The 72,089-nt window shown below is 34.3% G+C and overlaps 2 protein-coding genes and 1 long non-coding RNA gene across 4 annotated transcripts; 1 reads left to right on the forward strand and 2 right to left on the reverse strand.

Annotated features, from left to right (window-relative positions):
• Positions 1–9,946: 9,946 nt before the first annotated feature.
• On the reverse strand, positions 9,947–21,201 carry LOC148272196 (vitellogenin-like). 2 transcript variants are annotated; one of them, XM_088240378.1, is made up of 13 exons: positions 21,116–21,201; positions 18,492–18,587; positions 17,488–17,690; positions 16,622–16,873; positions 16,112–16,330; positions 15,611–16,032; positions 14,020–15,258; positions 13,720–13,933; positions 12,621–13,620; positions 11,593–12,531; positions 11,318–11,516; positions 10,519–11,203; positions 9,947–10,404 (listed from the first exon to the last, which is right to left on the reverse strand). In XM_088240378.1, the coding sequence occupies exons 1-13, from the start codon at positions 21,147–21,149 to the stop codon at positions 10,255–10,257; spliced, it is 5,652 nt and encodes a 1,883-aa protein (XP_088096504.1). In that variant the 5' UTR covers positions 21,150–21,201; the 3' UTR covers positions 9,947–10,254. The 2 variants fall into 2 exon arrangements, with proteins under 2 accessions (XP_088096504.1, XP_088096505.1); XM_088240379.1 differs by having other exon boundaries at positions 17,865–18,587; positions 21,116–21,200.
• LOC148272197 (uncharacterized) lies at positions 18,395–20,281 on the forward strand. The gene is made up of 2 exons (XR_015824906.1): positions 18,395–19,490; positions 19,888–20,281. It is a non-coding gene; the product is annotated as an uncharacterized LOC148272197 (long non-coding RNA).
• A 6,195-nt stretch (positions 21,202–27,396) lies between the features above and the next one.
• On the reverse strand, positions 27,397–49,467 carry LOC148272198 (uncharacterized). Its single transcript, XM_088240380.1, has 7 exons — positions 49,290–49,467; positions 38,382–39,838; positions 36,542–36,640; positions 33,066–33,184; positions 30,969–31,130; positions 29,448–29,609; positions 27,397–27,984 (listed from the first exon to the last, which is right to left on the reverse strand). The coding sequence occupies exons 2-7, from the start codon at positions 39,496–39,498 to the stop codon at positions 27,529–27,531; spliced, it is 2,115 nt and encodes a 704-aa protein (XP_088096506.1). The 5' UTR covers positions 39,499–39,838; positions 49,290–49,467; the 3' UTR covers positions 27,397–27,528.
• Between the last annotated feature and the right edge of the window lie 22,622 nt (positions 49,468–72,089).

The following is a 72,089-nucleotide window of genomic DNA, read 5'->3' on the forward strand; positions in this document are numbered from 1 at the left end:
CACTTGGTTAAATCAATTGAAACTTCTTAGATTTATTTCAAATAATTAAATAAGTAATTTTTGTATTATGGTTTTGCCAACATTGGCTTTTATGGAGAGCCACGTAGCGCATTGCAATGTTCGCATGTGTATATGTATACAGGGTGTCACTCCTTTTTTGTGCTTTGTATCCCGGAGCCGTGTAAATACGTGATTATAATAACCATGCGTTGTGTCCTGGTTCCGTGTTTTCACGTGGTTTACCAGCAGCGAAAAAGTACTCATAAAAGTCACTAGATGTCAATAAAATGATATTTTTTAGACAGCTGGTAAACCACGTGAAAAACTCTGATAGACACTAGCTCTAATATTTGTTATAAAAGTAGTCAACTTGTTGGATATGCGGATGATATCAGCATTGTCGGAAGATCAATAACAGCCATCAAAGAGGTCTTTGATCCCTTGGAAACAGCTGCACGAGGTGTAGGACTGCAAATCAATGTTGATTAAACAAAAATGATGACACAGAGCCGAAACCCACCGCACAGAACAAGAGGCTGTGTCCAATACAAAGATAACTACTCCTTCAAAGTGGTCGAGCAATTCACCACCCTGGGCTCCAGTATAACTGAGAATAATGAGGATCCAGCATAAATCAGAAAAAGAATCACAGCAGCCAACAAAACATACTGTTCTTTGCTGCCAGTGTTCAAATCACGTAACGTACACAGGAAAACCAAAATAACCATATACAAAACAATTATACGTACTGTATTGGCATATGGGTGTAAGGCGCTAACACTGACAGTAAAGATGGCTGAAATGCTGGACACTTTTGAACGAAAAGTACTCAGAAGAATCTGCGGACCAGTGAAGAAGAATAATAAGTGGCGCATTCGGTATAACGAAGAACTTTACAATATATACCAGGCCCCGAGCATCTCGGCACATATGAAGATGCTTAGATTACGATGGGCCGGACATGTACAGCGAATGCCCGACTCACGTGTCCCTAAAACAATAATGAGCGGACACCCGGGAGGAAAGAGATTAGTGAAGACCCAGGCTGAGATGGGAGGATGAAGTGAGAAAGGATGCAGCGCAGTTTCTCCAGGTGGCAAATTGGAACCGACAGAGTTGGAGGCGAAAGTTGCAGGAGGCCAAAGCTCGATATGGGCTGTAGCGCCATCGGAGAGAGAGGTAAACCACGCGAAAACACGGGACTGGGACACAAAGCATGGTTATATAATCGCGTGTTTACACGGCTCCGGGATACAAAGTGTTAATAAAGAATAAATAAATATATATATATGTCCTAATATTAACTTATATCTAATTACCATTAAAATATATACTAATTATTAACATTTCTGAATGAACCCCCTAAAAAACATACAAAAATTGATACTAAGAGTGATGCTGTGATGTCTCCCCACTTTCCCATCGGAGACGTTGTTCCAATTCATGAAGGTACTGGACATTAGACAATTTTTATTGGTTTTTTTATGTATTTGTGTAAATAAAAAATAAAAACAAACAAATAAATACAGAATTTCAATGAGAAGCTTTTTGCGACATTTAGCCATTACCCAAAACACTTAATTAGTTGAATCGACCAAACCGTATAAGTTTTTTTCTGTTTTTATAACGTTGAACTATGAAATATCATTTACAAAACTGTTTACTTTACTTCATTTGACGTTTAAACACTAGAGTGGTCATATATGAAGCAAAGTGTAGTCGCATGCAATAACAACGAATCTCCTAATGAACCACTCTTTACTCCCGCCAGAAGATTCATTTTTCATCAGATTTCAACGCTTATCAGTTCATAGTTTTCCTCTTCGTTCTAATTCTCAAGGCACTCTCTTAATACCCGTCCACAATTCCTCTTTCTTCTCTAACTCATATAGTGTCCATGCGGCTCGACCGAGGAATTATCTCCCATCCACCATCAAAGATGTTACTACATTATCTCTATTTAAATCACGTCTGAAGAAACATTTTCTTTCTCTTCTTTAATCTCTCCTCCTTTTCTTTTTCCTCATTTTTCCCTTTTCCCATTGAGTAATAGTTTTGATTTAAGGTAATTTATAAACAAATACGTTTATTTATATTTTTATATATCTTTAGCTTTTTAATATTTTTTTCTATTGAATATGTTCTGTAACTTGAATTATAAAAACAAAACTTTTATTTTATTGGTTGGTTGGAAGAAATTGCCATTTGGCAATAAGCCCGCGAATGTACAAAAAGTTAAATAAATAAAATAAAATAAGATTTAGAATAGCGCCCCTAGAGAGAAGACTAATCAATTTACCTTAATGTAACATATGATCAAAATACGCTGCATTTGGTTTACAAAAGTACTGCCCTATGCACCTCTGGACGCGAAAAGGGAAATTAAGATGACTTAAAATAATTCATTTAGCATCTCAACAAATCCGCAAAAAGTTTTTTGAAATTATAAAAAATAAATTATACACAAATCAGGTTATCTAAAGACGTCTGTCAAAACATCATGTATTCATACATAATTGGGTTATTTTTTACAGTAGGTCGGACTCCAAAGTTCAAGGTATATTTAACTTTTAAAAATTAATCAATATTCATTTGCAAAAAATTACTTAGCCCAAAGATTGACAAATAATCCCCGAACGTTAACCAATATTTTAGTATGTCCAAACGTTTGAAGATAATACATCAATCAACATTGCCATTGCCTATTCCAGCGGCGCTATTCTGAACCGCTCTCGCGGCCGTAAAAAACGCCTATAAAGCCTATATCTATATCTATATATATATCTATATCTATATTAGGGCTTTACTTCCTTAATATAAATATTAGTCAAAATACACAATAATACTAACTAACTAATAAATATTTTGAATTCAATAAAGTTTTTTTTTATCCTCACATGTCCATCTTCAAATTTTCTTGGTCTTTTTTATATCTTAATTTAACCTCAATAGACTTTTTTTCTTAGATGTTTTTTCTTTCTATATATTTTTGTCTTTTTTTCTTTATATTTCTTTCTAAGTATTTTACGTGAGCTTTCCTTTTTATGAGATTTATATTACATAAAAAAAACGATAAAATGTTTTTAAAAAACATCGCTTTTCTTTTGGATTTATAGGCTTTTAATAGGATGCTCTTGAATGTTAATAGGGCAGCATCTGTCTAGTCTAGCCAATGCATCTAGCCACTCGTTTCCGAAACTGACAGTTATGTCAGAATTAAATTCGACTTCAAAATTCACTTATTTCTCTCTCATATTTTTAATAGGCTTTTTTAAAAAAAAGTGCCAACCTCAAAACGATTACAAATTGTAATAAATCATAATTAAATGAAAAATTGCTCGGTGGAACAAAATTTTTGATTTTCTTAATGCGTAGATAAACGTATCGAGGGGTTCTAGATCCGTCGGTATAAACTGATGTACTTCAAAACATCAAAACTTAACTACATCAAAATTTGATGGTGGGGGGATCAGTAGTTTATCTTTGTAGTCGGTCTGGAGACTTTTTTCTTCAGCTATGACGTCATACTGAAGCTTTGTCATTTTAGAGCGTAGATATATGTACCCTGACGTACGCTTCCCCTTGTTTCATGTCGATGTACCTTCCCAAAACTTGAAGGTTGAGGGTCGGTAGTATATCTTTGTAATCGCTAGAGAGAATTCATCTTCAACTATACCGTCAAGGTGAAGGTATGACGTCTTTATCTTCCCATCATTATCGAGGCCCAGCATCTACTGCTTTTTAATCAGTTTTATTCGCCTTTACATATTTGTAATTGCCAATTTTTCTAGATTTTGAATTTAAAACTTAATTCACATTCTCATTCACAGTTCACATTTTATAGAAATATACCTAATAGATATGTAGATAATTTTAAAGTTACGGAAATCACTTTATTACCGTTTAAGTATATTTACAAAAGTTTTTTACAGGTAAGCTATAAAAAAATATCATATATTTGCACCTAAATAGGAGGTACATTATATAATGTAAGTAATATATACTACAAATTGATATTTTTCTGTGGTTCTGTGTGATACAACAACTCTCATCCATAAAATCAACTCAAACGATGTAACTTCGTGATATTATATTATACAGATATATTATCCATTACTTTAATATATAATTAATTAAAAAATAAATAAATAATAGCGCTTTGAATTCAGTTGATATTAGGTATTCAATTGAAATGTCAAGTGGCCGCATTGTTCTAGTAATTGATAGTGCTAAAAACGGCCGCGTGGAGCGCTGTATGTCCTTCAATATGACGCATGAAAGTAATTATGGTCTTATGTCAAAAGTACCATCTCAAAGAAAAATAGTCCTTAAGAAAAAATGTTTGAAATACTGTTTTCCAAATCAATAATCTTTAAATAATTTGTGTAATCTGCAAGTTTAATCTTGAAGAAAAAACCCGCACTGGGGTTAAAACATTCAAAATATAGTATACTTATTTGTATGAAAAATTAAGCTGGAATAATCGGCTAGTTTCTTGGCTCACCGCAGGCGCTGGGCGCACTTTATTAAAATTTATATTTATATTAGGATAAAAATACAAACGGTGTAAATGGTTTACAATAAATATAAATTATTTATTTGTTTTTCTGTAAATAAAGTTACAATAAAACATTATTATGGTTAGTCAAGTATAATGGTAAACTGCGCATAATCGCTTCTTTACACGGTTCGCCCTTGGCTATTTCAGTAGTGGTATACCGGAGGACTCTGATGTTTTAAGCATAAATAGAATCTGAATATATGAACAAAATGACATTCATAACTCAATTTCGCAAAAAATGCGACATCCGGCGTTTTAGCTTTAAGATACAGAATTTTTGATTTTTGGAATTGGAATTGGAGAAAAATGATGAAAGTAGGTTGAATGCTGTCGAAATGCGATCCCTCTGGCGAAAGTGTGGTAAAACGATGTATGATAGGTGCACAATGTCGAGATCCGTGAAGTGTGTAAGGCTGAGACAATGCATTATCGACAGAATCAAGAAAGGGGTGCTGCGTTGGTTTGGACATGTAGAGCGAAAGAACGGCTAAAACGATGTCGATGGATGCAGAAATCGAGGAAGACCGAGAAAGACATGGCACGAACAAGTGCATCAAATACTTGAAGATGGACGTGTCAAAAGTATGAATAATGCGTGTATGAGAAGATGTATGAATGTAGAGGAAGCGAGGTCTGTAGGCCAAGATAGAGTGATATGGCGTTCTATCCTCGCTGCCTACTCCTACGGAGAAACTGCGTGATGGTTTGTTTGTTTTAATTATATTATGTTCATTATTTCAATTATTATTTTATGTTATTCTTGTATTTATATTTTTGTTGTCTATTGTTTAAATTGTTATTCGTGTTCTTCTTATGTTTATTTTAAATAAATGTAATTTGTTTTTGGCCGATGTTATCATGTTTTGGTAGAAGGCCGTAATAGAGGGAAAAAAATACATTTTTAATACCCACCATCTATTGACAAAATTTGAAAGCTATGTAAAGAATGTTCACATTTGTTTCAGAATTTGTCCAAAGATGGCAGTAACACATTTCATTTTCGAAAATTTGTGTATTTGAGTAGTATCTAGCATAGTTGCATTATTTTTTTATAGATGTCACGAATAGTGATTTGGCCGAATATCAAATATTAGGCCACGCTCTCGGCCGAAGCGCCGAATATTCGGGGCGGGCGTATTAGTGGCGTATACAAGTTTTGTGTATCATCATCACATTGTGTCACTTATTAATAATAATTATTAGTACCGCGAAACCGTCCAATTTTGCCCTTAATGAATATTTTGCCCACTGAGTCTAATCTATGCTGAATAGAGTGAGCCGATGATGTATGAAGTTTTTTATTTTTTTAGACACCAAAGTGAAAGGGGTCTAAAATGTTGCATTTTGAATCACATTGAAAGTAAAAAATATTTCATACTTCTTTTGGCCCTCAACCGAGGTTTGAAGTTTATCAGTGTCTGAACATTTAGTAATTTATTTATATTGATAAAATTATTTTTTGTTTGTAAAGATATAACTTAATCTTATTACAAATTTGAACACGTTTTAAAACTACCGAAATGCAAAAAGTTTACCCTCAGTGGAACTGATTCCGTTGAGCGCCTGGCTAATATTGACGAAAACAATGGCTCATTAAAACAATGCTACCCATTTATTACAAAACAAAGTGCAACTCACGCCCTTAGATGCTTATTTAATAAGGTTTAATGCACATTGTAAAATTTAATTGTACTGATTTCTTACCTAAATACGAAATGAAAGCCGGTTTAGAGCAAAAAATCGACTTTTTCGAAAACTTCAAGCTCTGGTTGAGGGTCAAAAGTAGTGTCGAATATTTTTTTAAAATTTTTTTGCATTCCATGTAATCTAAAAGGCAACTTTTTAAACCCCTTTCATTTCGAAATTCGGAAAAAAATAGTATCAGCCCACCCAAATACTCAATCTTTAAAAAAATATATTTCCATTTGATTTCGGTAAATTTGGTACATTAAGGAGGAAAGTGAATTTATATCACTAATTTCACTCGGAAGCTTTGTCACTAACTTTACTCAGTGGCTTGTCAAAACCTGTCAAAGTGCGCGTGTAATTTGTTGCGGACCAATTACTAATCGGTATTTTTTTAATATACTGCTCGACGGCAAAGACAAAGGTAAGGTTTTCTTGTTTCAAAGGTTGTGACAAAGGTTTTCAGATCATTTCCTGTTTATATTATTCTGCTGTCAGTAGCTTAAATTAAGAATTATGACGATAGGCAAATTTACCCGCATCAGTTGAGCCTCTGGGTTGTCAATTTTTCCCAAAAGAAAAATGTGTTAAGGCTGTCACTTTCTTATTTTCATAAAAAGTTTAAATTAAATTAAAACTATTATGAAAGTTTAGCACACATTTGGTATTTTCGATTTCAAAAAATAACATTATTGTGGATAATTTAATTTAATTCTTCTTTGCCTTTCTCAATTCATTTAAAAATGTGTAATATTCCTTGTATTGCTTTTCAATAGTTTCTGAAGCATTTCTCATTTTTTGTACCATATACAATTTTTTTCTATCTGGAGTTAACCAGCTTCCATTATTATCCATCCTCAAACGATATTTTTTCACTTTCGTAGCTATGGACTTAGGTTCCGAAATAATTTATATTGATTTTTAAAATTGATGTCGTCTGGTTTAAATCTTTTTTGTTGTTCTTAAACTATATTAGTGAAACAGTTATTATCTCTCACAACAAAGGTATATTCAACAATATTTTGGGTTTGTCCAAATTATTGTAGACAGAAAGAAAGAATTGAAGGAATATAGATGTTCAAATATGCGCAGAATGGTGAAAGTCACACAGTGTGTAAAGTGGCCACTTAAACCAGCCATAGATGCTTAGACTTCTATATAACCTTCTCTTAAATGTTCTTCATGTCTGTTGTAATATGTTAATAGATATATTTGCCATTTCGAAAAATGTCTGTATCTACCTCATATTAAAAATTTACATTTCGGTAATTAAGACTAGGATTATTGGTATGTGTAGGTACTTAAATAAAACATTTCCATAAATAAAGAAGATAATTTTTTTTTAAGTTATCAATCAGATTTTTACAACATTAAGGCCTATAAGTTGCTTGTTGGCGGGTAAAGTTGCCCACTTGTTTTTAGACGAATCTTTTATTGTTTAGCCATTGAAAATATATTCAAACGACTATTTTGCCAACAATATTTTGAGTTTGTCCAAATTTTTGTTGACAAGGACTGGATTCAACTCCCTGGGGAGCTGTTTATATTAACATATTACAACAGAGATGAAGAACATTTAAGAGAAGGTAATATGGAAGTCTAGGCATCTACAGGGCTTATGACCTGTAAATGGCTGGTTTAAGTGGCCACTTTACACACTGTGTAACATTCACCATTCTGCCTATATTTGAACATCCATATTCCTTCAATTCTTTCATCTGTTGATGTTTGTGAAGTTAAAGAGCTGAAACCTTTATTTATGCGGGTGAGATTCATCTAATTGAATTATTTCACCTACATACTAGGAAATGAACCTGAAAAATTTATTTTTTCAATTTCTATACTTCTTCATGGACCAGGTAATTTATCAACAATATTTTGAGTTTGTCCAAATTTTTGTAGACAAGGACTGGATTCAACTCCCTGGGGAGCTGTTTATATTAACATATTACAACAGACATAAAAAAATAATTCAATCTGCAATTTTAAATTCCTGCAAAAAACGCTTATTCCATCGGCCACGCCTCTAATACGTCACGATTCATGTTTATTTGTTCCTGGCTATTGAAATTTGTTTAAAACAATATCACGAATCTTGAAGTCACAACAACCAAGGCCAAACACGTCGCAATATTCTAGATTGAAAACACCCATTTGAATAAATAATTTAAATCAACCATGTCGGGAATCAAATCCGAGACCTCTAGCACGGTAGGCAAACGCGCTGACCATTACACCGCGAGGCCGACCATTACGCCACGAGGGACACGCCAATGGTAAATACCCATGAGGTGTGGAAAAAAACCACTGTTCTCCTCCACAATCCAGGGAGAAAATACGGAAATATGTTTTTACGAAGAAAAGTCAGACCGCGCTTCCTCTAATGATTAAACATTATTAAGTTTACTTACAAAACATTATTTAAACTTTAATAAAGAATTCTTTTTGCGAATGTCAAACTCTACTCGTTTTACCAACAGGGGTGCACATTATGTAGAAATACGATTTTCAAAAACATGTTTAAAGTTGAAAGGAGGGTGCCGGGAACAGGGTGATCGCACTGAAATCTATTTTGGCAAAAAGATGTTTATCGCGGGAGGCTAAACTAGCAGTTAACAATGGAGTTCTAGTGCCAACTCTAATGTATGGGAGCGAAGTATGGAACTGGAAAAATAATTTTGAAAGTACGTTAAATGCTGTCGAGATGCGATCCCTCGGGCGAATGTGTGGTAAAACGATGTATGATAGGTGCACAAATGTCGAGATTCGTGAACTGTGTGTAAGGCTGAGACATACATTATGGACAGAATCAAGAAAGGGGTGCTGCGTTGGTTTGGACATGTAGAGCGAATGGACAGCGAAAGAACGGCTAAAAGGATGTTGATGGATGCAGGAGTCGAGGAAGACCGAGAAAGATATGGCACGAACAAGTGCATCAAATACTTGAAGATGGACATGTCGAGAGTAGGAATAATCGGCGTGCGTGCATGAGAAGATGTATGAATGTAGAGGAAGCGAGGTCTGTATGCAAAGATTGAGTGATGTGGCTTTTAATCATTTCTGCCTACCAATGCGGAGAAACAGCTTGATGGTCTGTTGTTGTTGTATATTAAATGTTATTTTCCAAAATGGTAAAAAAATATAAAGAATTTAAGGAAAGCATCTGATTAGCAGCCATAAAAAACTAATTTTGTTTGTAAACATTCAAATACAAACTTTTTTCAAAAATTAACATTCAAATAATTGCAAAATGCACATCTCAGGTTGTGTGTTCAAGCCAGACTTTAAAAATCATTGAAACTGGCTGATTAATAATTCAATTCTTTTTGTATTATAAAAACACGAATTTATGTATTATTTATCATCTGTCAAAGTAAAAAACATTCCATCTGTTGTGTGGATTTGATTATTCACTCTTTTTACAAATGCGCTATTATCTCAGTTTCACTTTTCTACTACGTTCCATTGTTAAGTGCACCATAAAATAAATATAAACGGAAGAACTTTAAAGTGCGTACAAATTTCTATACAGTCCACAACATCAGTGTACAAAACCTAAAAGGTAATGAATGAGCTGACCAAACAATAAATCAATTTTCGCTTATGTTCCACTGTATTCGTATCATTGAATTAATATATCTTGAGAATTTGCATGAATTTTTTGTTTTGAAAAGTATGTGAATAGAAAAATAAATGTTATAAATAATTGCTTTCTTTATTGAATAAATTTATTGTTTACATAGTTCGTATTTTACAAAATTGATCAAAAGTTCCGAAAGAAATGGGTTGCTAACTAGTCTAAATTCTAAGTACTAAAGATATTATAATATATTTTAATCAATACATGTTCATAGCCGGTCATCGTCCCCAGTAAACTGTCTGAGATCTTCATAACTCATATCTTCCTCAATATCGTTGTTCTCTTTCTAATCATGTTTTCTTTGGGTTCTAGTGAGTGGACAGGGTTTTTGGTTGACTGGGTGTCTTCCTCTGTTAACGGAGACGGTTTAGTTCTTGCATCCGACTGGGACTCTGAAGTGTTCCTGTTCGTTGGGCTGGTGCTGCTTCTCGTTCAGCTGTGGATTGTGGCCATTCTTGATCTGTTGTTTGTACTGTTGGAACTGCTCGTTCTTTTCAGACTCGCAACGGACGTTCACCTGAGGAAATCAAGTAACAAAATCAGATACACGTGCGGCCGATGTAACTGTGTAAATGACATTAATAATGTTATGGATTTCCGATTGATGACGAAGATACAAAATATAACTTACCCTGAGTTGAGTTTCTCCATCAGAGCGGTAGTTGTCTGGGCAAGCTGGGAGAGTGCGGTGGGTGATGCAAATCTTTCCCTTGCTCTCGTAATATTGAACGCGGTACTGAAGGTTGTTGCTTTGGTTTTTTCCGTATGCCTTGGTCTTCCTCAATCCTTTTCCTTCGCCGCTTTCCTCGCTGGAGGAACTGTCTCGACTTTGAGCGAAAGCTTTCTCGCCGTTGTTGTAGTAGTTGGGAACATGGAGAGAAGGACTCTGGTAGCTGCGGGGTAAGCATGGCTTCTTACTGGCGATTTCAGAGTAGTTCTTAGAAGTTCCATAGCACAAGTCGTTCTGGATGGAGTACAAAGCAGCGGTGTAAGCTGGGTCGCTGTGGTAGCACTCCCTCTGGGAGATCACGTCATATTTCTCACCAGACATGGCACCGCAGATACCTCTAGTTGTGTTGCGGTATGTTTGGGTTCCTTCAATCTTGAGGCGTTCTCCGTCGAACAAGATCAAGAGTTTTCCATCTCCGACTTCCAGGGAAATCTCTTCACCAAGGTTCCATGCCTTCAACAATCTATTTTGAGCTGAATGACCCCAGTACTCGGAGACGTCATCTTTTCCTAGTTTCTTGGGCTGGTTCTCAACGGTCAGTACATTCTTGTTCAGTTCAACATCGACATCATCACCATTGTCATCCCTAAAAATATTACAAATAATAAACATTGGATATGAAAATCATCAAATCGATTTTGTTGATCATAGATTAGGCACTTTAGAAAAAAATATTGAATAAATAGGATAACATTTGTACCTGTAATATACACGTACGGTAACTCCACCCTTATTTTCATCGTTTCTCATGAGAACAGTGGTTGACTTGACTCCACTATCCCATCCATTGATGGAACTGGAGCCGTTCGACATGATCGTGTGCATGCACTTGCCAATTTGGTATTCGTAAGTCAAGTTGGAGAAGGTGTTGATCTTATTCTTCTCGACGGAGCAAGTAGCTGTAAAATATAATCATAGATTAATTAAGATCATTAGAATTTATTTCACGAAATAAACCTCCATCGTGATACTTACGATTGTATTTTTCATCGAAGAAACGGTCTTTTATGAAGTCGAGTGGTGATTTATTAGGGTGAATCGAAAAGATAGAAGCAGTAATTGGAGAAAGACTGATGTTTCTGAAGTGCAACTCAGCAGATGGGGTGCTTATATCCAAGTTAAGAGCGGTATGGTCTGGGTGCAAATGAGCCTCCAACTCGATGTGATGTTGCTTTCCGCTGTTATCAACCCAATTTTCTTCAACGTCGTAATAGTTGAATCTGCGACCGAAGTCGTAAATCTGGTATGAGAAGTTCTTGGCAGCAGGGCCGATGTTTTCGTAAGAAGCCTGCAGTTTTATGACGTCCATGATGCTCGCTTGGACAGTGATGTTATTGCAAGAAGGCATCAGGTAGTTTCCGCGAGACATTTCTTTCTGGCACTGCTTAGCTTCTGGGGTGGTCTGCAAGTAGTTTTTGCGTTCCTTGGACTGTTCCATATGAGCTTTCATGTCGATGGAAGCATCATCCTTCTCGTTTTTACCGTACCTAATGTGCATTTGGAAGTCTGCGATGGTGTTGAATCTGAGAGCTTTCTCGTAATTAAACTTGGGGCTTGATGGCATCTTGACGGCAGCGGCAGAGTACAGGTAGAATTGTTTGTTGTTCACATCGTTCTTGGCGTAGTAGAAATATCCTTGAACGGTCTTATCCACAGGACTGCTTGCACCGGCAGCAACGGCAACATAACTGGCCTTCTTTTGTCCATCGAACTGCAGCTTGACTGCAAGAAGTTTAGATTCGGGGCCACGAATACCTTCGGAAACCTTATCGAGCATCTTTCTTTGTCCCTTCTCGTTAGCCATATCTCCAGCAGGTACATCCTTGATAGCGTCTTTTGGTGATTCCCATGGTTTGCCATTTTGCTTTCCATCGACCCACTGTCCGGGCTTGATGTTGTTGTACTTATTGCTTGCTAAAATAAAAGGTATAGTTTTTTTTATTATTTAACACTCTATAGATAAAGTATTGTTTGATACAAAAATAGTTCATCGTTCAACTTACAGTAAGAAGCAGAGAACTTCATTCTGTGTGTAGAAGACTCTGACGCCAAGTAGGTGACTGATCCCCTAGCGCGGTTGAGAGAGTTGGAATAGCGGTGAGGGTTGATGATGGTAAGCATCTGTTCCTGCCTTGATGATAGTGGAGGCAGTTCTGGTTTCTCTTCGGTTTCGTAGTGGAAGCGGAAAGCCATACCAGTAGTATGTTGACCATACACTTTGTCCAAAGAGAACTGAGATTTCGAGTTTCCGGCTTGTTTCCATCCAGCATCAAGAGATGGAATTTGGAATTTCTTCCCGTCAGAGTTTGATGTGTATGGGACTTGTTTGTATTGGTAGACCTTCACATTTTCCTTCTGGTCAAGAAGACCGACTTCCACTGAAACATCTGAGTTTTGGAAGTCCAAATCAGCGCGCATGCGTAGAGGAAGGTACACCTGAGACTTGTGCTGGACTCCAGCAATCATATGGCGTTTACCCATGGGGCAGTAGAAACCTACGCGTCCATCGTAATCAGAGGCGAACACGGCGCGAATTTCGGCACTCACGTTCAAAGCGGCAACGCTGATGCCATGAGTTTGGATTTGAGCTCGGACATGGCTGTTGACATTAATAGCTACTGGGTTCTTGAACTTGTAATAGAATGCAAGCCCAGAGACAAGTGGAAACATGATTTCTACGTTTTCGTTGTTGTAGAATTTAGTGATGTTGGAGTCCATGCCTCTTTTGAGGTCACCTGACCAATCATTGATATTGTTGGTCATGTGCTGGATATAGTCTTCTCCAAAAGCAAAGAATCTTTCCTGGTTCATGATCTTAACGAGCAAATTGGCTTCCAAAGATTCCGCCCGATTGCCTTGAATGTTCAAATTCTTAAGAAGTGATTCGATGCTGTCTTTGTTGTTGGATGATGATCCAGATTTCTTATTTTGCCTCTGCTTCTCATTGTAGGCATTGGTAAACAGTTCGTATAGTTTTCCAACACTGGAAACACTACCAGCAAGCTGTAAAATAAAGCAAGTATGATAAAAACGTTTTTTATAAGTTATTATTATAAAATCTTGGCGAGTAGGTCATGTAAAATAAGCATAGTAATATGTTACCCTTGGTGATTTCATCCAAGATTGCAGTTTAGCATTGTAGATGTAGCTGAAACTCTGGGGAACGATACTGTCGTCACTTCCAATATAACTGAAGGACTGGAAATATGCGTCATTTTCATTTTCTGATTGGTAGTCTTCCATCATTTTGCTTGAATATTGGATTCCGTATTCTTTTTGGCTCAGCATTGGCTGGGCAGCTTGAGCATAGCGGGACCTTAAAATTACAAAAAAAATATGTATATCTCGAATAAAATTTTCAAATATCAAGATATACTCGTAAATGATTACAGTTATGCTTACAATTCCCTGTGTTGTTCTCCATTGAGTTGAGCTGCATAGTTGATGGTAGATTGGACAGCGGAGCGAACTTGGTAGCTGGAGTCAGTATTAGTAGCCTGGGCCATACGTTGGAGCATAGCGGCGGTGGGTTTAGCCTTCATCAGTTGGTAGACAGCTGCCACACGAACCGGGTAGTCGTCTCCTTGATTCTGGTAAATGGCGTACAGAGCGTAGCGGGTCTCATGAGGGAACAACTCCGCTACTTGACGATAGTTCTTGACCATTTGAGTACGGGCATATTTGGAAGCGTGGCGTTTTCCTTCGATGTATGGACCAAAAGCACGGAAGATAGCCGGGTGTCCCAAGTTTCCAATGGCTTGAATGTACACCTGATATTTGTGGCTGTCCTTCTTTTGAATGGCTTCATTCAACTCTCTTTCCAAATAAGGCAGAACTTCTTCAGATACGATTTGGTAACTCTTCTTGGCTAGACGTCCGTAGGTGTGTGTTGGGTAGTAATGGTGGGCAGTTTTATTATCAACATGAGCCACACGGATAAACTTGGTAGCGGAGATGAGTGCGGAGCTGTTCAAATACCGTTGGTGGCTGACTTCGGGGCTGATGGCGAACTTGAAGAAGTCTGAAAGCAACTCCTTGGTCGGGTAACGCAGGTTTTCGGGAAGGGATGCGACTACCTGCGCAGCTGCTTCTCCACTGATGTATTTCTTATTGATCCAAGATTTGATTTGGTAGTAAGCGGGCTGGGTTCCTGCTTGGGCAATAGCATCACGGTATACTCTCCAGGCAACATTATGACTGAGGTCAGAGTTGCAGTGATAAACTTTATTTGTGACTTGATCCAACTCCTTGGCATTCATTACGATGATAAAATTAACGAGCCTGTTCCACTTTGTAACGGTATCAGCATCTAGCATGTTGTTGGGGTCTCGCAGATCCTTTTGGATTTCGATAGTGAGCTGATAGACCTGTTCAATAAGGTCTGTGCGAGAAACGTCTTTAGAAACGCCATTGCTGAAAAATGTGTTAGGAGAATTTTCCATATGTGGCCTCTCTTCCCATGAGTCAGATGAGGAGCTGGAACTTGAGCTAGAGCTGGAACTGCTTGAGCTAGAACTGCTGGAGCTAGAGCTGCTTGAGCTAGAGCTGCTGGAGGAACTCGAGTTGGGAGAGTTCTTACCATTCTTATTATCCTGCTTATTATATGCTTTCCTGATGGAATTACCTTCTGGCAAAGCGGACCTATAACGAAAATAATGAAAAAAATTATAAGAAACAAATTGATTTTTTTTTACATTGTATGTTTTCTCCACATACTCGAATAATACAAGTTTACAATTGAAGAGATACGTGCATGAAGATGAAGTAATTTCGCAAATTTGCAATAATTTACTGTTTTACATAGATGAAGATTTTATGCACTGCCCTTTCATATATAACCGACTACACCATCAAATAGTGGCAGAAAACCAACTTTGAAAGAAAATGAAGGTCTGATATTATAAACTTTTGTACTAGTGTTCAAAACTTTAACCCCAGATATCTTTGTTTTTGTTACATTATACCTTTATCCACTTGTGTCTGAAATTCTTACCTTCTGTTTCTTCCTCCCCTCTCTTGCGATTGGCGTTGTTGTCCATGATGTTGATTTTGGTCTTGTTTTTGTTTCTTGTGACCAGCCTCTTGGCTTTCGCTAGAGCTGGAGCTGCTGGAAGATGAAGAGCTGCTTGAAGAAGAAGAGCTGCTGGAGGAAGATGAGCTGCTTGAAGAGTCATCATTTCCGTGACGCTGTGAAATGCTGTAAATCAGGTTTCCGGCATCACGAAGAGCGGTGGAATGTTTAGCTGACATGTCATCGGAATGTTGGTAAGATCGGAGAGTCATGTTGATGCTGCTTACAACCATGGCTTTGTGCTCGCCATACATGACAGGGCTCACTTCAACCTTGCTTGAGGAGTATGCAGAGTACACGGTGTTGTTTTCCTTGTCAGCGATGATTCTGAACAATGTGCCTCTCTACAAAAAATAATCAATTGAATACATCGTTTAATTCTTAAATTAAACCTTTAATTCGTAAGATATAACTATTACTTACGTTAAGGAAGTTGTCCCTATTCTTTGAAGCGTATTTCCATTGAGCTCCGTTGGAGACGCCCACGTGGTAAGCCACGCGCTTTTCGCAATCTGAGTAGTCTTTTGTCTTTGTGATTTCCAACAACCTACCAGGTTTCTGGTGTTCTGCATCTACCAGAGGTGCCAAGAAAGGTGCGCGGAGCAGGACATCAAGAGGAAGAGGAGACACTGTGTACAGAGTCTGCAAAAAAAATATAAGTGTTTTGGTCAAGATGTTCTCATTGCACAGCGGTCTTCAAATTTTACATAATAGCTATCTCCTCAAAGACCGAGATAACTGTAGGAACAGAAACACACACACAGTGTTTTCAGAAAAACAATGTCTCATTTAAACACGCTAGTAGATAGAAAAGGCAGACTATGTTGGCCGTAAAATTTATTAAAGCAAAAATATCATTGTTGCCATATTTCAAAGATAATCTGATTTAAGCGAAGATTATTTGTATTTTCATAATAAAGTAAAATTATGTACCTTGCACTTTCCTGTGACATCTGATTCCATTTTGGTGTAAGTGCCATCTCCTTTGTGCTCATCCAAGAAAGAATTTCCACCCAGATTGCGCCTGCTGGTATCGTACTGCAGGGTGCTGAGGATACCCTTCAGCATGTTCACCTCCTGGGATCCCATGGATTGAGGAACCTCCAACCGCTTCACGATACTTCCGCTCATGTGGGCGACGAAGTACTTGCCTTCCAACTCAGCATACGTCTGAGGGTTCAGCTCCTGGAAAGGAAAATAAGATTACAATATTTAAAGCTTAAAATCAGATTAGAATATTTATAGCTTAAAAGCCTAAATGGAATCTGTCTCAAAAATATGATGTGTAGCTTGATAGCTATTTGCTGATGGCTTCGACCCAAATGATGTCCAATACGTCAGCAAAAAGAACAAACATTAAACATGTGTAACAACTCAGATGAACATCATTGACCATTCAGCTCTTACATTCACATGTCTATAATGTTTCCAACTGTTGATATTTGAGGAGTAAAAGGACTTACGCTTTTATTGATGTAGGCCCGTAAATCAATATTTTTGTAAAATACGTGTGGTATGATAATTATTAACCCATTTGATACCATCACTATCGAATTGATCTTCAATTTTTCACACCAAAGTGTTGTTTTACACCTTCGTTTTCTGCCTATTTTTTGCTGTCAGTTGTCATTTCGTCGCTTCAGTTCGTTTTTGTCCAACATACCAAAACACAAATTTGTAGAAATAAAGCTTCAAAGATTTTTTTATGAAATAGGCATAAATAATGACCAACAAATGAAAAACTGCATGGCAGGCAACAAGGCGGAGTAATAATAAATTATCAATCAATCAATATTTACTGGCAGATCTCCCTCGGGTCCGTCTGGAAGCTGCTGGTGTTCAAGATGGGCGTAGTGCACGTTGTCAAGATACCCCATGATCTTCCCATCTTGCTGAGCCTGCAGCCGGAGGCGGAGTCGCAGGCGGACTCCGGTCCACTGCTCGCGCACCGATGTCATGGTGCGGACATCAGTCTCGTAGTAATATACTCCGGTCTTCCATTCTAGCATAGAAAGAAATAAGTTGTAGACAAATTTTACTTGATCTAAACAATTCATTTTCATATGAATTTATTCGACCAAAATAACAAAACAAACAAAACAGAATATGTAAGACGTTAAATTTGGATAGACCAGGAACCCTTGAGCATTGGCTTAATATTAAGAAGGTTACATACTCTCCAATAGCAAGACGCCTTGTAACATAATTTATCTGATAAGAAAAATGTCAATCTCCAAATTAATTATGTTTAACTGCCTAGCTGTTTTTCTAATCGGCATAACCAGAAAGAAGTTAGTTCTGGATGCCGGACGGTAAAACAGTCTGATGATGCCATCGGAGATGTCCATGAAGAACATAAAAATTGATACTCTCCAAAATGGCTGAGTTTTCGATAAAACCTCTAATTAGTCTGAATAAATTATGCTTGGACGTCGTGTCTGGCGTCATGTCTGAATTACGAATGCGATAGTGCTCGACCACTTTCAGTTCAATTTTAACGCTTACAAATTCATGATTTACCTCTTTGGTCTTATTCTCAAAGCACCTTCTTAATTTCCATCCACAATTCTTCTTTCTTCTCCAACTCATATATTGTCCATGCGGCTCGACTATGGAGTTATTCTTCATGTACTATCAAAGGTGTTTCTTTGGTCGCTCTATTTAAATTACGCCCAAGGTAAGATATCCTTCCTCTTTCTTAATCTCTTTTCTTTTTCGCTATTTTTATCCTCTTTACTTATGGACGACCGTATACAAAATTTCAAACAAATCAAGAAATTACATAATGATTAAAAATACTTACGGTCGTGTTCGTTCCCATGGTTTGACTGTCCACCATTCTTGTATTGGTTTTGTTTCTGGTTGCCGTGGTTCGGGTTAGTGGCTGTAATAGCCACGACTGAAAAAAAGACAACTTTTGGTTAGTTGATTTCTTGAAAGTAATGTATTTCTAGAAGATGGAAGAAGAATTGAAAATAAATATAGCCACCAAATTTCTTGCATCATCGCAGTCATCAAATTCTGATCGGTTGCGTAAAATTACGATAGTGTAAAACTCCTACGCTCCTTGATTAAAATTGTGGTTTTCAGATTGATTCGCAAATTCTGAAAAGTTTTTAATATTGAGAGATTTGTTCTATGTTTTTTTAAGGTCTTCTTCTAGGTTATAATCCTAGAATTGGTCTGCACCAAGGACTCGTCAACTGCCAACCACTTCATTTCTTGATAGCTGCTACAGCACACATCCCCGATCACCTCATGGTCTATGTAATTATATCTCAAGCGCCCTATATATATAGCGCCGTTTTTGTGAAAATCACCTCAAGGGCGCTGTACAATCAATAAATATCCCAGTACGTCTTGCAGCTACAGAGTGCATGGACGGTTGGGATTCTAGTTCCTCATTTACAATTAAGATCAATAAAAAAATATAATCGATAGGAGCTAGATTTCAGATTTCAGGACGTCTTGCAGCTACAGAGCGCATAGACAGTTAGAAATTTAGCCCTCATTTACACATTTTAAAAATTGACAAATAAATTTAGTGTTTTAATGATATTTAAAAAAAATAATATTTGAATAATAAAAAAATAGTAAGATTTCAACACGTCTTGCAGCTACTAAGCGTATAGATGATTGGAATTCTAGACCCCATTTACAAAATTTAGGTATTTTAAAGTTGATATATAAAAGCTAGATAACCAATCATCGTGCAGCTACAAAGCGCATGGATGAGTGGAATTCTAGCAAAGTTAAAATGATATCAATAAATTTACAAAAAATAGAGCATAGTAGTAAATTTGTCAAGTGTTCATGCCAAGAAGTAAGAAATAAAAAACTGTTTCAACTCCATGGTTAACAAAGGGAGATAGATGTCCGAAGAGAAGCTTTTGTAGACAGTAGGTAGATACCGTCACCATGTGGCCCACTGGCTGCTTGATAATTTTTGGAAACGCACGTGTGTAGTTGCTGGGGGGTTATGCCTATTGTTCCAACGACTTGGTGTCCATTTTGGTCCGTATTATTTCGTTTTATGAGACGCAACATTCCTGTTCAATTTACTTTTTTACATGAAAATTACACAAAGACGTGTATGAGCGGTTAGATTTATCATTTTGTATGTTATTAGAAGGAAAGTATTTGAAATATTATGTATGATTAACTCCCTCAATCGTTCTCTCGACGATGGCAAAGAGCAGGTCTGGGTATCTGATGCTACGGCCCATCAAATTGAACCGTTGTTGGGTAACTCTATTCGGGAGTTGCCTTGTTTCGCCAGCCCTCCTCAATACCTGGTCGTTTTCCGAAATGACTGTGATCAGACAAAAGGATCTCCGCCATGCCCCCTTTGCACCATATCTCGAAGACAACTAGACGCCTGGTTAATTTTTTTCGTTTCGCTGGCATACAGCAGCACGCTCCAGACGAGATGTTTAACATTTTATCAATGACTCTGACTCTTGAGATGCAAAAATCTTTAATTTAAGGTATATTTTAATTTTAAAAATTCCAACATGGATAGAGAATACATTATAAAAGAGAATATGGAAGTCAAGGCATTTACAGGGCTTATGACCTGTCATTGGCTGGTTTAAGTGGCCACTTTACACACTGTGTAACATTCACCATTTTGCCTATGTTTGAACATCCATATTTCTTCCATTTGTTGATTTTAGTGAAGTTAAAGAGCTGTGACTTAGACATCCATATTCCCTTTTCTAAGGTATTCTTCATCCCTGTTGTAATTTGTTAATCTTAATGATCCCCGAGGGGGTGATATCCAGTCTTTTATCTACAAACATTTGGACAAACTCAAATATTGTAATAAAACCAACTGGTCCAAGAAGAAGTTTAAAAATTGGAAAATTATTTTCAGGCGTTGCCTAGTATGTGAAACTATTCGGTCAGGTGGATCTCTTCACAGTAATAAAGGTGTCGGCTCTTTAACTTCACTAAAATCAACAAATGGAAGGAATAAAGAAATATATAATTGCCTAAAATTTCGCGATCTGCTGGGAACTGCCTTAGACCTAACGGGACAACCTAACGTAACTCACCGGGACAGAATTGGTTAAGGAAAATTTGATGGCCATTGTGAAGTATTGAAATGGAGTGATAACGATAAATCATTTCATGAATTCATCATTCATGAAATCATAACATGAACGATTCGAGTTAAATTTAAAAAATCAAAGCTAACTTATCGATTTTCCCAAGCCAGATGCGACTCAGTCAGCAAGAATGAAATCCCCTAAAATCAATAGTGTATCCCTTAATGGGATCTCTCACAGATTCAACCAGGAAAATAGGATGCAAGTTGAACTAAATGAGTTGAAATATAAAAATCTGGCCAAATCAGAAGATGTTTTAAAAAATACCAAGAACACAAAGTGATGATTTAATGAAATAGAGAAGTTTTTTACTTACCAAAGATCGCAAGGAATAAGAAAAAGGCCCTCATGGTGTGAGCTGCCCAGAGAGGTACCTTGAGTCTAATCGATCAAGACCGTCTGAAGATTGGAGCGCAGAACAGCCCTTATATATGCGAGAATCCCTTACTCCGCATATTCTGCACGCTGTCGATCTGACGCTTCACCTCTGATCTGTGACCCGCCACATTATATCAGCGAAAGTAGGGAAATCTCTTATCTACTACTCTGATTAAATGTTGCAAATTAGATTCATTGTATTGAGATGACTCCAATATTTAATATTCCTAATCTCCTACATTACATGAACATGCCTCCGTGGCTGGCTACTGATAGCTCAATCACAAATAACTCATCACCAGTGGCGCTACAGCCCGTTGTGGGCCCTGGCCTCCTCCAGAATATGTCTCCATTCGTCCCTGGACCCCACGGCTCTTCTTCAGTTCGTCAGGCCAACCGCTCTAATGTCACTTTTCACATTATCCAGCCATCTTAATTTTGGTCTGCCTCTGCTTCGTCTGCCTTCCGGAGTGGTATAAAGAATCTTTTTTGGGTACGGTATCATTAATTCTGTGCCTATGGCCCAACCATTGTAATCTTCTTATTTTGATAAATTGTGCAATGTTATTGCAATCACAAATAACTATAATGCTAATAAGCGACGTGGTAACAATTTCACACCTTGGTTATTTATCGTATTCGCGATCACAATGGAACATCCGTGAACACCTTATATTAAATGTCAAAATATTTACGTTTTGCGACGTATAATCCTGCTGCGCAATCACATATTTGGATTTCACCGGTGTAAATATGGAAAATATTCCAAAACTGCTATTTTTATTTATTCATTTATTTATTTATTATTTATCATTTATTTATGTATCATATATATACGGCCTAAGCCAATTACAACAGTTACATGAAGAAACATAAATGCAAGAAACTGAACAAAAATAACATAAAACTATTTAGCAAAGACAAACAATGGCAAAACAATAATAGTATACAATATATTTAAAAAAACGAAAGACCAAAAACTTTGAGCTAAACCATGCAAATCCAATTTCATCCCACATTGTTTAGTCGCGAAGAGATCTACGAAAAGCCGGAAGATCTATCCCAAAAAATTCCAAGTCGTGTGATGAATTGACTAATCTACACATTCTGGACATTGGGGCATAAAAACCAAAGTTGCTCTTGGAAGATTTTATAAATAGCAGATTTTGACTTCTGGTGACATGGTTGGGAACATGAAAAGAAATTGATTGCAACAGAGATAGAACATCCCTTAAAGCATTAAGTATTTTGAAAATGCAAATAAGGTCCATCTCAGTTCTACGTCTCTCCAATGAAGAAAGATTAAGAGATTGCTCTATTTCAAAATAAAAATAATTACCCCTTTGTAATCCGAGCAACCATGCCACTTTTCTTAGAAAACGGTGTTGGACAGACTCGATATGGTTAATATGAGTCCTGTAGAATAGAGACCAAATAGGAGAAGCGTATTCTAGATGGGGTCGAACTAGTGAGCAATAAAGAGTTTTGATAGTATGAATATTTTTAAAGTCCGCCGTCACTCTATTGATAAAACCGAGAAGTTTGAGAGATTTGTTTACAATATTATGAATGTGTTCACGAAAGGAGAGTTTACTATTTTAAATAATGCCAAGATCTTTTATTGACGAAACCATTGAAAAGGAAGTATTTTTTAGTTTGTAGTTGAATTTTATAGGTTTTTTTCGTCGCGAGAAAGATATTATTTTACATTTGTTATTGTTACGTTGAAGACAATTGATGTCTCACCATTCATTAAAACAATTAATATCATGTTGAAAAAGAAGACAATCATTGGGAGATTCAATCAGTTTAAGTACCTTGTTGTCATCAGCAAAAAGCCAGAATTTTGTATTTCGAAAAACATTAATAATATCATTTATAAAAATATTAAATAATAATGGAGCAAGGTGGGCTCCTTGAGGTACTCCAGAAGTATCAGTGATTGGAGAAGACAAGGAATTATTAATTTAAATCAACTGTTTTCTTTCACTTAGGTAAGATCTGAAAAATGATAATAAAGGATCTCTTATACCAATGGCTTGTAATTTAGCCAGAAGAATTGTGTGATTGACTTTATCGAAAGCTTTAGAAAAGTCTGTATAAAGCACATCAGCCTGAAGATTGTCTTCGAGAGCACAAGTAATAGCAGTAGTATAAGCAAGCAAATTGGTTGTAGTGGATTTGGCAGCTCGAAATCCACGTTGTTGATCTATCAACACATTTTTGAATACAGGTGTTATTTTTTTTGTTATAATAGATTCAAATATTTTCTGAACTATTGTTCAGTTACAATGTTATCTATTGATAACATTGTAATAGGTCTTTAATTTTTGACATTAAACTTGTCACCTGTCTTAAAAATTGGCCTGATATATGAAATTTTCAAAGAATCAGGAAATGTGCCACAGGAAAGAGACATATTAAACAGTATACAAATGGGCGAGGACAGTATAAATTTGCATTTATTTAACAACAGTTCAGGAATACTATCAGGACCAATACATTTATTGCATTTAGCCGGCGGTTGGCAAGCCAAATGTCAAGAAAAGCAATCGCCAAAGTAATTGAGATTTAATTTTCACTTTTTTGTATTCTACTCCTTACTATTTTGCAAATGCAATATATTGTATTATTTTCTAGTAAACGCCGATTTTTCTCCAGTGAACTGTATTTATTTACGAGGAAAACAAACCGACACGAACGTTGGACTTAGAGATTACACGCGCGTTGACTTATGACTGCGATAACTTAAGCATGTTCATTGATGTTCATTATGATCGCTCCAATGCTTAGCATGTTTTTAAGCACGTCGATAGTTATTTGTGATTAAGCTACTGAGCAGGACATATGGCTAGACAAGGGGACACTGAAAATATAGTTAAATAAAAAATACAAAAATAAAAATGATCCAAATTCGCTTCGATCAGATCAGCTTCGAGTGCCCTATACATCACAGTAAGCAGATAGGGAAATTATGATGGCAATGTAATAAAAGGAAGAAAAAAACACTTTTCATTTATCCAATTTAAAATAAAATACGAAAAAACTTTTCAAATGATTTTATTACGAAAATATGGTACAAAATTCTTATCCCTAAAATAACACATTTTACAAAAGTCATGTTTAATTTGTTATTTTGCGTCCGGGCTGAACACAGCTTTTTTTATCTTTGTGTGATTGTGAATTGAACGTAATTGCAAAAAGCAGGCCAACCTTAGAAAATGAGATAATAGCACTTTTGTGAAATGAGTGAATTATTAAATCTACACAACAGTTGGAATGTTTTTGACTTTAACAAAATGATAAACAATGAATACGTAAGTTTACTTTCTTTATTTACTCATTTATTTATTTATATATACACCTAATAGGCATTTTAAGGACATACATAGAAAATTATTATAAAGGAAAGTAGAAAGACACAATTGGATATAGTAGACTTTGTGGGAGTGAAACGGGAAAGAGATGTTTATAATTGAATTTGATTCAGTGATCGTTTGAAAGAAGACAACTTGTATTCAAAGAAATCAAGACTGGTATGTTTGTTGGCAGACCTAAGAATTCTGGGCATAGGGGAATGAAAACCACAGTTAGTTCTATGGTCATCGGTATGAAAGAGTCAGTTTCGCCTGAGGTTTCTAGCTGGGATATTTAATTTTCTTGAGCTCAGTCGTTCGGGCGCATCAAAGAGTGAGTTGAGAATTTTAAATAGGACAGAAGGTCGGATTTATTTCGACGGTCTTGAAGAGAAGATATATTTAAGGTAGTTTCTAACTCATTATACGTATATTGGTCTCTGGATAAGCCCAACCTCCCGCCTATCTTTCTTAAAAATCGATGTTGAACTGATATATTACAAACAAGAATCTAATTATGTATTTGACCAGTTTTAATGATATTTAAAGAATCATTAGAATTTTCTAGTGTTGTGGTGTATTCTGTAAATTGAAAAATGTCGTTTTTGTGATCGACACCATTTTCAGAATGTGATTATGACAATTTTTTGTATGAAAGCGGTCTGGCTGTTTTTAATATAACATAGAATCGACCTTACACCCGATAACATCAATATCCATTTTTCCAAAATTGTGGAATGGCTGCTTTCTGCATAACTACGTTGAATTTTAGAGTTCGTCCAGGCGGATGAAAAATACAGTTCTGTGTGTTAAATAGATTCACATCAAAAAAATGAAAAAATATGGATAAATATTACAACAAATAACAGAAGTAAAAAACATTTAAGACAATGTAATATGGAGGTCTAGACAATTACAGGGCTTATGACCTGTCATTGGCTGGTTTCAGCTGCCAGTTTTGCACACAAAATTCACAATTCTTTCTATTTTTGAACATCCGTATTTCTTCCATACTCCTCCATCCGTTGACTTTTGTGAAGTTAAGGTGATTCTGAACGAAAACTAAAATAACGTATCTTATTTTTTGTTTTGTACACCATTTTGTGAAAAGGACTTAAATTATATTGTTATGGTATGTTACAATCAATATAGTGTAAAGTTTCCGCAAACCAAGTTTGGTAAAATTTTCATTGAAAATAAACGTAAAAATTGCATTTTCAATAAAAAAATTGATAAAAGCGCCATCTATGAATAATTAGTCTCATTTTTTCGTTTAGAGTCACCTTACATTTTTATTGATGCGAATGAGATTCACCTGTAGCTCAATCACAAATAACTATCGACGTGCTAATAAGCGACGTTATTACAATTTCTCACCATGGTTGTTTATCGCATTCGCGATCACAATGCAGCATCCGTGAACGCCTAATATTAAATGTCAAAATATTTACGTTTCGCGACTTATAATCCTGCTGCGCAATCACTTATTTGAATTTCACCGGTGTAAATATGGAAAATATTCCAAAATTGCTATTTTTTTATTTATTTATTATTTATCATGCTCTTTATTGCATTTAGCCGGCGGTTGGAATTGTATTAGATACTCCTTACGTTTTTGCAAATGCAATATATTGTAATATTTTTTTAGGGTAAACGCCGATTTTTCGCCAATGAACTCATTTATTTACGAGGAAAACAAAAAACAAACCGACAAGAACGTTGACTTAGAGATTACACACGCGTTGACTTATGACTGCGATTACTTAGGCATGTTCATTATTGTTCATTGTAATCGCTCAAATGCTGAGCATGTTTTTAAGCACGGCGATAGTTGTTTGTGATTGATACTGACTGAATGATTTCACCTACATAGGTACTCTAAAATATTTACAATTAACCAAAGCGTAAACAATTAAAAAAACGGATAAAAAACAAAATAAATATTATTTGTTTATTATTGTATGTGTACAATATTACGTCGGTACTCTTTTGTTTGAATCTTATTGAAAACTAATGTCAGAGCTCCAGATGAGAAAATTTTATTTAATATTTACATATTATTACAACAGAGATAAAAAATATAATTTTCTTGTTTAAAATGGTCTTCATCTCTGTTGTAATATATTGATCTTAATAAGTCCCCATGGGATTGAATCGAGTCATTGTATATCGCTCAATCACTGCATATCTTAAGAGTTTTGCAAATGTTTTTCTTTTATAAAAAATAAGTGACAATTTCAATTCATTAACATTACATTTTATTAATTATCTAAGTACAATTTAATTATAATTCAAACAATAAATTTAATTTATAAAAGTTATACAAAGAGATCAATTAACTGAGATTATATTGTTTACATTATTTTGACGATGGAACATGAAATAAACTATTTAATTCTATATATATTTAAATATAATTAACTGAGTTAGTTCTACATAGAGATCAATCTTTTCAATATATTTTCTACATTATATCTATGTTATAAGTATTTACATAAAAATGTTTGCACATTGTAAAACATATATAAATTGTGAATATTTTTTTATTGAAATATGTGCATACCAGGGGAGAATCGTCCATTGTTATATTATTAATTTATAAAGCGCCATTTTGTGAAAATCACCTCAAGGGCTGTTCGGACCAAATCCATATCTACCTACTGTTGACAACTGTCAACAGGCCGGCTTCTCCTGAAGAGTTTTGAGTGGTTTTCTCTCCACATGAGCAAATGCTGAGAAGTACCTGATTGGCCCACTTTAGAATATCCTTCCTGATATTCTAAAGTGGGCCTTTTTCAGTTTAGCTAAAATAAAGTAATATAATAGCAGAAAAATCCTCTTTTTGAAGTATGAACCTTGTATATTACAAGCAAGGCACTGCCATATAAAAAAATAATTTAAAAAATAAAAATATTACCGATTGTGATTGAACTACTGATAGGTCTTGTTAATTTACTACGGTACAACGTCTTAAATCTTTTACTATACAGTATTTTCATATATTATCATAATCATATTCGTAATAACAAATATTAAATTCCTTCTCTAAATAAAACTGTGCACAGGGATCTGTTTCCACTATTTCAAAAACCTCATTACCTTTTTTGTTTGCCATTTCACTCACGAATTTGCTTTCATCTGTGTTGCTATCGAAAAATTCTGAATTGGAATTATGTAAAACTATTCTAGAACTCTCCTCATCTTTTGGATCAGTCTTTTGATGGTTTTGCGCAACTGTCGAAGGTTTACTTTGTCCATCTTTTCTTCGCTTTTTGTTTGTTGTTGCTTCCAATTCCTCTGGTATTGTGTTTAGTCTTTTATTCAAAAGGTTTTCTTGTTTGAGAGTCGATGTTCTGATGATTTTTTCCTGAACGGCCATGGCGACGGCTTTTGAATTCCTGTGTGGTTGGACTATGCAGGTGTTCTGTGCTGTGGAAGATCTCTCATTATTCTGAAAAAAGGGAAAACGTTTATATTAATCATAGCTTTACCAAACATTTTTAAAATATATGAACGGCACTCAGTGCCTTTTACGTATTTGCTGAAAAATACATTTATATACAGACAGTTTCTGGCATTATATATCGTATATCGGCATTTAAAAAGGGTCTGTCAGTCATTTTATAAAACTTGACATTGTAGAGCGTCGTCTCTGTTGCACGATTCAAATTCGAATCTGATCAGGGCCATTAATCTAAGAATAGTGATATGAATAAAAACAAAGTAAAATTGGTTTTAAAAATCTTTTTCTTAAATTCTAAGTTTAGTGTGTAAAAAAAAAAATATAAAAAAATGGGGAAACCAAACAATTTAAAACAGTGTCAAAAAAAGTGTTTGTTTATTATTTTTTATATATTTCGTTATCAAAAAAGACTTGATTTACTTGTATTTAATTTTTTTAAACTTTTATTTCATTGATATTTTTAAGATTTTTTAAAAAATATTTTATGTAAACATTATTATATTGTGTTACAAAAATGTTTAAAGAGAGAAATCCCTGCAAAAAAACTGATTTTGCAGTTTGGCTGGAATTAAAAAAAGTGTTTAGAATTTAAAAAAGGAAATTTTTTTTTTTATTTTTTTTATATAATGTTTTTTTTGTTCCTAACAAATTACTGACAGTTATGTCAGAATTCAATTCGACTTAAAAATGGACTTATTTCTCTCTCATAGTTTTAATACGCTTTTATTAAAAAAAGTGCCAACCTCAAAACGATTAAAAATTTAAATAAATCATAATTATAGGAAAAATTTCTCGGTGTAACAAAAATTTTGACGCTGTTAATACGTAGATAAACGTATTGAGGGGTTCTAGACCCGTCGGTATAAACCGATGTACTTACATCAAAACTCGATGGTAAGGGGATCGGTAGTATTTCTTTGTAGTCGGTCGGGAGAATTTTATCTTCAGCTATGACGCCGTACTGAAGCTATTTCAGTTTAGAGCGTAAATATGTGTATGTGTTTCATATCGATGTACCTACCCAAAACTTGAAGGTGGGGGGTCGGTAGTGTATCTTCGTAATCGCTAGAGCGAATTTGTCTTTAACTATACTGTCAAGGTAAAGGTATGACGTCTTTATCTTCCCATCATAAACGAGGCCCTGGCTGGCGATCGAAAAACAACTTAATTCGCAGGCATGACATAGCGTTTGGATATGAGTTAAGCGTCATCATTTTTGAGGGTTTAGGGCATTTCTATGTGTATCATTATGTCTATATATGTAATATTATTTATTTATTTGTCCCTTAACAATTTTTTGGATAACTTTTTTTACATTTAAGATAATATTCCCTCTCTGGAGAGTCCCGTGCCGAGGGAGACATTTTATATAACATAAATGAATGACATAAGTACTTTACTCTACTACACGTTTCCAAAATACAATTTCTGGTAGCGTTTTGAGCAATTACCTGATGAGTTCTTGAGATCTTCTTGTACGGCTGAGTTTCTACATCAGTTGACTTCGTGACAGTCTTGGCGCTGATGGTGGAGTGGTTCTTGACATGTTTCCTCAGGCTAGAAGGGTCCGTGTACCTTTTCACGCAACCTTCCATCTGACAAGCGTAGGGTCTCTTGAAAAATACAATACTTTTATCAATAATAATAATAATAATCCAAAAAAATGATTTTGCACAACAGGTAATAAATATTTGATTACAGCAGAAACAACTCTTACTCACAAGCTTTAAAACATCCATATTTAAATAATAATTTCGAATTTATTGAAAATGGGATCGAAAGACGTGAAAAGTTTTTTTACCATTATTTATTTTATTATTTTTCATGTTATTTTTTAATTAAGTACAGTGGTGGGGGGGAGCTAAAGAAGCCACTTACTTAATGGTTGTGAGAACACATAAGAAGTTTCTTCGTTACCTCTACATGAGAGAGAATGGATACTACGCATTGCAGTACCCAGCATTGTTCTTTTTAGGTATGCTCGGTATCACAAGTTTGCGGGCCAGAAGGAGCATTGCCTCGCTTATGGTGGCCTTTAAACTTCTGAACGGGTTAATTTAAAATCCCAACATTTTGGAGAGCATATAATTATACGAGTATGTACCGAGCAACTATTTAAGAGCTAGCCAACACAGACAATATGTTATTTTAGAATGCAGAACAAATTCATCGTTGTTGATGCCTGTGGGAAGAATGATTGATCTGTTGGACAGCCTACCAAGAAAGGTGGATCTCTTTGGAAATGTCGAAGGAACAAGGTCGCGTGGACGTTCACCGACAAGATGGAGCGGTAGTCACTAAATTATCTGAATCATCACTGACGAATGCCTATAGGAGAGCACAAGACCATTCCAGATGGAGGGAGACTGTCCACAGACGAGCCATACTTAGAGTCAGGTGTAATCACCATCCTCAGACATGAGACACGGATTGAAGAGAGAGTATCACCAAGTCTACAAAAATAAAAATAGTAAGAGAACAAAGAAAGATAAATGCTTTTAAAATATGGTGCCGGTGCAGTTTGCTGCGGATACCATGGACAGCCAATAGGACCAATGTCTGTATTATCGGTTTTGAACAGCGTTTTTTTCCACTGTGCAAATCCGCCATCTCAGGAGCATCGGCCACGTTACGAGACGAAGAGACAATGTTGAAAAAATAATGGTATCAGGACGAGTAGAGGGAACTAGATCTCGCGGAAGAAGTCCTACCAGATGGACAGACTCGGTGACGAAAGTGACTTGGGTCCCTCTTGAGAAGCCTCCAGAAGCGCTGAAGGTAGAAGCGAATGGAGGCGGATCGTAACGACGTTCTTTTCTCCTGCCAATGTAACCACGACTGCTCTGTTAAGAACGACGAACTACTAAGAAAAAGAAGAAGAATGCATCTAATGCACCGGAAACCATCCTCAGAAGAACATCAAATCTAAACATTGTACCTGCTGAAGAATTGAAAGATTCGAGGATACTTACAGCATTAAAGTGTGTTCTCTGGTGCTTGGCTCTATCGGAGCTGTTGGAGAAGGCTTTGTGACATCGCGGGGCCTGGCAGCGGTATGGGCGCTCCCCAGTATGGGAACGTCTGTGTATCTTCAAATTTTCTAGGCGAGAGAACGCCTTGCCACAACCAGGGTGCTGAAAACCCACAGTTATTCAGTCAGTCAATAGTTAAGTTACTCCTATGCAATCGGGAATAAAATATTTTATATGTCTTAGATATCCAAAGAATCTAAGCATCTAAAGACATATCATCATTTCTAAAATATTAACGTACGACGCGATTGATGTAACAATCGTTGCTTGGGTTTTCGCAGTAAGAAAAACCGTTTTTGTGATTGACACCATTTTCAGAAGGTGATTAACACTTTGTATCCCGGAGCCGTGTTAATACGTGATTATATAACCACGCGTTGTGTCCCGGTCTCGTGTTTTCACGTGGTTTACTAGCTGTCTAAAAAAGTGCATTTTATTGACATCTAGTGACTTTTAATTAGTGTCTACTTTTTCGCTGTCACGTGACAATCACGTGTTTACACGGCTCCGGGATACAAAGCACAAAAAAAGGAGTGAGACGCTGTAGGTATATGTGCGAACATTGCAATGTGGCTCTCCATAAAGGCCAATGTTGGCAAAACTATCATACAAAAATGACTTTTTAAATTGTTTTTAATAGATATGAGATGTTACAATTGATTTAATACAGTTTTTTGATAATTAATTAATTTTTGATAATTTTAAGAAATTTCACAAAAATGGGCTGGGCACAGGGTAAATTCAATGTGTATTTGGCCGGTGCTCAAAGTTTCAATACAGTTTTTTGTATAAAAGCGGCCTGGCTGTTTTTTGCAGGACATAATAATATCAATATCTCATTATTTTAAAAGCGTGGGTTGCCGGCTTTCTGCATTGCTACGATCAATTGCAGTATGGAACAAACTGACTTAAATCATAATTTAAGAGGTTATCTAAGTACTGAAGACTTACTGAAATTGAACATGTTAAATACTTGGGACTAACAATAGACAGACAATTGACATAGACAATTCATATCAACAATTTAATTAGCAAAGTGGCGACATTATCGAGTCTTTTTTTAAAAATCAAAAACTTTGTTCCAAAAACGGAAAAAAATCTAATGTATGAAGCCTATGTAAAAACTAAAACATGTTATACGCAACTACTATGGGGAACAGGATATCAAAATGTCATAAACAGACTACAAAGACAGCAAAATAAAATATTAAAGTTAGTAAATGACCTTCCCTATCTCACTGCAACTAGAGAACTTTTTAACTAACTAAGCAATGAAATATAACTGAACTCTTTTAACTAGAATCATTAAAATTTATCCATAAATTAGCCACTGATGTAATTGTAGACGAAGAACTAAAACTTGTAAAAAATTGTAGTCAACATGGACATAATACGAGAATATGTATGTTTTATATGTGCGTTCATGTGTGTGCGTGGATGGCTCGGAGTGTACATTCGGTATTTTTATTTATTTTAATTTATTATCTCCATGGAAAACGCAAATGTCAACAATTATTCTTTTCTCATTTGAAATTCTTATTTATTTATTTTTTTGTCACATTTAATGTTTATATCTTTTGCATAATTTATGAAAACATAATTGGTCTTTTTGTGTTAAAAATTGTAGTTTTTTATGACTGTATGTTTTCTGAATAAAATTTAAAAAAATATATAGATATTAAACAAATATCAGACAAATATCATATACAACTTTCTAAAACAAGACAAGGAACAATCAAGAATAATGAACCGGGACTGAAATTATACAATAAACTACCCGACAACACTAAACAAAAGACTCAGACAAACTTTTCAAAATATGTAAAAAATATTATTTTGAACAACCGAGTATGAATGAAAAATTGATACTATTTTTGTAAAGTTAATGTAATAATCCGTAAGGGTTTACAAATAAATTTTACAAAATAAAAAAAAAATAAAAAAAGTGTCTTGCTCAAGTCCAAAAGCACGTGGTTACTATTTAGCTTTCAATTTGAGAAATGGCAAAGAATTTGGTTGTTATCAAGTGTTATTTACCATGCATTTGTTTGGTTTGTGTCCGCTGTGAACTCTCATGTGGATGAGTAACTTGTAGCGGGCGTTGAATGGTCTCGCGGCGCGTGCGCAGCAACTCCACAGACAGATGAATTCGTCTCCTAAACGGGGAACAGTCAAGGCTTTAAGTATTACAGTGGAAGGTATGGCGAAATAAATCCACTGAGGTAGGGGGGGAGTGTGGAGGAAAGGTTAGAATGTGTTGAGAGAGAAGTGGGAGAAAATCGGAGTGAGAAAAGACTGAGATTTGAAAACAGATAGGTTCATCAGTTGAGGTAGGATAGGATTTCTATCCTTCTGGATAAAAACGGCGAAATATTAATTCAGCAGGGTAGACATGAAATAGGTGTTAGGTGTGAGAGTTAGTAGGTAGGATGGGAGGAAAGAGGTGTTGTCGGATGAGAGTGGATTGGAAGAAAGGGGTTAGAGGAGTGAGGAAAGAAAGGTGGAACAAAACGATAAAATGATTTGGAAGGGTAGGCGGATGAGGATTTTAATAGGAGAACTTCGGCAAAGAAAAGAAGAGGAAGTTATAGATTAGGAGTGAAGAAGTTAGAAGCTGAAGAATGGAAAGGAAAAATGTCTTAACGAGAGAGTAGATAGGGGAAAAAAAAAGTTTAACTGTTATTTTGCGATTACGTCATATCGTGTCGACTTGACGTCATATTTTGCGATTTTAAAGTCAATCTGTGATGAAGATGTAAATGTTAAAAAAAAAGAATTACATACTTAGAATACCGAAATATATACGAATGAATTTAGAAAAATCAATTGTATTTTTAAAATCAATATGGATATTGTGGAGAAAAGTATTCATACATATTTATTTATTTAAATGTTAAAAAAAATATCTGCACAAAAAAAACCTGACATATTTAGCCTTGATCGAGACGTGACGTCAAGATTCGTGACGATTTTTTTTATTAAAAAATTAAACGGTTACAAACGAAGTACAAAATGAACATGAATCGTGACGTATTAGAGGCGTGGCCAATAAAACGCCCATTTTTGCGGGGTTTTAAAATTTAAAAATATTTTTTATGCAGTAAAAAAATATCATAGTTTAAAAGCTCATAGAGTAAAAAGATTGAATACAAACAATTTAAATTTTGGAAAGGTATTCAAAATAAAAAATTGGAATAAATTATATAAAAAAAATATAAATATACAAGAGTCATAGAACTGAGAATAGTCCAGAATGAGAGTGGAATCATATTTAAGTACATCGGACTGTGTCCAATAATTCCCCCACTTAGACACACTTTCGCCGCGCGCATACTTGAAGTCTGCGCATAATATTGCCAGATCGCGAAGAATATAACCATAACACAAATATAAGGTAAAAAAAAAAACAATTTGTTAATTTTTCTAAAATTTTAATGTGCACTCGGAAACATTGATTGACACAACAGAGTAAATAAGTAAAGGGTCATTTAATAAGAGTAATTGAATTAATGAACTTTGAACTTAAAATATAAAACAAATTTTATTTGACATAAAACGGATATTTTTATATCATGTTAAATAATATTTTATGTTTTAAAAACAATGTCGGCCAAATGTCCACCACGGCGTTGTTTAATCCTAGGTTCAATTTTCATTATTTCTCTTATTATATGAAAAAAAATTTACCCGGGAAAAACTAACGAAATTTCCTTTTTGTTTCTTCGACAACCTGACAGATGGAAAAATAATTCAATTTTTAAGTAAAGCATTTGTGACAAACACATTCATTTGATAATTACACATGAAATGTGATTGCATCCTGTTTCTTTAAGATCCTAGCAGTATTTCTACACTTTAAAAGGACACAACACGGCATGGTTAAATTCGATTCAGAAGTTGCGTACTGAGCGACGTGTACAAAGCAACTAATGGGTCAAAACGTAAACCATTTCAAAAAGTAAAACATTTATGAGTAGTTGAGTCGCCTTCTGTTTGATGTGCGTATGCGGTTTCTAGACTATTCTTAATTCTATGACAAGAGTGTATAATGTGACGCATTTTACCTTGTTAGGACATTATCAAACTAACTTACATTCTGATTCACTCGAGCGCGTACAGAAGAAATTTTAAAAATATATTAATTTCATATTCCAGCTGCTTTATTTAATTAAAATCAATTGTTATCTTCAGCAAATCTTTTAAGACTTTCTGACAGAAGAATCCTAACTGACCTAACATCACTTTATAAAGTGATCAATTCATCAATTGACCGTCCAGATTTGCTGGAGTTGGTGTGTTTCCGTGTACCTGGTCGACATACCCGCCACAGATCTCCTTTTTGTTCTGCAAGTTCTAGGACCAACTATCACATGCACTCGCCTATCCCTAGGCTCCATAGATATGGCAATCAGTATGAGGACAAGGCTGATATATTTGGTTCTGGACTTGATAGTTATAAAACGAGTCTGATTTCTTTTTTTCTCTCGCAATATTATTCTTTAACTTTTCTTTATATTTAAAAATGTTTTTCCTTCTTTTGTTTTTTCATATTTATGTATTTATTTCGTTAATATTTTGGATTGCTTTTGTGTACTATTGTTATAGTTATGCAATTTTATATTTTTTTGTTATGTATTTATATATATATATATATGTTATGTATTTATATATATATATAATGTTGAATATGCCTCAGTGGTCTGGTCTCCATTCTATGTCAATCGCATTAATCACATTGAATCAGTCCAACATCGCTTGCTTCGAAAAATAGCGTGGATGCTTGGACTAGAGAGAGATAATTATTCTTATGCTGAAATAGAGTCAATGTTAAATATTTCTAGTCTACAAAAACGTAGAACTAATATTGACTCCATATATATGTTCGGCATACTAAATGGTATAATCGATGTTCCATCATTACTGGGACAAGTAAAATTCAATATCCCGACTCGTAGATTGAGAAACAATGAAGTACTGTTCATCGATCAGCATAGAACAAACTATGGCCTAAATTCTCCAATGACCCGCCTTTGTCGTATTGTTAACTCAAGACAGGATCTGGACTTTTTTGGTTTAAGTTTACAACGATTTAAACGAGCACTACATAAATAGTCCAGATCTTGTCTCTATGTCCCTTATGTTTGTCAATGCTTCTTTCTTTTTTCTTTAAATGTTTTAAACTATTCTTTTATTGTAATATTTAAACCTTATAAATTGTATACATGGACAATGTCCGTTAATAAATAAATAAATAAATAAATGAAATAAATGAAATAAATGAAATAAATGAAATAAATGAAATAAATTATATAAATAAAATAAAAATTTAAAATTTAAAAAAATAACTTGAATATTTATTTTAATATGGAATACTATTAATTAACTGCATACACCATAAATAAATACAAATGATTAACCATTTTGTTTGTTACTTCACGTCACCTACGATGGGCTCAGTTATTAAATTGAGTTTTTTTTAAGTTCATGTGTTTTTGAGTTATCTTTAAACTTACCTTTGTACGTGTTGACGTGAACTTTCTCTATATGTTCAACCAGAGTAGTTTGGTTGGAGAAATTCTTGTCACAATTCAACCAGAAACATATTCTGTCATCTGAAAAAATTACAAGCGATTAATTCAAATACTTTTATTTATTTATTAACGCCGAAATGGCATCTACATACACAGAGGTTATAAACAATTTACAAATATAAAAATACAATTCAAATAGAAAAAAAAACATCCATAAAAACAAATGAAAATATTAGAAACTAAAATACTATTCAATTTTTTTTTAAATAATTTTCTACGATATTTTGAGTTTGTCCAAATTTTCGTAGACAAGAACTGGATTCAACTCCCTGGGCAGCTGTTTAAATTAACATATTACAACAGAGATGAAATACATTAAACATGAAAACATTTTTAAGAAGGTAATATAGAAGTCTAGGCATCTACAGGGCTTATGACCTGCCAATGGCTGGTTTAAGTGGCCACTTTACACACTGTGTAACATTCACCATTCTGCCCATATTTGAACATCTCTAGTCCTTCAATTCTTTCATCTGTTGATGTTTGCGAAGTTAAAGAGCTGAAACCTTTATTTATGCGGGTGAGATTCATCTAATTGAATTATTTCACCTTATTTCACCGAGCGTTTATATTAACATTTTTAACATATTTTAATGTTCTTCATCTCTGATGTAATATGTTAAAATAATTGTGCCTTAAAATTTGATAGAGTTTAAGCAAATATATTTATTTTTGGTCACCAGTAAATTTGTTCCCGAGAGAGTGAATTCTCGGAACTGAGAATTAATGTGCAAATTTTACTTAGATACAGTCGAAATTCGATCTCTTAGGCGAATGTGTGGTAAAACTATGTACGATAGATGCACAAATGTTGAGATCCGTACATTATGTAAGGCTGAGACAAACATTACTGACAAAATCAAGAAAGAAGCTCTGCGCTGGTTTGGACATGTAGAACGAATGGACAGCGAAAGAACGGCTAAGAATATTTACAACACGAATGTTGATGGATGCAGAAATAGAGGAAGACCGAGAAAGACATGACATGACCAAATCCAACAAATACTTAAAGATGAACATGTCAAAAGTCGGAATAATCGGCGCGCGTGCATTAGAAGATGTATGAATGTAGAGGAAGCGATATCTGTATGCAAAAGAGTGATGTAGCGTTCTATCCTCTCTGCCTACCCTTACGGGGAAACGGCGGGATGGTTTGTTGTTGTTGTTATATATTAATGTATCTAAAGAAAATATGATTCCTATTAGGCACATTGAAATATACACATTTATATTTAAATTTATTGCAACAGAGAAGGAAAACATTTTTAAGAAGGGAACATGGAACATGGAAGACATTTACAGGGCTTATGATCTGTCATCGGCTGTAAGCCCTGTAAATGTCTAGACTTCCACATTCCCTTCTCAAAAGTGTTTTCCGTCAGTTGCAACAAATTTAAATATGAACAACTCCCTAGGGAGGAAATCCAGCCAGTCTGCAAGCAAATGCTTATATGGACATACTCAAAACATTGTTGTATTATTCTTCTATCACTTTTTAAGTAAATTTAATGCATTTTAGAGAAGATTATAGTTTATGGTTTCCCGCGGTAAATGCAATTTAAAATTTATGAACCGGAGAAATTTTTGGTGGATTTTTTCAATTTTACGACAATGGGTGGCATAGAGAAGTGACCAAATTAAAGAATCGAATTTTAATTGACTTCTAACCAATGAAAAATATTTTTTTTAATTAATAATATTGATTTAAAATATTTTTTAATAACAATGTAAGTATTTGTGATGTGAATTTTATTCAATTTACCTGCTTGTTTGTTTGATGCCACATCCGTTTTAATTCGGTCTCCACAATTATTGCCATCTTCGTAAAACTCGTTGGCGTTTTCGTTCGGAGAATAGTACTCTTCAAAACCAACCATGTCGTCATCATCGTCTTGATAATACCCCAGGGAATCCAAGTCTTCTATCAAACTATCTGTCTCGTTTTGGGAATCGAGCTGTTGCTTCGATGCGCTCGGGTTAAAATCGTCCAATTTCTCTTCAAACCCAATGTTTTCAAACAGTTTCGAATACTCAGTTTTTTTAGCGTTGGTTTTGTTCGGGCTGAAATTAGACATGTTCACAGTATTGTAATAGCTGTCAAGATTGTCGATTGAAAGCGCTTTTGTCTCATCTGGTGTAAAATACAGATCTAAATTGTTGCACGTGACTCCGTTTAGAGGGATGGACGCGTTTCTTTCTTGGATCCTTCCGAATTGTTTGGAAAATGCAGCCTCAAGAGGCGGCAAGGGACATTTCTCGACAGCTGGAGCTAAGACTTCGTCAGGTAACGAATCGGGTGTAAGTCTACCCGAGAAGTTTCTATCGAAGAAAAGATCGTCTTCTTTTGCATTCTTTTCGTTTAACCACGTGTCTCCGACGCCGTTGTAACTCTGAACGTTTTGGTTGTAACTGGAGTCGGGAATCTTCCAATCCGGAGCATCTGCAGAGCAATTTTTAAATGATCCGTAGTCGGATACGGTCCATTGGTAGTCGTTTGTCAGGTTGCTGCAGGTGGAAATCTCAGAGCTGAAACTATCAGTTCTGCTGCTTAAATTAGAAATCTTTCCTTGGTTTCTCAGAGAAACTTCGCCGTGATCATCTTTAGAATCGTACCAAGAGCACGCATTACTCGCAGATTTATAATCGTTGATCTGCAACTCGTCCAAAAGCGTATAACTTTTATCAAACGTCGGAATATTGTAGCTGGATTTCTGACTGAGCGGTTTACCCTTTTCCGCTTCGAGCATGAAAAGCGTATTAAAATGCAACTCCAGATCAGAGATCGGTTCTTCTTCTAAGATTCTATCAGAGTAACTTTGATTGGAGAACGTCGAAAAATGAGATGGGACAAATAATGGATAGCACGCGTCGGACTCCATCGTTTAAAATTTGAATCAGTGGTATTTTCACTAATTGAAAACTCGTTGATAATCACAAGCACCTTGATGTAATTTTTGTTTCCCTTTTTCCGAATCGCTTCAATGAAGTCATCGCCCATTCAACGATGGAAAATTCTATTAATATCGAAGGTAGAGGGACTGGGCGATAGTCTATCATCAGATCTTGGTTCTGCCCCCCGCCTCGCCAGATGTGGCAGAGCTATTCTGATCTGCGCGCGACGCCTGCACTTGTATAATATCTTATTTTTTCTCCTTTGTCTTGTAAAAAACAGCCTACTCAATGGAACTTAACCTCGTACTGACCGCGTGTTAGGTTCATCTGTAAGTAAACATATGGCAGATGTAATTTACTTTATCACGATGGGGAGTAAAGGAGATGGTCTCAAGTACCCTGGGTGAAATATGGTCATTAACCAACATATTTATATGAACGGTAGCCACTTTTTACATTTTTTGTAAACATTAAGTACAGAGCATACGTAATTTCAACACGTGTTTCACAAAAGCAGAACATTAAAACACAGATAAAATTATGTCGCTTCATATTATTTTTATCCTAATTCGCAATTTATAAATATTTAAACAGATCACAACAGAGATGAAGAACTTTTTAGAAAAGGCAATATAGAAGTCCAGGCATCTACAGGGCTTATGAACTGTCATTTATTTATTTGACACTTTATATACATATACAATATATACATATATAAGGGCGGGCATATTGCCTTAAGGCAATTTCTTCCTAACTACCCAAATCGTTCAGTTTGAGAAAATTATAAATACATAGACATATTGAATCTTACAATTTTATACAAAAATCAAAAACAAAGATTAACAAAATTAAAAAATTGACCATTATTTTAAATTTTGATATGTTTTTTTCTTCATAAATATTTTTTTCCATTTCGTAATACTTTTTAATTGCTTTAAATAAAATTGAATTTTGTGACTTTGCCTTTTTCCTAAATGGAGTGAGGGGAGGGTCATTGGCTGGTTTAAGTGGCCACTTTACACACTGTGTAACATTCACCATTCTGCCCATATTTGAACATCTAAATTCTTTCAATTTTTTCATCTGTTGATGTTTGTGAAGTTAAAGAGCTGAAACCTTTATTTATGCTATTTATGGTTTAAACCATAATACTTTTTTCTTATATATTGATATATTTAACATGCCTCTTAATTAACTAATTAGAACAGGGATGGAGGTTACCTGAAATAAGGGAATATGGAAGTCTAGGCATTTACAGGGTTTATGACCGGTCATTGGCTGGTTTAAGTGGCCACGTCACACACTGTGTAACATTCACCATTCTGCCTATGTTTGAACATCCGTATTTCTTCAATTCTTCCTTAACTTCACTAAAATCAACAAATTGAAGAATTGAAGAAATATGGATGTTCAAACATAGACAAAATGATGAATGTAACACAGTATGTAAAGTGGCCACTTAAACCAGCCAATGACAGGTCATGTGCCCTGTAAATACCTAGACTTCCATATTCCCTTATTTGAGGTATTCTCCATCCCTGTTGTAATTTGTTAATCTTAATGACTCCCGAGGGGGTGAAATCCAGCATTTTGTCTACAAACATTTGAAAAAACTCAAATATTGTAAGGCCTCTTAATTTATTTAAAAATAAATTAAGACTCATTCTTTCTGGCTGCGATACGCTCTTACTTACTGTTTAATGATGCTCACGCTTACACACCTGAACACTTACTCCCGTACAGATACACACAAACACACCTCTTCACTTACTCTCATACAAAACACACAAACACACAAACTCACAAACACACAAACACACAAACACACAAACACACAAACACACAATCACACAAACACACAAACACACAAACACACAAACACACAAACACTATTTTTTGTTGTTCCACAATTCCAGTTTAGGAAGTCATTATGATTAACATAACAAAACGCAAAAAATGACATAGGCAAAATGGTTAATGTTAAAGTGTGTAATCGGCCACTTAAACCAGCCAATGACAGATCATAAGCCATGTAAATGCCTAGACATCCATATACCCTTCTCTAAAATGTTCTCCATCCATGTTGTAATTTTTTTATAAATCACGCTCGTTTTATTTTACCAGCGCAGTGCCCTGTACACCATTTCGTACGAATAGAGGGTTGATGGGGATGACGTAATTTACAGATTACGTAAGATTTTCATCTTTAATATGCTAGACATGAAATACGGATTGACCCATTTAAGTTAACCATAATATTTATAAATGTTTTTTTTTTGTAGCGATATAACTTTCGATTGGCAATTCTATATCATGTCTAAGCAACTTTTTGTGGCTGGCTTGGTGGAATTCAATTTGTTGATAAATATATATTTAAAAAAAAACTAATGATGAATTTTTAAAAACATTTGTCAAACAAACGAACAAACTAACCATCACGCCGTTTTCCCGTAGGGGTAGGCAGAGAGGATAGAAGGCCATATCACTTTATTTTTTGCACACAGCCCTCGCTTCCCCTACATTCATACGTCTTCTCATGCACGCACGCCATGTCCATCTTCAAGTATTCGATGGACTCGATCGTGCCATGTCTTTCTCGGTCTTCCTCGTTTCTGCATCCATTAACATTCGCAACTTTAAGCCGTTCTCGCGCTGTCCATTCGCTCTACATGTCCACACCGACGCAGCGCCCCTTTCTTGATTCCGTCGATAATGGATGTCTCAGCCTTACACAGTTCACGGATCTCGAAATTTGTGCACCTATCATACATCGTTTTACCAAACGTTTGCCTGAGGGATCGCATCTCGACAGCATTCAACCTACTTTCATCATCATTCTTCCAATTCCATACTTCGCTCCCATACATTAGAGTTGGCACTAGAACTCCGTTGTGAACTGCTAGTTTTGCCTCCTGCAATAAACAAGTAGATTTCAGTGCACCGTTCACCCTGTTCCCAGCACTCATCCTCCTTTCCATCCCTAGTAAACATACTTCCCAGATATACAAATTCTTCTACCTGATTCAGAATATCTCCGTTCACACTGATCTCACATTTAGTTATATTTTCATCCCTTTCAATAACCATCACTTTCGCTTCTCTTGCATACATCGTAGTCTTTTGTTACCAAGAATTGCAGGTATTCTTTGTTTCTGGCAAGAAGCAAATTTCTGCTCTGCGAAAATACTTATTTCAACTCGTCTGGGCCTTAATGTTAACACAAAAAAGACTCAGATTATATGCAACAAATCCTGTCCTGACCCTGATCAGCCTCTCTATAATAATGGACAGAAGATTAAGAAAGTTGACAGCTTTAAATACTTGGGAGTTCACATAACTGAGGAAGGAATATGCAGACATGCTGGATTCCACCATAGGGAGTTATTTAAATCTAAATTTGTTGCAACAGAGAGTAAAAACATTTTTGAAAAGAGAATATGTAAGTCAAGGCGTTTATATATCCTTCAGGGGAAAGAGGAAATTTGCAACATTTATAACTCTCTTGGGAGGAAATTCAGGCTGTCTACAAACATTTGGACATACTCAAAACATTATTGATTAAACTAACCGGTATGAGAAAAAGCATAAAAATTGGGAAACTGTTTTTAGGCGTTGCCTAGTAGGCGAATTGGTTCAGCCCTTAAATAACACGCCACTGGCTAATAGAGTCTCCCATACGGAGAAAAAACATTATTTGATTATTAAACCACGAAGTTAGCTATAGATTACAGCCTAGTTCGCCCGCACTTAGAGTATTCCTCTGTTATCTGGTCTCCATGTTATGATGTTCACATCAAGAATATTGAATCAGTTCAACATCGATTTTTGAGAAAGATACGAGTAGGCTGGAGGTTGGGCTATCCAGAGACCAATATACGTATAATGAGTTAGAAACTACCTTAAATATATCTTCTCTTCAAGACCGTCGAAATAAATCCGACCTTCTTGTCCTGTTTAAAATTCTTAACTCACTATTTGATGCGCCTGAACTAATGAGCACAATAAAATTAAATATCCCAACTAGAAACCTCAGATAAAACTGACTCTTTCTCACCGATAACCATAGAACAAACTATGGTTTTCATTCCCCTATGCCCGGAATTCTCGGGTCTGCCAACAAACATATCAGTCTTGATTTCTTTGAAAACAAGTTGTCTTCTTTCAAACGATCACTGAATCAAATTCAATTATAAACACCTCTCTCCCCTTCCACTCCCACAAAGTTTACTATATACCATTGTGTCTTTGAACTTTCGTTTATAATAATTTTCTATGTACACGTATGTCCCAAAAATTCCCATTGGGCGTATATAAATATATATATAAAACAATGGGCCGTAGGTACTCGGGTCGAGTATTGCAAGTGCAAATCGAAATCGTCCTTTACACGTTTGTTGTTAAACTTTTAACAAACATTTGGAACGCATTTTCTCTATGCAATAAAGCTTAAAGGCTTCTCCAATAAATTATTATTTTGAGGTTCAGCCGGATGGATCTCACCCACGCGATAAAGGTTTCAGTTCTTTCACTTCACAAAAGTCAACAGATGGAAGAGTTGTGGATGTTTAAACATATACACGGTGTGAAAAGTGGCGAATTAAACCAGCCAAATAGGTTATACATATTTCCTTCTTAAAAATCTTTTCCCTCTCCGGTGTAACAAATTTAGCTTAAGCTACCTTTAAAGGTAAATTTCGGTCGGCCTCGTGGTGTAATGTGTCTTAATTAATGTGTATACGAAATATTTATTTATTCATTCAAAATTACACTCGTTCAAATATTAATGAACTCATAAAGGCTTTTAGGCTTTGCTCGTGTCAAGCCGTAATAATTAACAAGAAAATAAATAAATTATAAATAAAAAATAGATAAAATTAATTATATTAAATTATAATGACATGTGATGAATCCAGAAAAACAAGATGTAAGTAACAAATAATAAAATTCAAAAGAATATCATGTAAAAAAGATAATCAGATATAAATATTAAAATATGAATTATACAAATTTAGATTCATACACAATCAAATAAACAAAATAATAGTATCATTGAAATCAATAGAAAAATAATATATGTATGTAAAAACGTAATTGAAATGATAATTGAGATGTGGTTTCTAGAAACTCACTCTATACCAGTGGCGAATGCTGATTTTATTTACAGGTAAGCTATAAAAAAATATAATATATTTGTACCTACATAGAAGGTACATAATATAATGTAAGTAATATATACTATAAATTGATATTTCTTTGTGGTTCTGTGTGATACAACAACTCTCATCCATGAAATCAACTCAAACAATGCAACTTCGTGATATGTTATCCATTATTTTAATATATAATTCAGTAAAAAATAAATAAAATTTACCACTATGAATTCAGTCGATATTAGGTATTCAATTAAATGTCAACTGGCCGAATTGTTCCAGTAATTAATAGTGCTAAAAACGGCCGCGTGGAGCGCTTGCAATATGACGCATGAAACTAATTATGGTCTTATGTCAAAAGTACCGTCCCAAAGAAAAATAGTCCTTAAAAAATAATGTTTAAAATACTGTTTTCCAAATCAATAATCTTTAGATAATTTGTGTAATCTGCCAGTTTAATCTAGGAGAAAAAACCCGCACTGAGGTTAATACATTCAAAATATAGTATACTTATTTGTATGAAAAAATAAGCTAGAATAATCGGCTAGTTTCTTGGCTCACCGCAGGCGCTGGGCGCGCTTTATTAATATTTATATTAGGGTAAAAATACAAACGATGGAAATGATTTAAAATTAATGTCAATTATTTATTTGTTTTTCTGTAAATAAAGTTACAATAAAACATTATTATAGTTAGTCAAATATGATGGTAAGCTGCGCATAATCGCTTCTATACACGGTTCGACCCTGCTCTATACTATAGTAATAAATAGGAGTACTAAATGAAATAATGCTAAAATACATAATGAAAAAAGGGTGTTTTTACGCCGGAAAATTTCATTGTTCCTGGACTGGTACCTGAAGCGTAAGACTGGTCATCTTACCTTCACGTAACAATTTTTTTTATCAAGATCCGCTGCATTTGGTGTACCAATGCAGTGCCCTATGCACCATTAGGTGCGGAAAGGGAATGATGATGATGGCAAAAATTACTTTATGTCGTTGAGAAGTAATGTGTTGGGGAGCCATCCACAACACAATTGGCGGAATACCGAATACCAGATTATGAAAAAAAACGCATATATTATTCAAAAATGCATCTTTTTTAAACACAAATTGTCAGTTTAATACTGAAAATGCATCAGTAGTATTTTGTGATGAATGAAAACATTTTTTTAAGCCAATATTTGAGTTTGTCCAAATGTTCGTAGACAAAAGACTGGATTTCACCCCCCCGGGAGTCATTAAGATTAACAAATTACAACAGGGATGGAGAATACCTTAAATAAGGGAATATGGAAGTCTAGGCATTTAGTAATATAATTCAGTCAGATGAATGTCTTTACCACAATAAAGGTTTCAGCTCTTTAACTTCACTAAAATCAACAAATGGGAGAATTGAAGAAATATGGATGTTTAAACATAGGTAAAATGGTAACCACTTAAACCAGCCAATGACAGGTCCTAAGCCCTGTAAATGCCTAAACTTCCATATTCCTTCATTTAAGGTATTCTCTATCCCTGTTGTAATTTGTTATTTTTTTTAAGTATTTGTTGGTAGCAAACGATCGCACTTTTCCTCATAAATAATACCTCGCGAGATCTTGTTGTTACGCAGCAAACACACAGCCAGTTTATTATCTTCACTACAATTGGCGGCCTCCGTGGTGTAGTGGTCTCACGCGCGGTAGGTTCCGGGTTCGATTCCCGGTGAGAAACAAAAATAAATAGATGCGATTTTTCTCAAGCCTGGGTGTTCTGTGATGTAATTCACCATTGGGCCTCCTGGCCTGTTGCGGTGCAAAAAAACAATAAAACAACAAACAATAAATCTCATAATATTCCCAAACAGGAGATTTTTGTAAATAAATAATTACTAACTTTTATTACTAAGTAAGTAAGACTACAAGTAACGCAATGTGATGAAATAATGAACATTTACGCGTGTGGCGACATGATCTACTCGCAAATGAAACAAATACATTCGCCCCGTCACCCCCGCACGCACCGCAATGAGACGGGTCGTAACCTGTCACGCGCTGAAACGTCAGACGCGTCTTCTCTTAACAAGCGACCCTATGGCCCATTTCACACATGCCACGCAAATCCACCCGCCCAGTAACTTTCCGCGTTCATACGACAAACGTATATCAAAAAACTAAATAGAAAACAAATTTATTAAAATAGAAGTTGGATTGCAACAAGTCTTGCAGCTACTGAGCGCATGGACGGTTGTGATTCTACCTATCGAAGCAGCTACTTTTATTGTGAATAATGCGTAAAATAAAATGTACGATTTTTTTTTTAATACTTTGAACGACGTCACTGGTTCATATAAACCAACCAATGATATGAGAGCTGTGAAGGATATCCGGTTTGCTTACCGTAAACGAACCAATCGGAAGAACTGACATAGAAGAACCTATGATGTCGCACGCGGAGTTATTTCAAAAATACAAAACATTAAAAAAACATAGCGCTGATAATGCGATACATGAAAATAATATAAACAAAATTTTCTAATAACAAATAAAAAAATACACACTGAACTGTCTCATTATAACACCTGAGTCAGATTTCCACTCTCGCCTGATTTCATTATTCGTAACCTTGTCATACATTGATTTCCCACACATTCGTCTAAGGGATCGCATTATGACCGCGCTCACTCACTTTTCATCCTTCCTCTGCCAGTTCCATGTTTCACTTCCATACATAAATACATAAGTGATGGGATCAAAACTCGGAGTTCTTTAAAATAATTATTTCACGTTAACCCTGTCAGAAATCGAACCTGGGACTTCAAGAATGGTAGGCGAACGCGCCAAGCACTTCACAAGGACGCGGACTTACATCCAATCGATTTCCTTATTCGAGTTTTTTACCCGGGAGCAGTTATCGAGTCGAAAACGCTCGTCAAGGGTTCAGGGCCGCGATTATAAATGGCTATCTTTATCGGTATGTACTGAGACAGTATTAACTAATATCGATATTTATATATGAAAGTGTGTATGTTTGTATGAAAATTCAAAGTATCTTCGTCGGTAACCGGTAATTAAACATGTTTAGGAAAAAAAAATGTAAACATATTATATTTTTCACTCAATTTCTCAATTTTAGATCTCAATCAGAATACGTACCCATGGCCCCGATTACAATAGGAAGTTAACAGAGTTATCTTCGACTGTCTATAAAAAAAAAACCAGTATTTGTGTACGAAAATGAGTATATTTGCATCAACATTTAAAGTATCTTCGTCGGTAACCTAAATTGAACATTTTTAAATTTATTTCAACAGAGAGGGAAAAATTTTTGAGAAGGGAATACGGAAGTCTAGGCATTTACAGGGCTTATGACCTGTCATTGGCTGGTTTAAGTGGCCACTTTACACACTGTGTAACATTCACCATTCTGCCCATGTTTGAACATCCACATTTCCTCAACTCTTCCATCTGTTGACTTTTGTGAAGTAAAAGAGCTGAAACCTTTATCACGCGGGTGAGATTCATCCGGCTGAACCAAATCACCTACTAGGCAACGCCTGGAAACAATTTTCCAATAAACCAGCCAATGACAGGTCATAAGCCCTGTAAATGCCTAGACTTCCATATTCCCTTCTCAAAAACTTTTTCCCTCTCTGTTGAAATAAATTTAAATATGAACAACTCCCTAGGGAGGAAATCCAGCCAGTCTGCAAGCATTTGGACATAATCAAACATTGTTAAATTGAACATGTTTAGAAGAAAAAAAATTATGCATATTCTGCTTTTCACACAGTAAACTTAATTTTAGTTTTTTTAATTATTTTTTTTATATTTATTTTTCAAAAATATTTACAAAATTGTCTTAAATTAAAGTCCTGCTGAGTTGCATACATACAACTCGTCAGCTGGTTCTTATAAATTTCATCGATTATTTACACTTAACCCACATTAACAATAATTTTACTTGAAAAACAATTACAGATTACATTATGAAAAACTAAAAACTATCACTAATACAAAAAACTTTTTTCTAATAACCATAATTTGAGCAAACGTCGCACTCCTGTATTTAACTCAGTATTTTTAATATTGTTTGGTAACATGTTAAATATTTTAGGTATACTGTATTGCAGTGTCCTTTTGCCATATTTATTGCAGTATCTAGGAACAGCTAGCCCTTCCATACTAGTAAACCTGGTGTTGTAATCATGTACCAACTTGAGTTTATACTCGGAGTGCGACGCATGCTGACAAATTAATTTGTACCAAAGTAGAGCCCTAACAGATAATTTATTCACAGATTTATACATTAATGATATTGAAATATTGTGTCTCTGGCGGTATACATCTTTATGTAGTAGCAATTTGATCATAGAATTTTGCAAGGTTTGAATAAAATTAATAATAATATTATTAGTTTCACTTGATAACCCCCAGAAAGTTATGGCATATCGTATAATTGATTCAGAGAGAGATAAATAAATAATTCGTAAAGTATTAACAGGGACATAATATCGTAGAAAAGATTAAAGATAAATGTTAAGTTTCCATTGTAATCGAGGCCCTGATTTTATTTTATACACATAACTGTATTATTTATCCACCCGGACACAGAAAATTAATCTAATAAAATATTCAAACTTACTCTCGCAATATCACAAAACAACAATGATTTCACTTTTGACTGTTCATTAATTTTTAAATCACAAATAAATAAACTTTTTTTTATTTATTTTTAATGTTATGCCACACTGATATGATCGATACGTGAAATATTTGATTATCAAGATGAGGGTTCTTGGTTCGAATCCTAATTACGGAATGAGCTGTTATGAAGAATAATAGCGCTATATGAATGTTTGCGTTTCGGTCGACATAACTGCTCCCATCTTTACCACACGTGGTATTTAACACTGCAAACACAAGGGGTCGACAACATTAAAAATAATAAAAAAACAGTAACACGTCATTTTTTACTCTTTGTATAAACACATATCTTCCGGAGAATTTAATTAAATAAATATATTTTATTTTATGTAAATAAATAGAAACCAAAAATGTATAAAACGTCCATATATATTTTCCAAAGTGAATCAAAGAAATTATTAGTTAATTGAAACCTAGGTATATCAATTAATAAAATAAAATTCACAATGATACAGTTTGCCATTAAAAAAAAATACATAGTACTAATACAGTAGAACTCCATTTATCTGAACTCCAGTCATCCGGATTTCCAAATAGCCGGATCGTTTTCAGAAAATAAAATAGGAAGATGTTTTAAATTTTAATTCAATGAGGGAGTTTAGTGGTTTTTTATTTTTTTAAATTGTTAATAGAATTTGAATTTTTTTACTAACCATTTTTCTTAACTTTCCATTAATTTTAGTTATATTTATTAGTTTAAATATTGAAAGTAAAATATTGAAACCCAGCTTTTAATTGTTTCACTTTAGAATTAATGTTTTATATTTAAATTTTTTAAATCCTTAATTTTTATTACTATTTTTATTATTATGTTATTTATTTTATTAACATTAACATAAACGGCAAATCTGCCGTTTACAAATATTTATAATATTAACATATTTGGCTTAATATATATATATTTTTTTCAAAAACATGAATATTAAAAACAAGATTAAAAAAAAAAAAAACACACCAAAATTATACAAGACTTATATTTAATTAAATAACCTCAAAATTATACAGCATATTCAGTAGAAAGTTTAAATAATAAAACATTCTACAGTAAAACAGCAAGAAATTCATAAGTACTGTTTCACACAGCTAGGCAAAGTGAACAAAAAATTGTATATGAAATGCATGAATAAATAAATATAATTACCATTCACCATCTTTGAAAAAGTTCAAAAGGTTTGTTCTATAGGAACAATACTTTACACTAAATATATCAGATACGTGGGAATAACTATTGCCGAGTTCATGAAGTCTATTTAATACTGCATTACAAGTATACACTGTCCGTGAATTGTTGCTACAAAACGGTGGCACCTGTCTAGTCATTCTTATAATTATAATATAATATATTATTAAAATGTTTATATATAATATACTAGCGGACTTGACAGACTTTGTCTAACCCAGACGTTGGCTTGCCTGCTATAAGCTGGTTCACCAAACTTTTTTTTGATAATGTTATTTTTGAAACTATAAAATAAGTGACATTTGGCATTAGGTGCATCCTAACAAGAGGGGTGCATTTTATTTAGTATTTCGATTTTCGTAAATGTATTGAATGCCAGTTAATATTTTTTTAGTATTACTAAAAATCCAGCAAAAGTAAAAAAATGGGGAGAAATTATAACGGAAAAAATCTGATTGAGATCCACAAAAAACAAATGCTGTTTGTGAACATTCGAATTCAAACTTTTTTCAAATTTAAAAAAACCTCTTCCAATTTTTTAGTATACCCATTCTCGTCGAATGCAACCATTTAGGGGAGATCCTTAAGCCCACCATCCACCCGCAGCTGTTATAGAGTCCTGGGGCTCAATCACAAATGACTATCGACGTGCTAAGTATCGAAAAAACGTGCTAAGTATTTGAGCGATCACAACGAACAATTATGAACACGCTAAAATTATCGCGGTCACGTTGCAAAACCCCATAGATAAGTTCCGTAGTCAAACTTCAAATCGATTAATCTGTGGTCAAATCAAAAAGGTCAACGCGCATGTAATCTCGTGTCTGTTTGTTTAAATTAACAATTAAAATGGCTCTTCCACCAAGTGCCTTAAGATATATGAATGTAATATAAAATAATAAACTACCCAGTAAAATCAAAGAAAATAAAACGTTGTGTTTGTTGTTTATCATGTTCATACCTTCAACAATTTTTTCGTTTAATTGCTTTCTCAATTTGATTCAAAACAAATAAATAGCATGATAAATTGTAATCAAAAAATAAAATAAAATTATTTTACTTACAGTTTAGGAATATTTTCCATATTTACACCGGTAAAATTCAAATATGTGACGGATTATGCGTTGCGAAACGTAAATATTTTGAATTTTGACATTTGATATTAGGTGTTGCCAAGCATCAGGTTAAAGTATGACAATATTAAAAAATATAATAATCCCGATCGATAACTTTCACGAATGTTTCATTGTGACCGCGCATACGATAAACAACCACGGTGAAAAATTGTTATCACGCCGTTAATTAGCACGTCGATAGTCATTTGTGATTGAGCTGCTGGGGGACTCTCTGTCAGCTGCGCATAGAGGAAAGTTATTATAAATATTCCTAAGGAAAAGAAACTCTATGCAGATTAAAGAGGGGGAGGAGGACGTATAGACAGAGGCCGACACGTCGTCCCCACCCCTCAGGATCCCCTCAACGCCTCTGTTTTTTTAATTTAAAAAATTCCGTATTTACACAAACAATTTACATAAATAAACATATACAAAAACTATTTCTTAAAACCATAGTAACACAACAAACATAAACTTACACAATAAAGAAGGACTCCCTGGGTTGTCAGAGGCAAAGGATCCGAATACCCTTACGGGGAGGACAAAAAAAAGAATGTGTGCGTCGAATGCAACCGTGATAGGTCAATTAATAAAACATTTATGCTTCTTATTTTTTTTTGCAAATTGGATTGAAGATTTTAATATTTACGAACACGCGCAGCGCAAATATCTACATTTCGCCGAAAACCGCACGTAAATCGGTTAAGACGTTTAGGAGGAGTTCAGTGACGTCATATATACAGAAGAATTATATATATAAAGATTATCTGCGCTATGATTGTTCAAAGTTTTGTAATTTAAAAAATTACTCCGCATGTGATGTCTCAAGTTCTCTACAGTGATGTCTGCTGATTGAAAAAATAGCTTCCCGGAAACTGGAAATCGATTATAACACTCTATCGTTGGTTGATTTTGGAGAGCTAGTTACATCGTTCAAAGTGGTATTATCCTTGGCTCTATCCGACCGAGTTTCACCAGGGTATGCTCGGCTACAACAGTTTAGAGACTAGAAGGAATGTGTATTTGACTACACATTTTTATCGATTGTTGCGCGGTACTGTCGATAATCCTGAGATTATGACGAGCATTGGTTTGTATGTTCCTGATAATTACCTAAGACAGCGTCAGCATAGATTGTTTTATATTCCGATATACGGACCAACCTGCCGATGGTTATGCCTGTTGGAAGAGCTACCGCTATGTTGAACAACATCGCTCTGGATATTGATCTGTTCCATGTATCCGAAGGGGTTTTCCGGAGCAGGATTCTCCTACTACTTTGACATGAATCTCTTTCATGTATTTTTTTCTTTTTTATAATTTTTACGTATTAAATGTATGTTTGTAATGTATATGTTACATTTAAATAATTGAATTGAATTGAAAATCGTTTTAATTAACTTTTTCACACAATTTTGAGAGATCCGCAATTAAATGCTCTGATTTTAGCGCGTTAGATTTTCTCCAGTAATGTGCTCAACTCGGGATTTTTACCCTGACTTGTCGTAAACACTCGTCCAGGGTGCTGGTTTTATTTCTCAGACAAACATGTGTTCATTATCTACCTGGACACAGACAAATTTGAAAAATAATAAAAGTAACGCTCTCCGATTGTTTCCGACCCGCGCCTTCATTTCAGAAGTAAATTACAAAAATATGAAAATACATTTCGCTCCAATAAAAAAACAACCCAACTCACATTTTGAGCCTTGTGGTACTCGCGACGCGTAATACCCAAGGGCGCGTTTCCCTTGCAGGCAAAAGAAGAATAAATATGATGTGTGTTTTGAAGTGAGATATGTTATATGAAGAAGTGTGTAAAGGATTGAAACAAGTGAATTTCGGAAAAAGGTTCTCAAACTGATACAAATATTAACTTTTAAATAAAACTAGCTTTTACACGGACATGCCCCGAGCCCTCAAAAATGATGACAATTAACTCATGCGCAAACTGTCAGTTGACGAGTATTTAGTCGGTCTTCGATCGCCAGCCAGGGCCTCGATTATGACGGGAAGAAAAATATATATATCTTCCGTACCTTGTAGCTTAATCACAAATAACTATCGACATGCTTATCGACGTGACGTTGGCGGCCTCCGTAGTGTAGTGGTCAAGACGCTTGACTCACGCACGGAAGGTTCCGGGTTCGATTCCCGGTGAGAACACAAAAATTAAAAAAGTGATTTTTTTCAAGCCTGGATGCTCTGTGATGTAATTCACCACTGTAATTAGGCCTCCTGGCCTGTTGTGGTGCAAAAAAAAAAAGTAAAAAAAAAAAAAAAACATGCTAAGCATTTGAGCGATCACAATGCACAATAATGAACATGCTTAAGTTGTCGCAGTCGTAGATTTCAAGACCGTCGAAATAAATCCGACCTTCTAATCCTATTTAAAATTCTCAACTCACTCTTTGATGCGCCCGAACTACTGAGCTCAATAAAATTAAATATCCCAACTAGAAACCTCAGACAAACTCTTTCATACCGATAACCATAGAACTAACTATGGTTTTCATTCCCCTAAACCCGGAATTTTTAGGTCTGCCAACAAACATACCAGTCTTGATTTCTTTGATAACAAGTTGTCTTTTTTCAAACGATCACTGAATCAAATTCAATTATAATCACCTCTCTTCCGCTTCCACTCCCACCAAGTCTACTATATACCATTGAGTCTTTCTACTTGTTAATAATAATTTTCTATGTATATATATGTCCTTAAAAATGCCCATTGGGCGTATATATAAATAAGTCAACGCGTGTATAATCTCTAAGTCAACGCTCGTGTCGGTTTTTTTTTTGTTTTCCTCGTAAATCAATACAGTTCACTAGCAAAAAATCGACGTTTACTATAAAAAATAATACAATATTTTGTATTTGTAACAATTACGATGGTGACTGCTTTTCTTGACATGTAGCTTGCCAAACGCCGGCTAAATGCACCAAATAGCATGCTTAATAATAAATAAATAAAATAAAAAAAGCAGTTTTGTTATTTTCCATACTTACACCGCTGAAATTCAAATATGTGATTGCGCAGCAGGATTATACGTATTTTGACATTTAATATTAGGTGTTCACGGATGTACATTGGAAAAACTAGTGATAAAATTGGACAAATAACAAATAAAAATAAATGCACTGCAGCCTTTTACAATAATAATTCCTTAGCTAATTTGTTGGTAAATACTAAAGACAAAAAATATAAGTTTTCCAACTCAGGAACTTACCTTCTTAATTGTAACAACTGTAGTAATTGTAGTCAAAGATTGCTTAGTAAGCTAGACGTATCTTCACTTAATCCTCTAAATGTCAATAGTACCAATATTCAATACAGGAAATCCGTAAAAAATCTAGGAGTACAAATGGATGAACATCTCTGCTGGCGAGCTCATACTAATGAATTAAGCCGCCAAATATTTTTCAGTCTACACTCACTTAGAAGGTTGCAAAAATTCTTACCCATTAGTACTAAATGCACTCTTGTACAAGCATTACTACTACCCATTCTAGATTACGCTGATGTTTCCATGACTGATTTAAGCTGTGAGCAACTCGATAAACTTGAACGACTTCGGAATACATGCATAAGGTACATTTTTGGTCTTAGGAAATATGACCACATTTCTGATTATCGTAGGCTCAAAATTAGACAGCGGAGAGACTATCACTCCCTATCACTTCTGTTCAATGTACTTCATAGTCCTAACGCTCCTATATTCCTGCGTGAAATTTTTTAACGCTTATCAGTTTATGGTTTACCTCTTCGTTCTAATTCTCAAGGCACTCTCTTAATACCCATCCACAATTTCTCTTTTTTCTTTAACTCATATAGTGTCCATGCGGCTCGACTGTGGAATCATCTTCCATCCATCATCAAAAATGTTAAGAAACATCTCCTTTCTCTTCCTTAATCTTTCCTCCTTTCCTCTTTCCTCTTTTTTTCCTTTTTCCCATTGAGTAATAGTTTTGATTTAATGTAATTTATTACGTTTATTTCTATTTTAATATATCTTTAGCTTTTATTTTTTTTTCTATTGAATATGTTCTGTAACTTGAATTATAAAAATAAAACTTTCTTTTTATTGGTTGGTTGGAAGAAATTGCCATTTGGCAATAAGCCCACCAATGCATAAATAACATTATGTACAAAAAGTTAAATAAATAAATAAAAATACATGCTACGTAGGCCAAACGGGTAGAGCCTTTAAAACACGCATAAAAGAGCACATACAATCATGGTCTAATAATAAAGATAATTCAAATGTTGCCAATCATTTAACAGAAAATAAACATTCTTTTGAATTAAAAATAGTGTAAAAATAATTCATATTGCACCTAAAGGCCATAAACTTGACAAATTAGAAATTCTCGAAATTAATAGATTAAAAAATAAACCCGACGTAGAATTACTTAATGAACAGATAACACACGTGCATTCTCCATTACTATACCCATTGTAATATATTTTTACTGATGACTTTTTACCCTTTATTTTTCAGAAATCATAATTTACAAAAACCACACTCACGAAGGACGGGACACTAAAAATAAAATAAAATACTTAAACTCATTAAAATAGCATTATATCAACTCATTAGTTGACCCGAAAAAAAAATTTTTTTTTTATTATATTGAAAACATATTATACATAATTATATACAATATTCCCAAGGAGTTTTTTTAAAAAAAACTCATTTAGGGACATACAGATAATAATTTTTTTAGAGACGTTTTTAAATTTTAAACTATAATATTATTTAACAAAAGCAGAAAAATTAAAATTATGATATACTACAAATTAAAAAGGGTATGAAAAATACTTGAAAATAACAGAATAAACAGAATACTAGGCATGGAAATAAATTCAAAATAATGTTTACATTATGCAATCTGGGAAAGAAAATTGAAAAAGTTTAAAAATTACATGGATGTATATATACATACTGAACTAGTACAAAATAAAATCATTTTTTTTAATTAACAAAATATGCGCACACCCAATACAGGTTAATTTTTTTTATCAAAAACGTTGAAAAAATTGAAATTATGTATACAAGCCAAAAAAAGTATATAAAAAGAAAAAAACACAAATAACATTTATATAGTATTAAAAATTACATATACAAGCAAAAACGGTGAAATATTAAAAGGTATATGTTCAAAATGCGCATTCTCTATAAACTAACATTATTTATTCAAAGTACTTCTGGAAAAAATAATTCTTCAATTCGCACGTCCTGTTTCTATATTTTGAAATAGGTACTTTAAATTTTTGTGGCAATTTATTAAATTCCTTGAAACCTATGTATTGTAAAGATCTAGTACCAAACTTCGTAGACTTCACAGATCCAATATATATATTGTTTTTTGATCGAGTACTGTACCGATGGATGTCTCCAATGAAAGCTGGCTTTATGTTACTGTGCATTGAGTCGAGAGTAGTATTAATGATAGTGTCAGTTATCTCGAAATAGGAAAGCATGCTAAAAGGCATGATTTTTGTTTCAAAATAAATGTCCCTTACATGAGTATCATACGGTAGGTGAAACACATTTCTGATCGCTCTATTCTGAATAATCTGCACCTCAGAAATTTTGCTCTTAGTTGCAAAACCCCAAACACAGCATAAATATGATAAATGCGAATGGACCATAGAAAAATAGATTGCTCGAAGCAGCGAAACTGGAAGCATTCTCTGAAATCTGTACAGTATTCCAGCTACAGGGACAATTTTTCCTTTCACGCGCTCAACATGTTCATTCCAAGTAAGCTGCGAGTCCACTAACAGTCCCAAGTACTTAGTGCTATTTTTTTTCTCCAGACGATCAACACCAATAAAGACATCAATGGATTCATTACTCTTGTTTCCAAATAGAAGGTAGTGAGTCTTTTTTGCATTCAAGCTCAATTTATTTAAACGCAGCCATTCCGCCAGATGTAAAACGTCACTTTCAACCATCTTCTGTAAATCTTGTTTGTTTTTAGTGTGATATAAAATAGTCGTATCATCTGCATTAAGTTGTATTCCTCCTTTGATGCCCCATTTTGTCACATCGTTGATGTATATAAGAAATAGCAACGGACCGAGTATAGACCCTTGAGGTACCCCGCAGGTGATTTTACCAGAATTGCTAAACTTACCTCCAACTTCTACCAAAGATGATCTGTTTGAAAGATAGTCTTTAAAAATTTCTAAACGTATTCCAGTTACACCAATATACTGAAGTTTTTCGATCAAAATGCTGTGGTCCACAGTGTCAAAAGCCTTTTTTAGGTCTATGAAAACACCAGCAGTATAATCACCTTGGTCTAAATGTTTCTGTATCGTAGAAATAAAGTCAAAGGATGCGTTTTTTGTACTTGAATTCTTCCTGAAGCCATATTGTAATGGAGTCAGTAAATTACAGTCATTTAAGAATTTGGAAAGCCTGTCTTTAAGTACTCTTTCAAAAATTTTTGAGAAAACAGAAAGAATGGATATGGGTCTGTAGTTTTGTACATTTTTTTTGCATCCATCTTTATAAAGTGGTATAATTTTGGCCAATTTAAGTTTTTCAGGAAATATACCCTGTACTATCGCTAAGTTAATGAGGTCAACTAAAGGTTCAGCAAGTTCGTATTTACAATTTTTTACCGTTTTTGGCGTTACACCGTCCCTTCCTGCAGCCGCTCGTTGCTTAAGAGTAGAAATGATTCTCAGAACTTCAGTTTTGGATGTTTTAGTCATATGAAATGATTGGGCAGCTGTTGTTTGCGCGTTTATTGTATTTAAATCACCTGGAAACTTTTTTATTTTTGCAGCCAGTTCTTCTCCAATCGATATGAAGAAATTATTAAATGATTCTGCTATGTGTTCCGATTCATCAATAATTTTATCATTTACTATAAGGCAGACACATTTATCATTAGTTTTTTGACGACTATTTGTCAATACAGAGTTTAAAATTTGCCAAGTTTTCCTGTGATTATTTGCGCATTCATTGAGCGATTTACTAAAGTATTTTAATTTGATTACTCTCCTGTAGTTAGTTACAATATTTCTAGCTTTGTTTTTGAGAGCCGTAAGCGTCGCATTTCCAGGATCCGATTTCCATTATTTATGTAGTTGATTCCTTTTTTTTATAAGTAAATCTAGTTTCATATTAAACCATGGAGTATTACCTTGTCTTCTATTACCAATATTCCTTTGTCTACGTTTGCTTTCCTCGATAGCTGCTCTGACGTGTTCATCAAAGGCGTTATAGTTTTTATTTACACTCTCATTAACATTAATTGATAATGATCCTTAAGACAAAAATAACTTTATTTAATTTACTTTCATTAAACTTTGAATTATATATCCTTACATAAATACCTTGTATAAATACATTAAACTCCTTAATAAAGATACCAGTCTCAAAGATGTCGCAAAAACAATGAAACCGATCACTGGATATTCCAAATTTGTGAATTAAAGTATCACTCGTCTTTTATTTATATAATAAATATTTTGACTAAGTTTCAAATCTTATACCGACAGAGTCTTGAACCTTAAAGTACAATTTTAAAAATTATCGTACCTATAAAATAAATATTGAGGCAAAAGACTACAATAAAATATTATTTGATTATGTTAACGTTTTGCCAATTAACAAACAGTGTCAGTATAAGATAATGACAGATTATTTCCTCGATTGCAGTTTTAAATCCAAAGTAACCCACCAGGGCCTCTATTACTTCTAGCGATTATAAAGATATACTACCAACCCCCTAACCTTTGAGTTTTGGGTAGGTACATCGATATGAATCAAGGGGAAGCGTACGTCACGGTAAACATATCTACGCTCTAAAATGACATAGCTTCAGTATGACGTAATAGTCGAAGATAAAAGTCTCCCGACCGGACTACAAAGGTGTATCGATACCCCCACCATCAAGTTTTGATGTAAGCACATCATTTTATACCGACGAGTCTAGAACCCCTCGATACGTTTATCCACGCATTAAACTCTAATAAAAAAACAGAATTTTGGAAAAAAATTGATCGGAACCAGCATGAACACAATCACAATACTAGAGAAAAGAACAAAATTAGACTTCCATTTAGGAAAAAGGCAAAGTCACAAAATTCAATTTTATTTAAAGCAATTAAAAAGTATTACGAAATGGAAAAAAATATTTATGAAGAAAAAAACATATCAAAATTTAAAATAATGGTCAAGACATATGTGATAAACAATTTATAAATTAAATATATTTGCAATGTTATTATTAGAACACACATAACAATATGTATGATATGTGTGCCCTATTTTAAGATTTAAATAAAAAAAAAAATAAAAATAAAAAGTGTCAAAAATTTTGTTCCCCCGAGCAATTTTTCCTTTATATATGATTTATCAAAAATTTCAATCTTTTGAGGTTGGCACTTTTTTTTTCTTAAAAGCCTATTAAAAATATTTTTAAAAAATAAGTAAGTTTTAAAGTAGAATTAAATTCCAACATAACTGTCATTTTAATAAAACGAACGCCTAGATGTGGAAATAATGTTGCTAGGTTATCTCCTATTAACAAATAAGAGTATCAAGGCGTCAAACACAGATTATAGGCGTCAGAAAGTTACCACTCTTAAAAAATAATTTAGTTATTATATTTTTTCCATCTGTTTTACTATCTTTCCGAGTGTACGTATCGAGACGTTATAGGAGCCGGCTTTGTAGTCGATCGGTACAGATCGGTAGATACATACAGACGATCGTCGTACCGTCTAGGTGATTTCCAAAAAACATGCAAAATTCATGTTCAAGCGAGCAGTTTTTGCTTGAATTGGGTTTTCTTGGAGCTTATAATCGCTTTGAAGTAAGAATTTTTTATTACAGAAGCCTATTTAAAATAAAAATGAGAACTATTTTAAATGTTAATGACGTAAGAGACGCGGACTAATTGTTTGCGGTCATTCCATTGGCTTGTTTCGATCATATGATGTCGATATGACAAGTAGGTAGAACATACCGAGGTAAGATACAGATAGTACAGAAGTCAAGTATACCGTCTCGATATACACAGATGAAGATAGCGTTCATAATCGAGGCACTGATCGTGACCCGACAAGTATCGACACAGCAGCTGACGGTGCCACGACAGAAGAACTACCATGGAGATAAAACAATGGGAGTGTAGTACCAAAACTGTTTAATTTAATGCCAGTTGAAAATCGTGAGGAAAAAAACCTAAATTTATTTTAAAAAACAGTCAAAAACTTATTAAAAACAGCAAGTAATATTTAAGTGTGCACAAATATATTATATTCTTAATTTATTATTAAACTATGTACTTACCTTTTATTTATATATATTTTTTTTAATGTAATGTGGCCCGCAGACAAGTTTCGGCTTTGAGGGAACAAAAATACAATTATGTATGTTTATTTTATTTTATTTTATTAGGTAATTCAACAAAGATACATACTAGAAAACATACAATTTGAAAGCATTCGTCGATATAATTCAACATGCATATATATCTTCAATTATAGAATTACACAAAATAGATTTATACGTTAAGTTGTAATACATATTTTTAAATATTTTTGTTTATACAGGATACAATGCAATAAAAAATAAGTTGAACGTGTGTACTTATTGAATAAGATTTATTCCTAAGAGATTATTCGCAACAGCTGAGAGAGTATCATGAAAAATGTCAATTTTATTGTTTTATTTGTTAAAAAAAAAAGACTAAAAGAAAAACATTTTTTTTAAATACCTGCCCTTATGCATATGTATGTAAACTTTATATTTATTTTACTTTTTATTTTTAATTATTTATTTACACCTTTTATCAAAAATACAATTTTACGTTTACTTTGCCCAGCTAACAAGGGTACATACTCCGTTTCAAGCTGGGAAATTACATTCTAAAATATTATAATAGTTAACAAATTAATAGAAAACACAGACTAATACAATATAAACTTACTTGTATACACATTTTGATACATGGTGTATGTATATATATGTAAAATGTTAAAAAAAAAATACAATCCAGCCACCATACAACCGATCGCTTTTTACTTATGCGTTCGCATCCTGACATTTGCGAATTACATCATGTTGTCTGAAAATAGATTTTTTGCACAGTATGCTGAGATATGAAGAACTAGCTTTACGACATTGTTTGTACTCCTTCATAGTCAAGTGCAATAAGCTTCCGAAACGAGCTTTGACCGAAACGCCTGACTATTTTCATATACAAAAGGCAGGAGCGGCGTGCAATATTTTATTTTATGGAATAATTTTTGTTTTAAACTAAAATAAGTTTTTTTTTAAAGCCAATCAACACGCTTAAGTAAGCCCCAGTAGATTGGCATTAATGAGTAATACTTAATCTAAACAGTCTTAAAATCTACATTTACAAAATGTGTAATGTATAAATCTTTAAATAAATTATCGGTTAGGGCTCTACTTTGGTACAAATTAATTTGTCTGCATGCGTCGCACTCCGAGTATAAACTCAAGTTGGTACATGATTACAACACCAGGTTTACTAGTATGGCTGTAATAGAGCTAGCTGTTCCTAGATATTGCAATAAATATGGCAAAAGGACACTGCAAAACAGTATACCTAAAATATTTAACATGTTACCAAACAATATTAAAAATACTGAGTTAAATACAGGAGATAATAGAAAAAAGTTTTTTGTATTAGTGATAGTTTTTAATTTTTGATAATGTAATATGTAATGTTTTTCAATCAAAATTATTATTGATGTAGGTTGTTAAGTGTGAATAAGCGATGCAATTTATAAAAACCTGCTGACGAGTTGCATGTATGCGACTCGCAGGACTTTAATTTAAAACTATTTTGTAAATATTTTTGAAAAAAAAAACAAAAGGGATAAACATGGCATAATCTAGACAGACATGGCAAGTGTGACATCGCGAGTCAGGAGAGACAACACCGCTTGCTTCTTAAATGCCTCCCCTTGCTGTAGGAACAAATTGACAGTACCGTTTAGTGAGATTTCTTTCACTGTTCTGAGGATCCTAGGCAGAGAGGAAAATAATCCGATGTTAGTTTTATAATTTCCCACAGCAAAGACAGGATTGGTACGCAAGTTACGGCGAGGTACATTAAGGTTTATTAAACCCTTCAATACCCAATTTTTCTAATTTATTTTATGAAGCACTCCAAAATGCCCTAGTTGATTCTAGATACATTAGATTAATCAAATTCATTTATGACAACGCTACTATAGATGTGAGGATTGATGAGGACACAAAAACTGATAAAATCAAATCAGAGAACGGTGTCAGACAAGAGGACACAATATCGCCAAAGCTCTTTACGCTAGCCTAAGAGGATGTATTTAAAACCCTAAATTGGGAAAATAAGGGTGTAAAGAACGATGGCATGTACCTGAGTCACCTCAGATTTGTAGATGATATAGTGGTCATAAGTAAAGACAAAGATGAACTAGGCGAAATGGTTATGGAACTACATGAGGCTTCAAAAAGGATTGGTTTGGAAACTAATATGCATAAAACAAAGATTATGAATACAACAGGACGAGACATTTTCATTAACAACAATAATATCGAAATGGTCGATGAATAAATATATCTAGGACACAAAGTCAAACTTGGTAAAGATAACCAGATAGCGGAGTTACCAAGAAAATAGGGCTAAGTTGGGTTGCTTTCGGCAAAATTTTAAAAAATAAAGAAGTCCCTATATGCGTAAAAAAAAAGTAATTGAACGTGTATATTGCCGGTGACAACATACGGGCTAGAAACCATGTCTGTAACACAAAAAGTAGCCAGAAATTAAAATGCACGCAACGATCCATGGAAAGACAGATGCTCGGTGTATGTCTAAGAGACAGAGTAAGAACTGGAGTCATGGATATCATGGATCGTGCAGCGAAATTGAAATGGCAGTAGGCAGGACACTTGGCGAGACAAAATGATGGCAGGTGACACCCAGAATAATAAAGTGGAGACCATGGTCAAACCAGCCATTGACAGATCATAAGCCCTGTAGATGCCTAGACTTCTATATTACCTTCTATTAAATGTTCTTTATCTTTGTTGTAATATTTTAATATAAGAGCTTCCTAGGGAGTTGAATCCAGTCCTTGTCTACAAAAATTGGGGCAAACTCAAAATATTGTTGATAAATCCACCTGGTCCATGAAGAAGTATAGAAATTGAAAAAATAACATTTTCAGGCGTTGCCTAGTATGTAGGTGAAATAATTCAATTAGATAAATCTCACCCGCATAAATAAAGGTTTCAGCTCTTTAACTTCACAAACATCAACAGATGAAAGAATTGAAGGAATATAGATGTTCGAATATGGGCAGAATGGTGAATGTTACACAGTGTATAAAGTAGCCACTTAAACCATCCATTGACAGGTCATAAGCCCTGTAGATGCCTAGACTTTTATTATATTACTTTCTCTTAAATGTTCTGCATCTCTGTTGTAATATGTTAAAATAAAAGAAGTGTTGGAAGGCCACAGAAAAGATGGGTCGACGACATTGCCTCATTGAACGTTGATGATGAAAGCGGGTGATAGGAAGGAATGTAGACGTTTGGAAGAGGCCGCCAACCAGCAGTGGAGAGAATAAGGCTGAAGAAGAAGACGGCTTGTATTAATTTATTATTACGCCACTGGCCCTGGTGCCCTAAGCACATGTGTGTGAGGCAAGACGCGGGGAGGGTACATCTCAACACGTGTGAAGTGTGCACGTCGCATTATGGATGTATAACTGCGGCAGGCAAAGTAAGAAGTGAGGGCAGCGTAAGTAGTACAGAGTAGTGGTATGTACCAGAGAGTTATTTTTATTATTTTTCTCTATAAACATGATATTCCAACTCTTGCTTTTTTGCATTGAAAGAGCGCTCTCACTTTCTATGTACATTGGGGATGTCGGGGAAAATCGACGACAAGATTTCGATCGGTGTTCCACATTTTCTGCATTCATCAACAAACTAACCTCTTATCATAAATAAGCACTTGTGGCACGATCAGTAGCTCAATCACAAATACCTATCGACGTGCCTAAAAACATACTATGCATTTAAGCGATCACAATAAACAATAATGAAAATGCTTAAGTTATTTATTTATTATTTAACAATTTATATACATACACAATAGGGTGGGACGATATTTTTTTTTTCAGAATTTTGAAATAAAAGGGGTCTAAAAAGTTGCCTTTTGGATTACTCGGGATGCAAAAAATATTAGATACTACTTTTGGCCCTAAACCGACTGTCATTTCGTATTTAAGTAAGAAAATCAGTCTAATAAAATTGTATAATCTGCATTAAATCTTATTATATAAATGCGTTTGTAGTGTCTAGAGTCGATTATTGTAATGGTATCTATGCAGGTCTACCAATGAACAAAATGACTCGCCTACAATCTGTATTGAATGCCGCAGCGAGACTTATTTTCGGAATCTCTAAGTTCAGTCATTTCACTCCACTACTTCGGGAACTACACTGGCTACGTTTTCCACAGAGGGTCGAATACAAGCTCTGTTGGCTTATGTATAAGTCACTGCAAACTCGGCTCCGGAATATCTAAGGGAACTATGCATTCCAGATGAACTAGCTGACAGGCGTCTCACGCTTAGATCAGCTGCGTCTACGGCGAGAGGAAAAGTTATTATACCTCTACGCAAACAGCGCACTAAATTTGGTGAGCGCGCATTTGCGGTCGCAGGCCCTATGGCATGGAATGCTCTCCCAGCAGAGGTGCGAGGCTGTGAAAGTGAAGTGATGTTTCGGAAAAAACTTAAAACCCACTTGTTCTCTAAATCATTTGAATAAATCCGTAGCACGTGACAACAAAATAAATTATTTTAATTAAATTACAAATTTAAAAGCTTCAATTAAATTAACTTAACAATAGAATCACCATGTAAAGCGCCCTTGAGGTATTTTATTACGAAAATGGCGCTATATAAGTTATCCACAATAAATAAATAAAATCCAAGGGCGTGAGTTGCACTTTGTTTTGTAATAAATGGGTAGCATTGTTTTAATGTGCCATTGTTTTCGTCAATGTTAGTCAGGCGCTCAACGGAATCAGTTCCGCGGAGTGTAAACTTTTTGCATTTCGGTAGTTTTAAAACGTGCTCGAATTTGTAATGTGATTAAGTTATATCTTTACGAACAAAAAATAATTTTATCAATACAGATAATTAAAAAATGTTCAGACAGTGATAAACTTCAAACTTCTGTTGAGGGCCAAAAGTAGTATGAAATATTTTTTTTAATAATTTTTACGTTTAATGCGATCCAAAAGACAACTTTTTAGACCCCTTTCACTTTGATATAAAAAAAAAACTCCATTCATCATCGGCTCACTCTAATACACAATATAATATATACATATAAGGGCGGGCATATTGCCTTAAGGTAATTTCTTCCTACCTACCTAAACCGTTCAGTTTGAGAAAATTACAAATACATGGACATATTGAATCTTTATACGAAAATTAAAAACAAAGATTGGCAAAATAAAAGTATATGAAAAAAATAACACCATACTATGAAGAGAGGAAAAGGGATGAGAAGGAAAGAAGAAGGATAAAAGAACAATTTAAATATTTCGATAGTGAAAAATCTTGACTTAAATGTAAATAAAGAAGAGACGTCTCTAACATTAGTTGGTAGATTATTCCACAATCAAGCGGTTACTACTGTAAAAAAGGAGGCAAAAAAATTAGAGCGGTGACGGGGTATTAAAAGGGTTCTCTCGTTACTAGAACGAGGAGATAGTCCATGTCGTGAAAGAGGTTGGAAGAGCTCTCTCAGATAAACAGGCGAACTGGGATTATTTAAGATATTGGGAAGAAGTGACAGAATGTGAATGTTTCTTCTATGCCTGATACTGAGCCAGTGTAGTTGCGTTAATATTCAAAAATCTTATCCTTCTTCATGCTATTTTGAATAATCCCGCTTCGCCTGTTTATCATTGTAATATATTGCAACAGAGAAGTGAAAAATTGTTGAGAAAGGAATATAGAGGTCTAGACATTTGCAGGACATATGCCAGGAATGTTTTCCCTCTCTGTTGCAACATATTTATACATGAATAACTCCCTAGGGAGAAAATCCAGCCAGTCTGCAAGCATTGGGACATACTCAAAACATTGTTGAACTGGTAAAAAAATAAGTATAGAAATTGGAAAATTGTTTTCAGACGTTGCCTAGTAGGAAAATCGGTTCAGCCTGATGAATCTCACCCACATTATAAAGGTTTCAGCTCTTTTACTTCACAAAAGTCAACAGATGTAAGAGTTAAGGAAATGCGGGTGTTCAAACAAGCAAAATGGTGGATGTTACGCAGTGTGTAAAGTGGCCACTCAAACCAGCCAACGACATGTCAGAAGCCCTGTAAATGCCTAGACTTCCATATTCCCTTCTCAAAAATGTTTTCCAAATCTGTTGCAACAAATTGTTATGAACTAATTTGATACAATCAACAATTAAACATGCATTATTGTTATCAAAAACATTTTTTACTTTGTGGTATGACATTTAACATTGACATTTAGCGTTAGATTTGTGAGCACTCTGACATTTCATGAACACATAGAGACAATCAGTGGTAATGCCTTGAAGATGTTAGGATTTGTTCTGCGTACTGCCAGGGTTTTCGAAAATACCCGCGTACTAAGAACTCTTTACAACTCCTCGGTGCGAAGTAGACTCGAGAGTGGCTTGATGATTTGGCGGCCACATGAACTGAAGTACTCTTTTATGATAGAGAAAGTCCAAAATAAGTTTCTGAGATATCTCTACATGAGAGAGTGCGGGTATTATCCTCGGCTCTACCCGACCGAGTTTCTCCGGGGTATGCTTGGCTACAACAGTTTAGAGACTAGAAGGAATGTGTATTTGACTACACATTTTTATCGATTGTTGCGCGGTATGATCGATAATTCTGAGATCACGATGAGCATTAGTTTGTATGTTCCTGATGATTACCTAAGACAGCGTCAGCACAGATTGTTTCATATTCCGATTTACAAGACCACCCTGCTGTTGGAAGGGCTACCTCTATGCTAAATAACATCGCTCTGGATGTTGATCTATTCCGTGTATCCGAAGGGGTTTTCCGGAGCAGGATTCTCCTACAACTTTGACACGAGTCTCTTTTGTGTATATATTTTTTTCTCTTTTATAAACCCAAGGATGAATGTACTTATTGATAATGAAACCATAGAAAAGGTTAATGAAATGAAATATATGGGGATAATACTTGATTCAAAATTGACATTAAATGCAAATGTTGAACACGTTAATAAAAAAATATCAAAAAAAATATTTTTCCTTAGTAGATTGAGAAATAAATTAAATAAAGATACTGCAGAACTAATTTACAAAACAATCATTCTTCCACACATAGATTACTGCTTAACAATATTATTTTTAGCAAACGAAGGAAATTTAAATAAACTAGAAATTTTACAAAATAAAGCGATGAGAATAGTTCTTAAGAAAAATAAATATGGCAATGTAAAAAAAATGAGAGATGAACTAAAATGGTTATCTGTAAGAAGGAGACTTAAATTTAATATGTTGATATTTATACATAAATTTTTTCACGATAAATTACCAAAATATTTTAAGGATAAAGTTGTCTTAAACAAAAATTGTCATGAATATGCTACTAGACAAAAGGATAAAATAAGACTACCATTATTGAAAAGAGCTGAGTCGCAAAATTGTTTGATGTATAAGGGTTTAAAAATGTATGATGAGATGCCTGAATGTATGAAGAATGAAAAGTGTCTGAAAGAATTTAAAAATAAATGTATAAGTTACTGTAAGGAAATGTAAATATATATAGATGATGTAAATGTACATAATAGTTTATATTAGTTTTAATATAAGCTAACTTAAGAAATAAATAAAATAAAAATAAAAAAAATATGTACTTATTGAATATATGTTTGTAATGTATTTGTGTTATATTTAAAATAAATTAATTGAATTACCACTTATATGTATATAAATTTGTATAAACCACTTTAATTATGAGTTACACTTCGACCGGTTTCGAGGTTACTACCTCATCGTCAGGAATTAAACTAACTTATAATTACACGCGTTGAGATTTATATTATAAAATATTGGATGAAAGAGACAAAAAATCAAAGAAAGAGAAAGACAAAGATAAAATGAATCATCGAAGTGTAACCGAAAATTAATGTGGTTGATACAAATTTATATAAATATAAGTGTAATTAAATATATTTTTGAATACGAGTCCGTTTGTGTCAGTATACCCTTTTCTGGTGATAATTACCGAGCAGCGAGTTAACGTTTTTAATAAATGAAGCGTTATGTTTTGTACCTCTCCAAGTCTTCCTTAACACACTGTGTCAGAGATAAGCAACCGTTTTCATGAAATAACCAATTACTGGTGGTTTCCTTTTTCAAAAGCACGCAGACAGACGTGGAGTTTCAAAGGTTCGCAGCCAACGATCCCGCCAAATTTTTAATCTTTATAAAGATGGACACAAGAAATAACACGACTAGTTTCAGGTATTCTGAATTACCCCTCATCAGGTGTAAATATAAACTGAATTACTCATAATCAGGTGTAAAAAAACCCATTATCAGGTGTAAATGAGTTTATATTTACACCTGATGACGGGTAATTCAGAATACCGAAAACTAGTTGTCTTATAATATACTAGCGGACCCGACAGACGTTGTCTTGCCCGAACGTTGGCTTGCCTGCTATTAGCTTGGAAAAATACTTTTTATTGATAAGTAGGTACATAGGCACCATAAAACGGGGCTATTTGAGAAAAAAAATCACATTAACACCTGTCTTGTTCTTATTTTACAAATTCTGCTTTAGGTTTAATTTTTGTTTTTAAATCTTGGGTAAAATGTTTATAAAAATATATATAAAAAATAAATATGTTTGAAAAAAACAAATTTGTTAAAAAAAACTATTATTATTAGGTTAGTTACGTAAACCTTGACGAAGAAGCTTGTTTGCTTTGAAACCGGTCGGTGTAAAAAAAAAAAAAAAAACAGTGGTTGTAAACATGGTTGTTTTATTTATTTTATTAAAGATATTCTGAATCAGGCAGAAGAATTTGTGTATCTGAGAAATATGTTTACTAGGGATGGAAATACCGAGAAAGATACAAATGAGGGTAAGTGCCGGGAACAGGGTGAACGGTGCACTGAAATCTACTGTGGCAAAGAAATGTTTATCGCAGGAGGCTAAACTAGCAGTACACAATGGAGTTCTAATGCCAACTCTAATGTATGGGAGCGAAGTGTGGAATTGGAAAAATGATAATGAAAGTAGGTTAAATGCTGTTGAAATGCAATCCCTCAGGCTAATGTGTAGTAAAACGATGTATGATAGGTGCACAAATGTCGAGATCCGTGCACTGTGTAAGGGCTGAGACATGCATTGTCGGCAGAATCAAGAAAGGGGTGCTGCGTTGGTTTGGACATGTAGAGCGAATGGACAGCGAAAGAACGGCTTAAAGGATCTACGATGCGAATGTTGATGGAAGTAATTAATGAACTTATTAAGTGCTAAGCTATAATAATTAGCAATAAACAAATCATACTAATTTCATTTAAATTATTTATTGACAATTCTTGATGGAATTCCATTGTAATGATGTAAAAACTTATATTTCCATATAAGTTATTAATTAAAAAATACTTGGTACACTTCCACTTATTTATTTTGACCAATTAGCGCTTTCACCCTCTAATGGGCATCTTCAGACTGGTGAATATTATACAGTGTAAGGGTAATTTATATAAAACTAAATATTATCTTAAGTGTAGGTACATTTAAAAATAAGTTGAAAAAGATACAATACGCAATATTGCAATGGAAGAGAGTGAGACAAATTATTGAAACGTGTGTTGGCGGCGGTGTACTTTAAGAAAATATTCTATTATATGAAAACTTATTTTTAAATGTACCTACACTTAAGATAATATTTAGTTTTATATAAATTACCCTTACACTGTATAATATTCACTAGTCTGAAGATGCCCATTAGAGGGTGAAAGCGCTAATTGGTCAAAATAAATAAGTGGAAGTGTACCAAGTATGTTTTAATTAATAACTTATAATATGGAAATATAAGTTATTAAATCATACAAAAATTGATTAAATTATAATAACATGTAATGCAAAAAAATAACAATCCAAAAAACAAGGTATAAATAATAAAATTCCAAAAAAGACGGTGTAAAAAAATAATTAGAAATAAATATTAAAATATACCTAAATGAATTATTATTATAAAAGGTTTGCTATCCCATTTCTACAATACGCCCTTGTACATTTCACAGCTCGGTACGTATAGAAAACTGTCGTATCTACATTAGGTAGGTAACAAAATGTGGCCAGGAGTCAGGAGCCAGGGTAACACAGCACATGTGCAAGTGCTGATCTTTTATTTGTAAATTGTCCGTGTGAAACAGGACCGGATTTTAAAAACTAAATTAAATAAATTACATTAATATTGACAACCTGGATCCCATTATGTTTCTCCTTAATATTTATTTCGTCGTGATCACAGAACAACTACGAATGTGCGAAAAATGCGACGTTGACTTGCTTTTACATATCACCGCCGTTTAGGCAATTGTAACTAACCCTAAAAATGACAGTTTTGAGTTAGAGGCAAAGGAGGGCATTTTGCCAAGTCGATTTCTTCCTACCTACCCCCAAACCGTTCAGAATTTGAGAAAATTACAAGTACATGGACATACAAGTACATGGACGTACATGGGTGGGTCGATATTTCTTTTCCGAATTTCGAAATGAAAGAGGTCTAAAAAGTTGCCTTTAGGATTACTCGGAATGCAAAAAATATTTAAAAAAATATTCGATAATACTTTTGGCCTTCAACCAGAGCTTGAAGTTAACGAAAAATGTTTTGCGCTAAACCGGCTGTCATTTCGTATTTAAGTAAGAAAATCAGTCCAATTAAATTTTATAATGTGCATTAAACCTTATTAAATAAGCATCTAAGGGCGCGAGTCGCACTTTGTTTTGTAATAAAAATGGGTAGCGTTGTTTTGTAATAATCAGGTTGTGGTCCTGTGGCTAGTGTCTCATACTCACGGACCAAAGGTCTGTGGTGCGAATCCCACTCAACCCCAACTTGATTCCATTTTCTAATAGTGAGTTATTTACAACTCGTTGAAAATGGCTCTCAAAAATTAATATTTGGGTAAATCATAAGAACGCAAATATTTCTTTTATAAAAAAAATATTAAAAAATGAGCCATTGTTTTTGTCAATATTAGCCAGGCGCTCAACGGAATCAGTTTCGCGGAGTGTAAACTTTTTTCATTTCGGTAGTTTTGAAACGTGTTCGAATTTGTTTGAAACAAAAAAATAAATTTATCAATATAGATAAATAAAAAGTTCGGAC

Source organism: Micrasema longulum, unplaced genomic scaffold, assembly GCF_059751315.1.
Source record: "Micrasema longulum isolate JH-2025_06_02 unplaced genomic scaffold, ASM5975131v1 h1tg002440l, whole genome shotgun sequence".
Classification (NCBI taxonomy): domain Eukaryota; kingdom Metazoa; phylum Arthropoda; class Insecta; order Trichoptera; family Brachycentridae; genus Micrasema; species Micrasema longulum.

Bases quoted from the DNA above. Each gene is read 5' to 3' on its own strand.
- LOC148272196 (XM_088240378.1), bottom strand. From the start codon at position 21,149: ATGAGGGCCTTTTTCTTATTCCTTGCGATCTTTG. The intron at 13,621-13,719 runs GTAACATATTAC...TTTATTTTACAG, and splicing joins CTTGGATGAAATCACCAAGG to CTTGCTGGTAGTGTTTCCAG. The intron at 11,204-11,317 runs GTACAAATGTTA...TAATATTTTTAG, and splicing joins ACCGTACGTGTATATTACAG to GGATGACAATGGTGATGATG.
- LOC148272198 (XM_088240380.1), bottom strand. From the start codon at position 39,498: ATGGAGTCCGACGCGTGCTATCCATTATTTGTCCCATCTCATTTTTCG. The intron at 36,641-38,381 runs GTAAATTGAATA...TAATTTTTTCAG, and splicing joins GGCATCAAACAAACAAGCAG to ATGACAGAATATGTTTCTGG. The intron at 33,185-36,541 runs GTAAGTTTAAAG...TTCCCCGTTTAG, and splicing joins TCACGTCAACACGTACAAAG to GAGACGAATTCATCTGTCTG.